We start from the raw sequence: 72,089 nt of genomic DNA, 5'->3' as shown, positions 1-72,089 counted from the left end.
TTTCGTACTTCTACTTTTCCAAACAAATTGCTGTTTTAGTGAAGTTCTATAATGCTTTGACAAAACAAATGTAATTTTGTCATGTCATAAAACCTTATCTTGAAATTGAGGAGAGAGAGAGACAGAGAGACAGAGAGAGAGAGAGAGAGAGAGAGACAGAGACAGAGAGAGACAGAGAGAGACACACAGAGGGACACACAGAGGGACACACAGAGGGACACACAGAGGGACACACAGAGGGACACACAGAGGGACACACAGAGGGACACACAGAGAGAGACACAGAGAGAGACACAGAGAGAGACACAGAGAGAGACACACAGAGAGACACACAGAGAGACACACAGAGAGACACACAGAGAGACACACAGAGAGACACACAGAGAGACAGAGAGAGAGCGAGAGCGCAAGAGACAGAGAGACAGAGATAGAGAGAGACAGAGACAGAGCGAGAGCGCAAGAGACAGAGAGAGAGCCAGAGAGAGAGAGCACAAGAGAGAGAGACAGACAGAGAGAGAGACACACACATAGAGAGAGACAGACAGAGAGCAAATGAGAGAACAAGACAAAGAAAACAAAACACCATAAAAGAAAGTGAAACAATCAAAGGAATAAATTAATTGCAATATTAGGACACAAAACAAAGCATCATTCAGCATTCTTTCCAAACACTGGATTCAAAGGAATTTGTGAGCTGTCAGTGCATGGCCACATTGTTGTTGCAGTCTACAATTGTCACAATTTCCTGTTGAAAAAGTTCTCACTGATGGTGCTTTGAGGTTACACTGCTGTCTCTACCACAACACCGTGTGTGTACTCACTCCGACTCTGGTACATCCGGTCCAAAACCAGCACGGCTACAGACCCAAAGAGCAGAGACCACTCACGTACAGAAGCACTACTGGTCAAATTAAAAGTCGAGCTGGTTTTCCAATTCAGAGCAAGTCCAATATTGGAAATCAACAAATGACAAACTCACCAGGAAGATGCTTACTATCTGACTACACTGCACATATTTTTAGCCTCTTTTTTCACACCCGCTGCATGCTTTAGGTGAGAGGGCTGGACAGTTAGACTCCAACTAACAATGTTGTTCATAGCAGTAGACTCAGCTGAGCTCAATTACACCATCTTCATTGCCCTAAAGTGGTGTGTGGGGCTGCATTTAAGTTATTAACATTAGAGGAAGGGATAGGTACCATGACAATTGCAATGCTGTCAGTGCAGTAGGTTGTAGCCTGAGATTGTAGGACATTGCATTGTGGGAAAATATACTAAATTAGTAAATACATATAAAACAAAGCCATTAAAACCCACAAGACATTTTAGGAACCCTTAAAAATATTAGAAATTGAGAACAATTATTTCTGATATAATTTACAGTAATAACAATATTCAGAGAAAAATTCATATATTTTTACAATAAAATTCATCAGTAGATATATGATCGTTTTTCATGTTATCCTAATATGAACGTCAAAATATTATACCTTTGGACTAGTAGAACACACACACACACACACACACAGACAGGGGTTTTCCAGTGATCTACACCTATCCTTCAAATGTAACTGCGATTTTCACCTTAGAAACCAGAGACACCATTAAGGTCTTTTTTCAGTTTCAGCTTTAGGTTGCATTTAGAATTTATTCCACCATTAAATAGTGTTACAACCCCCCCCACACACACACACTTTGAGCTCTGGAAAGTCCACTATATTTCCAACATTGTAGAAACCCCTTATAGACGATGATTTCAGTTATTTTCAAGTGTACTCACTAGACCAGAGCACTAAATTAAAACCCCAGCAGTGGTCTGTGGAGCAGCGGAACTGTTCTCTGAAGTGATACAGCTCCATCCAATAAACGTTGGATTGTGATTGATGAGTTTCTTCATCCAAGAAATACTGGGCGATTTGTAACACACACAAACACACCCGGCACGAGCTCTCACCAATGTACTGAGGAGTTCCACACAGGCTCCTGTACTCCTCTCCTGGAGTGAGGCGCTGGGCCAGACCGAAATCGATGATCTTAATCTCAGGGTGGTCTGCCGTTTTATCTGACAGCATGATGTTCTCTGGCTGTTAAATAAATAAAAAAACATGCATCATAATCCCATTTCCACATCATGAAAGCCAGATGTGCATGACTAACATCGCAGGAGAAAGGTCAGATTTTAATGCTGTCTTATTCTGATACTAAAAAAAAAAAAAGGATCAACTGAAATAATGGCGCTGTAACTTCTCATCTTTAAAGCATTTAATGTGATAAACCAGGGTCACGTTTTTACATTATCCAGTCGGTCAGCGCTGCTTTTATCCCACTGTAAATCAGGTTGTAAAAGGAATGGAATCTGAAGTCTGTTTGCAGCCCTTAAACTCACGACAACAGAAACAACAGGCACTGGATTTTCCTTTTCTCCTTTATCACAACTAAACCGTTTCAAGCAGAAAAACATTTTAACACGCAACAGAAAACCCCCAGCTATAGGATAAAGGCGGTGATTCAAGTGTCATAGACCATGTGCTCGTTTTTACGTGTTGCATCTCATGGAGCTGTCTTGTCACTCCACTCTCACTTCACACATACAAACACACACTCCACTCACACCCTCACTCGCATTTGACAAAGTGCTCCACCACCATTTATTGTTTGTATTACGTGACATAAACATTTTTGCTTTAAACTGCACTTTCCATAAGGACATTTGTATATAGAATGTCAGCTGCAGGGGTGCAAGGGTTAAGTCTAGAGGAGTGGGCGAGCTTATTTGAATGAGGGCGAGATGTTGGTTTGGTGGTTTGGTTACTGAGCAGTAAATCCCAACAGCATGTGAAGCAGATACAAAGGCATGTACTGGGTGAATCTGCAAGGAACGTTATATGGTTTACCATGTGTCTCTTAAATAAATCAAATCCTTTGTATGTTGTGCATTCTTTAAATTAGCTGCCCATTGGCTGGATGCAGATGAAGGTTTTCATTTTTAATATTTATATTATTCTGTATTTATATTCAATAACCTGTCCAAATATTTGACCACTGCAGTAAAGATATATTTCTTCACTTTCTTTAAAGTGTTAGAGCTGGTGTATTGTAGCTAGAAGTAGATTATTGGTCATTGGAGCCATCCCACTCACCTTCAGGTCAAAGTGGGCAATCTGTTTGCTGTGCATGAAGGCAACCCCCTTTAGAATCTGCTTCAGGAACTCAATCGCCTCGTTCTCCATCAGGTTCTCCTTCTCTGCGATGAAGTCGAAGAGCTCCCCACCACGGATCCTGAAAAAGAGAATGGAAACAGTACAGTACAAAAAGGTTAGAGACAGTTATGACCACACTATTCTACAATAAAAATCCAGTCATAGATGAATGATACAGTCTGTAAAATAAAACATTCATATTTTGCATTTAGGGCGGCAAGGTTGTGCAGCAGGTAGGTGTCGCAGTCACACAGCTCCAGGGGCCTGAAGGTTGTGGGTTCCATTCCATTGACTGTCTGTGAGGAGTGTGGTGTGTTCTCCCTGTGTCTGCGTGGGTTTCCTCCGGATGCTCCAGTTTCCTCCCACGGTTCAAAAAACACACGTGGGTAGGTGGATTGGCGACTCAAAAGTGTCCGTAGGTGTGAGTGTGTGAGTGAATGTGTGTGTGTGTGTGTGTGTGTTTGTGTTGCCCTGTGAAGGACTGGCGCCCCCTCCAGGGTGTATTCCCACCTTGCGCCCAATGATTCCAGGTAGGCTCTGGACCCACCATGACCCTGAATTGGATAAAGCGCTTACAGATAATGAATGAATGAATATTTTGCATTTAGCACAGTATAATATATAAATATCAAGACAAATTTAGAATCACTCTTCACTTTGGGCTGCAGAAAAATATATAAACATTGTGAAACCCGGTTCCCTTCACTACCACTGTAAAGAAATCTGAGTTCCCCTTAAAATGTTTTTCCCATATGGTCCACTATTAAGTGTAACTGTTAGAAACATTATCCAAAAATTTCCATGCGATGCTCCAGAGTCCCCTGACGTTTTGTCCTCAGTCTTTGATGCTGTTTTGAAGGGAATATCACACGCAGGCAATAAAGAAGAATCATAAGCTTTACTATCTCAAAACCACTGTCCCCACCCCAGGGATGCATTTAGAGCCAAGAAGTTAATAAATCTGCTGGGACATCATAGATGGTTTAGATTTAGATTGTCAGCAAAAGCTATAAACAGTCCTTCTTATAAATAAGGACATAGAAACATGTTACAAACAAAACCAAACAATCTCCAGGAGCACTTGGACATGGCAGGCCAGGATCTGCCTCAGGGTGCCTGCTATAAACCTCCCACATCAACAAACTGTGTCAAATGTTTTTCGGAAAGTGATACATAAAGAACACACACACACACACAAGTCACAGATAAATCCTTTCTCTTTAAATAGTCCGGCCCATCGGTCCCTTGATATCGACTCCATTGTGAGCTAAAGGTTCTCCAGTGGAAAATTCAAGCCTACATGCTTCCCATCATGTTCATTAGCAACACTCTCAGAGGCTACGAGTCCCATGTTGTTATCTGATCCTTCCTTTATCCAGTCCCGCCACTAATCTACTCTAATAGTCAGATTGAAAGAGAAGAGGTCTGTGATACCATGGACGCGCTATAAATATAAATGAATGTATGTAGCGTTTTTCAAATTGAAGCCATTTCATGAACACAGTTATAGCACCTGTGTGACCCTTCACGAGCAGCCATTTAATAGTTTGCCTTCACTGTTTTCAATATTACTTAGGGTTTGGAATTAGGTCAATATTAGCAGGTGCCTCTGGTTACTGCGGTGAAAACTATATCATATTTGTCCTGAAATCTGGCACCGTGTTTTTAGATTTTTATTACCTACTTAGTTTGAAGTGATCAAATTCAGTGACGAGTAATTGAAGCACATTTTAAAGCATAATAATATTTTAAGCTAAATATAAAATAATCTTAAAATGATATCTCGCTCATCAAACAAGTACAGGTGTGCCCTCTTTAATTTCCGTAATACCTTGTAAAACCTGATGGTAAGTTTCACAGCCCTGACAGAGATAAAAATGTAGAAATGTTAGTTTTAGGCACAGCAGGGAGTGTCGCAGTCACACAGGTTCAGGGACCTGGAGGTTGTGGGTTCGAGTCCCGCTCCGGGTGACTGTCTGTGAGGAGTGTGGTGTGTTCTCTCTGTGTCTGCGTGGGTTTCCTCCGGGTGACTGTCTGTGAGGAGTGTGGTGTGTTCTCCCTGTGTCTACGTGGGTTTCCTCCGGGTGACTGTCTGTGAGGAGTGTGGTGTGTTCCCTCTGTGTCTTCGTGGGTTTCCTCCGGGTGACTGTCTGTGAGGAGTGTGGTGTGTTCTCCCTGTGTCTGCGTGAGTTTCCTCCGGGTGACTGTCTGTGAGGAGTGTGGTGTGTTCTCTCTGTGTCTGCATGGGGTTTCCTCCAGGTGACTGTCTGTGAGGAGTGTGGTGTGTTCTCTCTGTGTCTGCATGGGGTTTCCTCCAGGTGACTGTCTGTGAGGAGTGTGGTGTGTTCTCTCGGTGTCTGCGTGGGTTTCCTCCAGGTGACTGTCTGTGAGGAGTGTGGTGTGTTCTCCCTGTGTCTACGTGGGTTTCCTCCGGGTGACTGTGAGGAGTGTGGTGTGTTCTCCCAGTGTCTGTGTGGGTTTCCTCCGGGTGCTCCGGTTTCCTCCCATGGTCCAAAAACACACGTTGGTAGGGGAATGGGCGACTCAAAAGTGTCCGTAGGTGTGAGTGAATGTTTGACTGAATGTGTCACCCTGTGATGGACTGGCACCCCCTCCAGGGTGTGTTCCTGCTTCGTGCCCAATAATTCCAGGTAGGCTCCGGATCCACCACGACCCTGAACTGTATAAGCGCTTACAGATAATGTATAAATACTCACAGCTCCACGACGAGGACGATCTCGGCTCTGCTCTCGAACACGTCTTTGAGGGCCATGATGTTGTTGTGCTGCAGCCCCTGCAAGATCTCCACCTCTCTCTCCACGCTCTTCCTCTCCAGCCCCAGCCTGCTGCTCACACTGCGCCGAAGCTTCACAAACTTCCCTGCCCAGGACACGCCACTGGATATTTCTCGTAGCTCCCGCACCTGCCCAAAGTGACCACTGAGCACAACATGGAGAGATTACACCACAAGCAAGAGACAACAAGTAAATAACCTTTTTTTAAAACAATATGTGAATACACTTGATTGAAAGAACAGTTTGTTTTTCCCAGTGCCATTTTTGCATTCTTTATATTATGATTACTGATTACTGATTATTATTGACCACAAATTTAGTTGTTCCCAGCAAACAACAGAAAACCTGCACAAAGCTCAGACTCATAAATCATTAGCCACTACCTGAATTCAAAACTAAAACCAGGAATCTCTTAGCACAGCCTTTCAAACACATATTTCAAAGTTTTTCAGGTGGAGCAATATCCACATACACCATTACCATGGTAACATACCCGCAAGAAATCAACCGTCTGGAAAACCAGACTCATAAAACATTTTTAAAACTACATTAATATTAACTACACTCACCTCCCCAGGATCTCACCGATTTCATAGAAATCCTGTACGTTTAGCAGCTTAAACTGAGCCATGACACGGCTAACCTTCTGTCCACTCTATGGTCCAAACAGTGCTACTCCTGCATCCTGTAAAGACAGAGAGAGACAGACAGTTGTGTTAAAGAAGTGGTAGGGAGTGAAAGAACAGCTTCAGAGTCTTCTGTGCCAGATTGTTGGAAGTACATTCAGATCCTGTTCTAATAATTGGGAACGGCTGACTTCAGCCCTGTAACTGGAAGCTAGATTTAGACATCTGGGCTTCGGTAAAGCTCTGTTTGGTTAGAGGTAATCAATTCTAGCAACGTGTTTGAATGTTCTAAGCATATGTGCCACTGAAGCTACACACAATATACATGATTAGCTTATTACCTAAGGGTTGCTAAATTAAAAAATTTGACATGGGTCATGTAAAAGTGTCTAAAAGTGAGGTTTGGTGCCCACCAAGAGCCTTCACAAAACCTAGAGGGATGGCACTGTCCCAGGGATCCTTTCTTTTAAGGGGTCCGGTGAATGTCTCTGTGTACTGAATCAACCATGACTGAATGCCTGTGTTCTGTTGATTCACCACTAAAAATGAGACGCTTAGCTAACAAACTAACTTATTTGGGCTAATGATAGTATGTGCTCTATAACATGGGAAAAAGGCGGAATAACGTGGTCTTCCCATGAAAACAACAGGAAAGAAACCATTTCCAAGATGAGTAATCTACTCTTTTGTGTTTTTGAAGCTCGGTAATGAACAATTAGCGTATGCTAGGAAAAAACAAAAGTGGGTACATTTCCTGGCACCGCTTTGACATTCCCAAATCTTGAACTCTTCTCTCGCCCGTGGATGGGTAAGTATGCCTCATCACTCTCTCTATTTAATCAGGGCACTTCTAGCATATGCAGCTAATAAAACAACAGCACAAGTGCTGCGTCATATTTTTTATGAATCTGCCAATCTGCTACACACACAAGGGCTATTGAAAAGTCAATGGAAAAACAGCAGCAGCTATGAGAACAAATGCTGAAGAACCACATTTACGCAATTAATTTTAGTTAAATTAGGATACTGTGTTTTGAGCAGTGAGGGGGTCTGGGCTGAAAAGGACGGCTGGAGCCAGGAGATTAACAAGGAAGATGAAAAACGCCTCCAAAACCATGCAGCCTATTTACTAATATTATTTATTTTTAATACACAAGCACACTTAATATGTTTATTGATTTTTATATTGAACACAGCCAACAAACACTTTCAGAGACTGTACAGCCAGATACAATGATGTTTTACATTTTAATTAATCGGTTGCCCTCAAAGTCCTCCATTTCACTGGACACCTTCTAACCCTCCTTATGTCCAGGCATACGTCCCTGAAAACATTCTACCTTAGACACTGTCTCAATGCTGTTATATCAAAGCTGATGTGCTACACACAGGAAATCCACAAAAACATTTGTATTTCTATGTTTTCACTCTCTTTTTTCTTTTATTCAAATAAAAATTTCTTTTATTCCTACGCTAAGATCTAATCGGACGGTCGGTGTTGTGATCGTAGGCTGTATTCTGCATGTTTCAGGCTTTGTTCATCGTCCATGTTCAGAAGGATCTAATGAAAAAGGTCAAGGCGATGCAAAACGGATGCCTGTGGAAAGCAAACATCCACACGAAGGCAAAGCCAAATCCGGGCCATCTCAGGCATTTGTTTTTTTTTAGGGTCCCAAAAAGGAGAACATGTCTAAGGAAAGGGGAAGAGAAAAAATAAATAAATAAATAAAGACATACGGCCACACTGTTTCATTTATGTTCATAATAAAGCCAACAGCAAATGTGAGCCTAAAAAGGCCACGCTCATCACCCTGTCCAATCCAAGCACAGCTTAAAAAGCCACAACCATTCAGTAATTAGTGTTATAAAGATAATACAAAAAGGTATTTTTGCTAAATTAAAAAACGAAAAAAAGGCAACCATTCTAACCTTTATGTAAAGAAACTTGAATCACATCAAAAACCATTAATAAAAAAACGATGTATATCAGAATTATTGGCATCTCTAAAAAAAACTTATGAAGAAAAGGTAACTAAAGCATGTTCCGTTTAATATTTTTCATAATTTTATGCAATTTACTGCTCAGTTTTGAGTTGAATTGGCTAACTCTTATTCTCTAGCTTTATTAATCAAACGTTACTGCGCCCATATCTTTCTGAATTGAAGGGTTTCTAATATTTTTAAGAAGTTGTACCATATTTACAAAGGCTTTCAATAATAATTTGGGAGCAACCAATGCATTTTATATTTATTCCATGTTCTTCCATTCAGTGGAAGAATTTAAGGCTGTATGAATGATAATAAATGGCCTCCTATCCTAGTGAGAGTCGTCGCTATAATCAACAGGAACAGGTGTGAGTGTGTGTGTGTGTGTGTGTGAGCGTGCAATGAATAGAACAACAAAAGGGACTATTAGCGCTGGGTTCACTTGCCCTCCCAGTTTTCCAGCCTGCCTGCCGAGATTGGGAGAGTAAAGGCCGGATCTTAAACAATAAATATTTACACAGGCTACAGGGAGAGCAGGAACAGACCCCCGTTTATCAGAGAACACCCCAAAAGCACTGCCACGGCAACACAAACTCAGACACACACTCACACTCTGGTCATGCTCAGAAGGAAGGTCTTCTGAGTGTTGAAAGCAGCGACATAAAGCAGGGAGGATGAACGATGAAGCTCGAGGCGTCCTTGCGTGTAACCACTAAAGTGTTTAAGCGATCTTCCTGTGTCAGAAATATCATGCTTCCAAAGCTTACATTAACTTTCAGTGTATGTTTGTTTCTATAAAAAAAGGTCATATAAAAGCAGACCAATGAGACATTGGTGGTGAATACAGAGTGTTTGATGGTCATCCAGTTGTGACTGTGGTCATGAACACAGCACAGTGTCCAGCTGCCAGTGATTGGTCACTGTTACAGAAACTCTTATATTGGGATTGATATACAGAACCATGTTGGATGTGGGTCTTTTAAAGTCTAAATGAAATCAGTTAAAAACGGTTACCAACTGTTAGACCGCTACATTGGACATCTGAGAGCGTTACTAAACTACAACAAAGGTTTGCATAGAGTATAAAGAGTGTATTAAATGGACTGAAAGGGGCTCATTGTATGTAAGGAAGGAGGAAGAGGATTAACTGACATCAGTGCATCAATCGACAGAATCACTGAGACCCCTGTAAAGCACAGGAGCCCAACTCACGTCGTAGGAAGTCGAGCCCAGTGTAATTTGCATCGATTTTCACCTGATCAACCATATTCAGCTCAACTCATAATGATCAGCAGGTGTTTAAAGGAGAGAAATAACCAATGTGCTGCACTCTGACTATCCAGTCCAGGCAGTTTAGTGCTGTAGTTTTGCTGGACATTGTACCAGGAAACATGCATACTTATTTTGTACTATATTTGACCAGAGTGCCTCAGCTTTGCATACGAATGTAGGTTTTGAATGGAAATGAATTTTCCAGGAATTTTCCACAGTTTCTGAATATATCCACGGCTGAGGTGTCAACATCATGTTGAGAGGTTTGATGTGAAATGGTTCAGCGTAAGGAAACACTGAGATTTTCTCACAGTGCCACAGTTACTAACAGTTTAAATCACTGTTTTTTTAAATAAAATGGTGGTATTCCCATTTTAATAAAGGCATTACACGGTATACATAAGAGACCACTGACGGGACTGTCACTGCAAAGTCCAGGGCCAAGTAGTCTGGGTGTGTTATGTATCAACTCCTAAGCTCCTCTCGCTAATAAAACACTGCAGCTTCTATGTAAGACATTAACCTCAGACCTACTGCAACCTCTATTCCCGATCCCGCAGAGGCTTCTAACATTACAGACACACCTCGACAAAATGTCCTATATACATACGTCCATTCAGCAACCCATGATCACTCACTTTAAAGGAACACTAGGTAATATTTTTACCTTAAAATTACAGCTACAAAATCACTGTGATGCTCCACTGACCTGTAATAGGGAGGTCAGGTACTTTGTCATTGCTATTCTGCACTCATCACTGCAGAAACGGCACTATGTAACTATGTAGGAGTGAAGTAGCCCTTTAAAGGAACACTAGGTAAGATTTTTACCTTAAAATTACAGCTACAAAATCATTGTGATGCCCCACTGACCTGTAATAGGGAGGACAGATAGTTTGTCATTGCTATTCTGCACTCATCACTGCAGAAACGGCACTATGTAACTATGTAGGAGTGTAGTAGCCCTTTAAAGGAACGCTAGGTAAGATTTTGGCAAGATTTTATTTGCTTCTGGAATTCCCCTACAGTGGCAGGGTGTAATTCAGTTTTAAAGTACAGTTCTGAAATCAAGAGGGAAGAGGAGGGCTGTGGTGTCCTACCCTCCTCCAAAAGTTACATAGTGCCATATCTGCAGTGCTGTAATGTAGCAATGACAGAGGCACTGTTGTCCCTATTACAGCTCAGTAGAACGTCAAAATGATTTTTGCGATCTGCAATTGTAAGGTAAATATACTACCTAATGTTCCTTTAATATTTAAGAACCTATGACATCTATAGTGCAGTGTAACGCTGCTCTGCTTCACACAGATGTTGTAGGAAACTTGGTCGAACACGTCCTTTAGAAACAAGAGCATCAAAAGTAGATTCAAATGTAAAAGCAAACAACAGACCTAAAAAAGAAGCAGCAGAACATGAAGAACATATGAAGGTCATCAGAGAAACGAGAGCAATGAGAAAACAAGTTAGCAGCAAACCCTGAGCTCCTGCATCTTCATGAATTTTAGACAGCAAGTAAACAAACAAATCTAATTTCACCGGTGTTTGTTTGTGTGGCTATGGATTACCAGACTGGGATGAAGTCAACAATCATCAAATCACTGCGTTTAAAGAGCCCACAGCATGGAGAACTCTGAATGTCCTCACTTTTCAGATTCAGGACAGAACTTTACTCTAGACCTCCGTTCCCTACACAGACTCCAAGGCTGTTTCTTCCATAACTTGTTTGACCAAAGAAGGGTGGGTCCACGTTGTGAGTCTTGGTTCCTTCCAGTGTTTCTTCCTCCAGCTTCAAGGGAGTTTTCCTTGCCACTGTCATATTTATCTGCTCACTTGGGATTATTAATTATAATTTTGATTTAATTCTCAATTACTGTAAAGGAGCTTTGTGACATCATCATGTCGTAAAGCACTATAAAAAATACATTTCACAGGAAATATGACCCAAACAATAACGATGAAGTTATAAAAATGGTTTCAGACATCACTGCTTTTTGAATGTGGCACAACATGGGGCAGCCTATCAAGACAGAGCTCATTTACATACAGTATATAAGGAATAGAGTGTGACAGAAACAGCGGGTTTGACTCTGAGAGGTGAGGTTAAGCTGTGAAACGCTAATATGAAAATGTATTGTGTTGAACCCACAACTGATGCAGGAGGAATTGAAACAGTGTTAATAAAACTGTACAATACGAACCCTCGTAATGTTCAGAAGGCGTAAGTCCCCTGAGAATGTCTCAGAGGTTCACTAGGCTCGAATGAACTTAAAAACAAGAGAAATGAAACCGCATAATCGAATATAATGAGACAGAGTGTACAACAGCAGGTCGTCAGAAACCGCATTTCACAACTTACCTCAAGTTTGAACGCAACGGTCTCCCCTCAACCGTCAAACGAACACCTCGCCTGTGTGTTGTCAGACCAAAATGTCAAGTTAGCATCCTTGTCCTAAAATATCGACTCACAGACAAACCACGGAGGACATAAACCAAGAGAAAACATCTTATTTTGCCAAAATAACCGTCTACTTCTCCGTTGGGTAACTTCCCCCGCTCCTCTGAGGCAGAGTTGTTGAACTAGTCTTGCCGCGCGTTACTGTGGACACCCGTTTTCAGACAGGTCCGCCCCCCTCAAGTCGCTATTGGCTCTCAGTTGAAATGGGCGGGGACAACTTGAGCTCAAGTTAAAGACCCAGTGTAACTCCAGTGTAACTCAAGTGGTTAGGCTTGTCAACATGTCCGTGTGGTGATATTGTTACGGAACAATTTGCATTTGAGAGAAATAAGCGGTCAGGCTCACAGCTGAGCATCTCCATTTTTGAACTTGCAAACAGACGGACGGAAGCAGCCAGCATCCTCTGTTTGCTTCTTTGTTATATTTACATACTAAAAAAATATATATATATATATTTATATATACATACATTTTCAACAAATATAAAAAAAGCTGCACAAAATATCTGAAACTTTGAAAGAGTTTTGCACTTAGTTTGAGTTGGAAAATCAACTAAAAAAACATTTTCTTTATAGACATCACAAAATGTCTGTCTTTCTGTAACTGCTTATCTACTTCAGGTTCGCCATAGGTCTGGAACCTTCCCAGAATCATTGGGTGCAAGGCGACACACATTCAAACATTCACATTTATGGACACTTTTAAGTAGCCAATCCACTTATCAACGTTTGTTAACGGAAACCCACACAGACACAGGGAGAACACACCACACTCCTTACAGACAGTCACCCGGAGGAAACCCACGCAGACACAGGGAGAACACACCACACTCCTCACCGACAGTCACCCAGAGGAAACCCACACAGACACAGGGAGAACACACCACACTCCTCACAGACAGTCACCCGGAGGAAACCCACGCAGACACAGGGAGAACACACCACACCCCTCACAGACAGTCACCCGGAGGAAACCCACGCAGACACAGGGAGAACACACCACACCGCTCACAGACAGTCACCCGGAGGAAACCCATGCAGACACAGGGAGAACACACCACACCCCTCACAGACAGTCACCCGGAGGAACCCTACACAGACACAGGGAGAACACACCACACTCCTCACAGACAGTCACCCGGAGGAAACCCACGCAGACACAGGGAGAACACACCACACCGCTCACAGACAGTCACCCGGAGGAAACCCACGCAGACACAGAGAGAACACACCACACTCCTCACAGACAGTCACCCGGAGGAACCCTACACAGACACAGGGAGAACACACCACACTCCTCACAGACAGTCACCCGGAGGAAACCCACACAGACACAGGGAGAACACACCACACTCCTCACAGACAGTCACCCGGAGGAAACCCATGCAGACACAGGGAGAACACACCACACCCCTCACAGACAGTCACCCGGAGGAAACCCACGCAGACACAGGGAGAACACACCACACCGCTCACAGACAGTCACCCGGAGGAAACCCACGCAGACACAGGGAGAACACACCACACTCCTCACAGACAGTCACCCGGAGGAAACCCACGCAGACACAGGGAGAACACACCACACCGCTCACAGACAGTCACCCGGAGGAAACCCACGCAGACACAGAGAGAACACACCACACTCCTCACAGACAGTCACCCGGAGGAACCCTACACAGACACAGGGAGAACACACCACACTCCTCACAGACAGTCACCCGGAGGAAACCCACACAGACACAGGGAGAACACACCACACTCCTCACAGACAGTCACCCGGAGGAAACCCATGCAGACACAGGGAGAACACACCACACCCCTCACAGACAGTCACCCGGAGGAAACCCACGCAGACACAGGGAGAACACACCACACCGCTCACAGACAGTCACCCGGAGGAAACCCACGCAGACACAGGGAGAACACACCACACTCCTCACAGACAGTCACCCGGAGGAACCCTACACAGACACAGGGAGAACACACTACACTCCTCACAGACAGTCACCCGGAGGAAACCCACGCAGACACAGGGAGAACACACCACACCCCTCACAGACAGTCACCCGGAGGAAACCCACGCAGACACAGGGAGAACACACCACACCGCTCACAGACAGTCACCCGGAGGAAACCCACGCAGACACAGGGAGAACACACCACACCCCTCACAGACAGTCACCCAGAGGAAACCCACGCAGACACAGGGAGAACACACCACACCCCTAACAGACAGTCACCTGGAGGAAACCCACGCAGACACAGGGAGAACACACTACACCCCTCACAGACAGTCACCCGGAGGAAACCCACGCAGACACAGGCAGAACACACTACACTCCTTACAGATATTCACCCGGAGCGGGAATTGAACCCACAACCACAGAACCCTGCAGCCGTGTGTCTGGTGCTCTGTCCAGGGTGTGTTCCTGCATTGTGCCCAGTGAATTCTGGGTAGGCAAGATGAATGAATGAAATCCTGGATTCCTGGTTGTTTAATGAGCTCGTATCTAATTTCTCAATGACGTCCATTCCCAGTGCAAATATGTGTATGGGTGGGGTTAGAAACTGACAACAGAGGCAATGGATTAAATTGAGCCCAAAGCAAACCAACCCCATCACTATTCACTGCTTGTGACTTTTATGGTCATTCTGGTTTTATGAGCTCTGTGATGCATCGGGAGTTCGTTGCAATGTTCTTAGCTCATGGTGACCCCCGCATAGTTCTGATTCCGCTGTATACAAACAAAGCAATCCAGGCCTGTTCTGTCAGTTTATCAACATCTGTTTTTGAAGGATGCCACTACACTGTTTGTTATGCATGCGGTAAATCACTGCCAGACCTTTCCTAGATCACAGTCTAAGACATTCCACATTAAGTGTGGCCTTTACTCTAATCAGGGACCCCCTGGGACCTCAGTAGTTTAAAGGGAACCAAAAAAGGGAACATGTGGCCAAGAACGCACTGACAACCGATTTGTCATTTAACAGCCAATCAGGAAGAGGAAAGGGAAACTACAGCAATTTTTGAACATTTATCCATCATCATATTCAGAGCATCAGATGTGTCTTCCGCTGTGTAGAACACTGTTAGGGAGGTTGTCTTCCTTTGCAGCAGAAACAGCTTCTATGCTTCGGGGCCTGCTTCACACTAGAGGATGGAAGGGGATCAAATGACTGATGTTGGATGACAAGTCCTGGATCAAAACTCATCCCAAAGGTAAAACATGGCGCTTCATCGCTCCAGAGAACACAGCTCCTCCACTTTACAACCCGCTGGGCTCTTCACACCGCCCTAGCCCATCGTGACCTTAGGCTCAGGTGTGGCTGTCTATGCCAATGTTTTTCTTTGAGCATATTCCGGGTGCACGTTAAAGTTGTATCCAAAGATTTTGGCCATATGTCAGAGAATGTGTAGAGCTGAGGGGTGTCTCTGGCTTTCAGAAGGCTCTGAAAAAATGGAGTACGTTGGGCCTGGCTTATATTTCTGGGCTTGAAAACGCAAGGGCAGGGATCCAGGAGCTGTCCGATCTTGCTACTCCAAGGAGCAGTGCTTTAAAAGCTTTAGGCAAGTCTTCTGAAGAATGCAGCTGTCTGCATAGTTTACAGATGTGCAGACATATGGGTTCATGTTGTGCTTTCAGTGTTTTAGAAAGAAATATAAACTATGTTATTTATTTATACATGTAACTGAATTAAATCCTTTGTATAGGACATCATTTATTAAAATAAAAAGTTATAGAGACATAGAGATGAGGATTTGATGGCATTCTGTCTTGAGAGAGTTACAGAAACCGTGTACTGGTTTTGTTTGATAAGTACTGGGTCACGAATCTGCTTCAAGGGATTGGCATAAGGACACATCCCAGCGCTGGGGCGTTTAATACACGTTTAGCCTGTGCTTGGTGTTGGGCATTGTGAGCTTAAGCTCATGTGCAGCTGCTCTGTTTGTATTTGCACAATGGCAAGGTAAGGGCAGCCATGGCCTAAAGGTTAAAGAAGAAGGCTTGGCTTTGGAAGGCTCTCAGTTCAATCACTCCAGTTAAAAAAAACAAAACAAAAAAAAACAGCACTTTCTGCTCCTTCAACATCCATCTCTGAATCCTCAATTGCTCATCAGGCACTGTGCCTTCCACTCCAGGTGTGCGTTTGTGGTTGTGGTTGTGTGTGTGCGTTTTGTAGTATAGATGGGTTAAAAGGAGTCTTGGTTTCATTCATTCATTCATTCATTATCTGTAACCACTTATCCAATTCAGGGTCGCGGTGGGTCCAGAGCCTGCCTGGAATCATTGGGCGCAAGGCGGAAATACACCCTTGAGGGGGCACCAGTCCTTCACAGGGCAACATACACTCACACATTCACTCACACGTTGGTCGCCAATCCACCTACCAACGTGTGTTTTTGGACTGTGGGAGGGAGCCGGAGCACCAGGAGAAAACCCATGCAGACACAGGGAGAACACACCACACTCCTCACAGAGAGTCACCCGGAGGAAACCCACGCAGACACAGGGAGAACACACCACACTCCTCACAGATAGTCACCCGGAGGAAACCCACGCAGACACAGAGAGAACACAACACACCACACTCCTCACAGACAGTCACCCAGAGGAAACCCACGCAGACACAGAGAGAACACACCACACTCCTCACAGACAGTCACCCAGAGGAAACCCACGCAGACACAGAGAGAACACACCACACTCCTCACAGGCAGTCACCCGGAGGAAACCCACGCCGTAACAGAGAGAACACACCACACTCCTCACAGATAGTCACCCGGAGGAAACCCACGCAGACACAGGGAGAACACACCACACTCCTCACAGATAGTCACTCGGAGGAAACCCACGCAGACACAGAGAGAACACACCACACTCCTCACAGACAGTCACCCAGAGGAAACCCACGCAGACACAGAGAGAACACACCACACTCCTCACAGGCAGTCACCCGGAGGAAACCCACGCAGACACAGAGAGAAAACACCACACTCCTCACAGACAGTCACCCGGAGGAAACCCACGCAGACACAGAGAGAACACACCACACTCCTCACAGACAGTCACCCGGAGCGGGAATCGAACCCACAACCTCCAGGTCCCTGGAGCCGTGTGACTGTGACACTACCTGCTGCGCCACCGTGCCGCAGTCTTGATTTCCCCAAGTGGTTGTATAAAAGATCACTTCTTCTTTTTCTGTGTCTTGTTGTTGTTGCTGCTGTTGTTGCCCTTGTTCTTACATTACATTACATTTATATAGTGCTTTTCACAAACCCAAGGTCACTTTACAATGTTTCGGGGGAAAAAAATGAAATCAGAATAGAGGGTGTGAAAGCATTCCGAAAATGTCCAGTTTTAAGGTGGTATGCTCCTTTAAATACGCAACAACATCTGACTGATATTGACGTGAATGGCATTGTTTGACATCAGACTTCATGCAAATGACTAACGCACGAATCACTGGCCTGAATCTCCTCCTGAAGTCAAGCGCAACCAAACATTACGGCCGTGGTTTAGAGGACTCTTCCAAAGCTTTATTATCTGCAGTTGTCTCTTGCCGTGTGTCACTGCGTCTTGCAACATGTGAGGAAGTGACTTCACTGCCTTTCCTTCTCATACATTTCCTTTTTGCACTAATCTGAGTCTTGTACCATTTCTTGTGACACAAGAAAGAAAAGAATGAAACGAATGACCATTAACAAAAGTAAACCTGGACTAAGGAGGCAGAACTAATCATCCAGCATCATATCTGACCTCACTCATTCTATTCTGTTGTCAGTACAATGGGGCGGTCAGTCTAAACTCATCATGACAGATATAAATACAGAATACTATAATGCTCTAGCACCTGAAGCATTCTACAGAGATGGAGCACCATCCATTCACATTTACAATAAGTTGGCTGAATACCACTGAATCCTCACTGCAATGTTTCATCATCCAGTCCAAAGCCTTCCGAGAAAGAGCACCCTATTTATCTCAGAAATAGAAATTGAACAAGCAAGTGTCCCCAAACTTTTGGACATTCAGCTCATCTGAAGTGAGCCACTTCTATTCCCCGATGACCTACATGTGGCCATTTATCTCCATGTCATTTTCTCGCACACTAATCAAACACAAAGAATTCATTGTTGGAAATAACGTGAATACAGCCTCTGGAGCCGGACCCTCACTGCTGTGTTTCCTGGGCAACAGCGCTGAACATATTCTACTCCAGTTCCTCCATATGTTGGAGCATAAACACATTAGTTATCTCTGCTGTTGTTTTTTCACAAAGCCACATCTGGACTTTCAAACCAGTTTTGGGGGAATCTGGTCTGGTGTTGTGGATGATGCCCTTAAAGGAACACTAGGTAACATTTGTGTGTTTTGGTTTCCACACCTCCTCCAAAAGATACACAGTGTAGTTTCTGTGGTGCTCAGAGTAGCAATAACAGAGATGCCGTTCTCCCTATTACAGCATCACAAATATTTTTTTAAGCTGTAATTTTAAACGTGTAAGTACGACGTATTGTTCCTTTAAGCATCCCATTTTGTAAGCAGTCCTTGTCTATGGAGGTTATACAAGCTGTGAATGCAGTATCCACAAAAGGAGCCCTAGGAACTAGCAACCGTTCGGTCCCAAGGGTGCTTCTCTATCCTTTAGGCTATGGCTGTCTCCTGTGTTGTGGGGGAGAGTGTGAACACAGTCCTCATCTACCAGAAATGATGCAATCTAGAGTCACACGTCTGGGGAATTCACAAGGGTCGGCAAAGGGTGCAAAGAGGGCTGCAACACATTCGTGATCGTGGTGTGAATCTCTCTGAGGAGCTCCACTTGAGGAACTGTGGGTTTGTCTGAAGAGCAAAGTATAAAAGCTGAATGCTGCCATCTAGTGATGAGTGGTCTTCTTCATCCCAGCTGCAAAAACCTGCACAGCCTTGTTAAAGAACTCAGCAGCATTTCTGTAAAGAGTTGATGAATGGCTTTCTCCTTGTGTAATAAAGATTCAAGGTCAAATAAGTGACAAAGGCTTTCCAAAGTACTCCCGCTGCAGTGTCATCTGAGGACTAGATGGTCCCACACAATGGTGGTATTTTATACTCAACTGATTACATTGGAATAGTTAAAAATGGTGGTGCCTGAATTCACTATTACTTTGTCCACCCATGTTTAGCCTGTGACATCTATAGTGCAGTCTAATGCTGCTCTGCTTGATGTAGATGTTGGTCCAACACGTCCTCTAGAAGCGAGAGGGTCAAAAGTAGATACAAATGTAATCAGAACATGAAGAACATATGAAGGTCATCAGAGAAACAAGAGAGCAATGAGAAAACGATTTAGGAGCAAACCCTGAGCTCCTGCATCTTCATGAATTTTAGACAGCAAGTAAACAAACAAATCTAATTTCACCGGTGTTTGTTTGTGTGGCTATGGATTACCAGACTGGGATGAAGTCAACAATCATCAAATCACTGCGTTTAAAGAGCCCACAGCATGGAGAACTCTGAATGTCCTCACTTTTCAGATTCAGGACAGAACTTTACTCTAGACCTCCGTTCCCTACACAGACTCCAAGGCTGTTTCTTCCATAACTTGTTTGACCAAAGAAGGGTGGGTCCACGTTGTGAGTCTTGGTTCCTTCCAGTGTTTCTTCCTCCAGCTTCAAGGGAGTTTTCCTTGCCACTGTCATATTTATCTGCTCACTTGGGATTATTAATTATAATTTTGTTTTAGTTCTTAATTACTGTAAAGGTGCTTTGTGACATCATCATGTCGTAAAAAGCACTATAAAAGTAAACTTGACTTGACATTACTTTTTATGCACGGAACGGTGGTGCAGCAGGTAGTGTCGCAGTCACACGGCTCCAGGGACCAGGAGGTTGTGGGTTCTAGTCTCGCTCCGGGTGACTGTCTGTGAGGAGTGTGGTGTGTTCTCTCTGTGTCTGCGTGGGTTTCCTCTGGGTGACTGTCTGTGAGGAGTGTGGTGTGTTCTCCCTGTGTCTGCGTGGGTTTCCTCCGGGTGACTGTCTGTGAGGAGTGTGGTGTGTTCTCTCTGTGTCTGTGTGGGTTTCCTCCGGGTGCTCCGGTTTCCTCCCACAGTCCAAAAACACACGTTGGTAGGTGGATTGGCGACTCAAAAGTGTCCGTAGGTGTGAGTGTGTGAGTGTAAGTGTGTTGCCCTGTGAAGGACTGGCGCCCCCTCCAGGGTGTATTTCCGCCTTGCACCCAATGATTCCAGATAGGCTCTGTACCCACCACGACCCTGAACTGGATAAGTAAAATTATTTCAAAAACCTTAAAATGTACAGATCACAGACCTAGCCAATAGCTTGTTATGAATTTACTGTTTGTGATGTAACAAAAACAAACAGATTTGCATAGAGTCACCCATATTTAGCCTCAGCATTTTTACAAACACAGTCAAGTGGGGATGTGACAACATTGGACATTATTTCTATGAATTTTGTCACTTACAGGTTCAAGTGAATGAACAAATCTCAGATAATACAGAAAAATGGCTTGTAGTTTTGAGACTCAAACCATGATGCCTTCCTAAAATACAATTTATTGTATCTACCAACAGGTGGCGATAGAGGCTTTTAATGAAGAAGAAAACGGCTTCGGTAACTGGTGGACCACAACGACCAAAACATTGGAAAACATATATGGTCTGTTTTTATCATTTTCAGAGGACGCCAATGTGGAATTTTTTCTATTATATTATTTTACTATTATAATTCTGTAATTATGAATTATTTTTAATGAGAGTCCATAAGCCAAGTGATAGATAAAATCAGAAACACCATAATAGTGAAGGCCATTGACGGTGCCCCAGTACTGAAACATGAACCAGATGGTGTGGTGTAGGATCAGAGGATGAGGAAGAGGTTCACAATGAGTAACTATTTTGTCCTGGTACATGTTTTAGCACAGGTTCACTGTTCGGGGCCATTATGGTAATGAGCAAGTTCATTATGTGATATTTAGCTTGGGCCTCTGCAAAATTTGCTTTTGGATTAAAGGATGAGAGAGAGAGAGAGAGAGAGAGAGAGAGAGAGAGAAAGAGAGAGCGAGAGAGACATATACACACACACAGAGAGAGAGAAAGCAAGAGAGAGAGAGAAAGCGTGAGAGAGACAGAGAGTGCGAGACATACACACACAGAAAGAGAGAGAGAAAGCAAGAGAGTAAGAGAGAGAGAAAGCAAGAGAGAGAAAGAGTGAGAGAGACAGAGAGAGTGCGAGAGAGACAGAGAATGCGGGAGAGAGAAAAAGAGAGAGACACAGAGAGAGAGAGTGTGAGAGAGAGAGAGAAAGAGAGCGTGTGAGAGAGAGACACAAGAAAAAGAATGAAAACATTTTTTTCCTCTCGTAGGTCAAACCTGCCACAACTAATCTCTCCAGAAACCCATGACTGTGTTTCGAAGCCTCCTACAGAAGCTGGGGTGTGTGGATCTCTGTCTGAGCTTCTGAAGGAACCTCCACAATAATAATCACTCTTTTTCCTACTTTTTTGTCCTAGGGTCTCATATTTGTCCACTGAGAATCTACAGACTGTACTCTGAGAGACAACATACTGAACTTGGGAATAGCTCCTGTCTCAAAATGTCCAGTTTAGTGGCTTCAATGGATGCTCCTTCTTTCACAAAACTATAAAATGTTCTTTAATAATTATACAACAGTCCATTTTTAATAAACATAGTATTTGCACTGTTTTTAAAAGACTTGGAAAAGATGAAGGATATTGTAATATATACACTTTGATTATGCAGGCAATCTGGCAATCGATTCTTCATTAGCCTTTTCATCTGGAGAGGTTGCCATAGCAATCTCCTACCAGTCCATGTCCTCCAGCAGATGCCGTGATGACATGTTTATAAACCACTTTTATAATTAGTGAACTATACACCCATAGTTAATACTTCCAATTAAATTGACTGTGGTATTAAGTGGTATTAAGCCCTGCCTTTGGGATGAGTTGGAGTGTTGTGTTTGATCCAGAACTAATCCTCCAACATCAGCACCTGACCCCACTAATGTTCTCACGGCTGAGCCACAGCGACCCTGAACTAGTCATGTGTTTAAAGACAGTGAATGAATGTACTTTCAAAGGTTTTCCAACATACTCCCCAGCCCTCGTGGCTATATTTATCACAGTCGTGTGGCTGTATCTCATGCAGTGTTGTCTGAGGGCTAGAAGGTCACAAGATTTCCTGAATCTTTCCCAGTTTTATGGATGGTAGACTGGAGTCGCCAATCCACCTACCAACGTATGTTTTTGGACTGTGGGAGGAAACCGGAGCACCCGGAGGAAACCCACGCAGACACAGGGAGAACACACCACACTCCTCACAGACAGTCACCCGGAGGAAACCTACACAGACACAGAGAAAACACACCACACTCCTCACAGACAGTCACCCGGAGGAAACCCACGCAGACACAGAGAGAACACACCACACTCCTCACAGACAGTCACCCGGAGGAAACCCACGCAGACACAGGGAGAACACACCACACTCCTCACAGACAGTCACCCGGAGGAAACCCACGCAGACACAGAGAGAACACACCAACTCCTCACAGTCACCCGGAGGAAACCCACGCAGACACAGAGAGAACACACCACACTCCTCACAGACAGTCACCCGGAGGAAACCCACGCAGACACAGAGAGAACACACCACACTCCTCACAGACAGTCACCCGGAGGAAACCCACGCAGACACAGAGAGAACACGCCACACTCCTCACAGACAGTCACCCGGAGGAAACCCACGCAGACACAGAGAGAACACGCCAACTCCTCACAGACAGTCACCCGGAGGAAACCCACGCAGACACAGAGAGAACACACCAACTCCTCACAGACAGTCACCCGGAGGAAACCCACGCAGACACAGAGAGAACACACCAACTCCTCACAGACAGTCACCCGGAGCGGGAATCGAACCCACAACCTCCAGGTCCCTGGAGCTGTGTGACCTGCTGCGCCACCGTGCTGCCCTCTTAGCAATCTTGTGTTTAGAAATGTTTGTTTTCATCTATTTGACAAGTCCCTCACCAAGTTTGTCGCATAAAAGTAGTGCGACATACCCCTTATTTTCTAAATCGCAGACACACACATTCAACAGTGGCCTTGTGAAACTTGGGAAACTGCATGTATTCAAACACTCTTCCCAGATGGGAGTCATTACTGTAGAATTATTGCAGCTTCTACATTCAATGCACTTTTGATGAGCTTCACTCCCACGAATCTGGCTTGTTCCTGAGGACCTCAGACCCACCTCACTGTGTCTACAAAGCTATGCACTTTCACGGCCTTCAGCGTTCACATATTCACACCGGGTGGGAGTGTGTACATAAAAGGCCTTGTTAGCGTCTGCGTTGTTGAGGAGTCATTAGTAATTCATCATGATCATGTTCTTCGTGTTCTCCTTCCCATACCTTCATTCCATCCTTGTTTCTCGCTCTCTGAGCCAAATCCTTCCTAGACACTTCCTTCAGGAAGACTTCAGTGAGTGTGAACTTTACCACCTTCTAAAATATGATCAAACCATTGGCAATTCTTTCTTTCTCCCTGATACCTTTTGTTCCTGATGTTTATAACCATTGTCCAGTATGGATCTACCCTTTCCAACCATGTCACCGTCCTTCTAATGAACCTTCACCAGAAGACCCTTCTCCAACAGTGTTTCCAAGCCTCTGAAGTGTTTTTTGTTGCATACTTTTTGCCAGTTTCATTCCTTTAACCTCCTCCACCACTTATGAGTTGTTGTCTTTATCTCTCTTTTTTAATCAGTTGCCCTTCTATCTCTCCTTTTTACCCTCTCCCATCCATGCCTCGGCTCTCCTCTCGCCTGAGCTGATGAAGTGCTGTAGCGAGGTATTTGGAGAATTCCTCTCTCTGACCAAAGCAAAAGTTCCTTGGCCAAAGCTCCCGTGTACTTCCCAAAGCCCTTCCCAAATAAGGCTTCCCTTTCTTCAACAGAGGAGGAGGAAAAAACACACAGAGGCAGGCAGACAGAGGGAGGGAGAGCGTGCAGAAGAGGAAGGGTTAGAGGAAAAAGGCCATGTCCTTTTAAGGCTAGAGTTTCCTCTCCCTCTCTCTGTCCATCCACAGCTCTGCTCTTGTCGCTAGTTCTCGAATGGTGAAGTCATTGCGGCTCTCCTACTTTTGAGCTCGTACTTCTCGGAGGGAGGACTCCGCGGCCGCATAAAACACTCCCGCCCAGAGTCGCACGCACATATACCCACACGCGCACACACACGCCTTCCTGAGCGGAGGACAGAGCCTTCATCCGTATACGTCTCCACAGTGAGTATGGCTTTCTTATCTTATAAAAGCCTGACAGATATGCTTTTCCAAATTTGTGGATCAAGGACCTATGGGTTTACAGTGTGTCCAGAAAGACGAGGGTTTTTTGTGAGTCTTTCACTACATGTCCAAGTATTTGTAGACAATTTGGACACTTTGTACAGTGTACTTCTGCGCACGAGGCAACCGTTGGATGGAGGGTTTCTTTTTCCCAGAGTGATGGAGCTCCATCCGATAATTCTGGGTTGAGCTGGAGTGACGTACGTGATCCAGAAGTCATCGTTTAACATCAACCCGACCTCCAGTGTCTACAAACCTTTGGCCATGTAGTTGTCCCTGGAAAATGACCCAACTTCCCATGTAGTGGGTTCCTTTTAAAACAGTGGTTCTCAGAAAGGTCCTAAGGGAACCGGGATGGTCCATGTTTTTGTTCTATCCCTATTCAAGCTCCTCTAGGGGTTCCCCGAGGAGCAGTTGGAGAACCACTGTGGAAAAGAACCCGAAACAGTGTACCATCAGCACCAACTTGTAATATTTATCGGGGGAAGTGTCTATATTTATACTCTTTAATATCATTCGTTCAATGGAAATGTTATATAAGATTTAAATTAGCAAAGGGATATATTCTTTAAGCAGTAGAACTGTAGATAAACTTGTTAATCTACTCAATAACAGCCTCTAGAAATGTGACCCCATGACTTTTTCCTACTTTTTGAATGTATTTAATGGAACTAACACTACACAGGCTACAATAGTTGGAACCCTGTCAGCTCTGCAATGTTAAATACACTCTGGCAGCTACTGGGATAAACATGCCTTGTGGCACGGATGCAAATGACTGCCATAAAAGGACCTCAGCCAGGAATTAATTTGCCACTGAAGACTGTTCCACTTTAGTGAGGAATTGTGTTGATGCTGAGACTTTCACACACACACACACACTCAATCATCAGCCGTCGACACACAGTGTACACAGCTGGCTGGCTAAAGTAAACCTTACAACACTTTACAAGCTTCGAAAAGCAGATCTCCAAGGGTCTACGCCTGTATATCTTTAACCGCAGCCATTTGGAAGAACAAAAGTAAGACATTTAAAACCATTTATAGCCATTTAAAAAGCCCATATTCCCATTTTTCTTATTATCTTTTCTTCCCCAATGTCCAATTACAGTATCTGTTGTCTTTTATGCACCCAAAAGGGTTACAATTCATTTTAAATTCTCGTTTTCCACCCTTCCATAATCCCTAAAGTACTAAACATTACATTTTCTGTACTGTACCTTTAAAACCTATATGCAAATGACCACTTTTCTGATTGGTTTACTAGTACCTACTTCATTTAAAAAGTCATAAATGCCCAGAACCTACCAAAATCGGACTTTTATCCCTCGGCATTAAATGTGTGGGGCGGAATGGGTGGTTGAATAGAACATGTTCATGTTTGTGACATCACAAATGTGCTTTTTCAGATTTGTTTTATTAAAGAATTAATAATATTTTCTAAAACTACATTGGATTGAACCCAAAAAGCCAGTGTGTGATTCTGTAAGATATGTGCCCTTTAAAATTTATAAACGACAAGAACAAGTAGAAGGGAGTGTCTCTAGTAACGGAGCTACTCTGGAGTCTTTAAGTCCATCTGAGGATCTACTCTGACTTCAAATTACTAGCTTAAACGCCAGCAGTGGATGTAGGAAAGCTTTTTAAAGCAAGCTGGCAGCACAGCATCAGCAGAAACCCTGTAGTTTTGGCTCTACGACTAAGAGGTTTACCTGGAGCGGGCCAGGAGCTGTGGGTTGTGGCAGTACAGTAGCACTGAACAGTAATATCGAATGCCTCTGAAGTAGGGGTGGTAGATAAGGCCATTGTGGGTTGGCTGCAGTTCCAATTACATCAGAGTTTCAGTCCTGGTTCTCAGATTTTTCCTCCCTCCTCTGGCATAGCTGGCAGCTGCCCAGTCTGCTGCCATGACAGTGGAGGCAAAAATACAAAGCAATAAAATCAGAAAAAGGGCTTGGACATTCATGCTTCCACTTCACTCACACATCACGATAGCTTCCAAACCCAACAGGACATGACAGATGTTTTTCTACCTGCGCTTGCCTATGGGAACATAAAATGGTGTTAATTATACAGCTCATGAGAAGTCACATCTGGAGAAATGATCACATCTAAGGGGAAAAAAGGATCTCGACTAGGGTTAGAAATTTGGGGCATATACTAAAAACTACTGGGAAGTATAGTGAGGGCCTTCTATCCTAGTGACCGTCATACATTTTACTCCACTCACTCCAATATAGACTTGGGAGATGAGTTTGAAAGTATCCACGAGAACTTGTAATGCTTAATCACAATTAAAAATAATTTATCTTCCAACACGAGCGTCCACGTGGGTCTCAAGAGTTCTGATAAAGTTGGGTGACCATAATACAACAAAGGCTTGACTGTCAATATTCTTGCACACCTCTAACTTCCAGGCCCAGAGAGTGGTGGTGTCCCGACATCGAGATGGCAGCACAGGTGACAGTGCTGCTCACCACAGAGTTGCTACAGTGTGTGCTTGGCTGGTTGTGGTGAATACTGAGAAGTGAAAGTGGGAAAGTGTGTTTGTGCAGCCTTTAAAAGAACTTTCCATTGTACAGCTCTTCAGAGTTGATTCCCTTGAAAAACTCAAGGATCCAGAAACACGTTAATTTGAAAACACATTTCAAAATGGGTTCTGTGCAAATGAAAGTTCTTCAATTTAATTGTATATATTTGTTTTGGCAAAATCACACGTTTCATGCATGCTTTTTTTGCAAAAAATAGATGTGCGAATGCTGTAAATGTGGGGAAAAACATGGCTTTTGTGCTGAATGTATTCCATGGCTTTGTATCATTATGTAGAAGCTTTGTGTCCTCTTTTTGGCCGTTTTCCACTGAGACTGGCTTGAGGCTTAAGGGTTATTGTGTTTCAGCAGAAGAAACAGGGATTAGGAGCCGCTCATGGCGCAACAGTTCCAAACACTGCTAACTGAACGCTTTCTTTCACAGCTGTTGATTTAAGCAAACCAAGATGCAAATATCCTATCATCATTTTTTTATTAGCACTGGGTAATAAACTTCTATTCGCACTGTTAATTGACTGTTTGCAAGATTTTGCATCATACATCGCTAAGTTATTTTTGCTATGGCTAGGCTAGCTGGAGTTAGTACACTTGTGCTCACAGGCTAAATGTTGTCTTTGTTTTTACTAAATAACAGCAGAGAAATCACATAACTATTCCACAATACAGCGTCATTAATGTCTCCGCTTTAAAGGTTCCTGCTAACTACGTAGGAAGCTGCCTTCAGATTAGCTATTGCTAAAGCTAGTTCAGGCCAGTCAGCCATTTTAGACACCGAGTAGGACTCCTTGTTAACAAAGAATGGTATGTTAACTACTTGGATTCTTAATGATAAAATGATTCATAATATGATTCTGTTAACTTCTACCTTTTCATAGTTTCATAGTCTGCCTAGTTTAATCTAAAATCTTTCAGAGCTTCAGGAATAAAATAACAGCTGAGCCTCTAGCTGAGGCTAGCATGTTACTTTCCACCATTTCCTATTTTAATACTTCTGACAAATTTCCAGCCACTGCCATTCTCACTGCAGGTGTGTTATGAGGAGTTCAGAGTTCTTTGATTCTGTCTGAGGAGTGTCAGTCACAATTTTGCAAACAGTCAGTTTAACAATAGAATGGAATTAGTTACTCTACTGTTGCTAAGGCTCTTTCTCTGTTGGAAGCAGCTGGTGTCAGGTTAAAAAAAATACACTTTACAGTGTAAACACATGAGCACTGTTAAGATTTTATTGCACTTACATGACCAGCTATTCCAAAATGGATGGTTTATGGCCTTCTTTTTTTAAATCTTATCTCCATTTGCTTCTCACCGTGTGGCGCAGGGAACTCCAGGCATGGCCAACAAAGGTCCATCCTATGGGCTGAGTCGCCAGGTCCAGGATAAGATTGATAAGAAGTACGACCCTGACTTGGAAGGGCGTCTTGTGGAGTGGATCATGGCCCAGTTAGGTTCTGGAGTGGGCAAACCTGCAGAGGGCAAGCAGGGCTTCCAGGATTGGCTGAAAGATGGATGTGTGAGTGTACCTGCTGTTAACCTTGTATTAACATTACCCAGAATCCTGTTACAGTGGTAGGTTAATGCATCATGTTCAATGACTCTTATTGCTATAGTGCGGTGTGCTTACCTGAGCTGAGAATAAAACCCAAGTCTTCCGTGTAGAGGGCAGCATTGTCACTAACTCTCCTAGACCAACCCCTGTATTTGAACATGTCACTGATGACAGTGATGAGTAACACTGACTGACAGCATTTGTAAGGCTGCATTATACCTACATACTGGCCTTACATACCAACCAACAAGTGTCAAAAGTGAAGTGACCAAAAAAGGATAAAACAGCTGCTAACAATGAAGAAAATCTGAAAAATTAAATATGTGAGAAAATACATTTAATGTTTCTTCTAGTAAAATGAATGCAGCACAAACATAAGAGGAATATGAGGGTTAATAACTGAGGGTTTTGTGACCTATTAAAAGCTGCCCTTTTATATTATTGGGAAAGCATTAGTTATTTAGATATTAATCCTTCTCTTGATGTCCCTCAGGTCTTAAGCGAGCTCATCAACAGTCTCCATGATGGGGAAAAGCCAATAAAGAAGATCCAAAGCTCAACTATGGCCTTTAAACAGATGGAGCAGATTTCTCAGTTCCTGAGAGCAGCAGAGACATACGGCGTGACCAAAACTGACATTTTTCAGACCGTCGATCTCTGGGAAGGTGAGGAAACCAGCATTGAGACCATCAAGTTTTAAAATTCACATGTGGTTGAAGAAAAAGGAAAAAAATAAGCCAGAAACTTGCCAGTTTTATGTATCTTCTATAGCTCAATCTTTAACTTCAAAAAACCCAGATCTATAATGTCCAGATTTCCAAACAGTGTAACTGGTTGATTCTCTTGTTGGATCATAGCGGAGTTGGGAGGTAAGCTGATGTTTAAGGCCTTCCGTTTAGCCCCTGAAGGGGAAAGTTAGCCCTAGCAAGATATCAATGGAGGAACATGCTAAATGGATAATATTCTGTTGGACGTTTCAAGATAAACCTGTTTGTTTCCAATCAAAACTGAGATACTATGAAAGTCAGTATTCCTTTTGCCTCTTTGATCAGCCTAGTTTTCACCTCAAACCAACTTTTCTGTGTCTAAAGGAAAAGACTTGGCTGCGGTGCAGAGAACACTGATGGCCCTTGGAAGCATTGCTGTCACGAAGGACGACGGAACTTTCCGTGGAAACCCCGACTGGTTCTTCAAGTGAGTGGTGGCTGAATTTGCAAGACAACTGTCATGGCCGCCCCAGACCTAGTCCTGGAGATCTCTTATTCTCTCAGTTTGGAGCTAAATCCTGCAGATCTCCAGGATCAGGGCTATGCCGTCAGTCTGTGCAACTTTGCCAATGACATGTCTAAAGTACCCAAGTGGTGAATACAATTCAGGTTGTGCTGTTCTGTTTCCACTGCAGGAAAGCTCAAGAGAACCCTCGGGATTTCTCCGACGACCAGATGAAGTCAGGAAAGCATGTTATCGGCCTGCAGATGGGCTCCAACAAAGGGGCATCCCAAGCTGGAATGACAGGCTATGGTAGACCCAGGCAGATCATAAACAACTGAACCCACCCGCCCCTCTATTCCCACTTACTCCCCACCACAAAAGTGCCACTGGTAAATTGGGAATGTCCCAGTCTTATGTGTATATCCCAGCCAGTGTAGACAAAAACAGAACCAGAATTCACACACACAACTACTCACATAAAAACAAAACAATAAAAACGACAACAACAAAAAACACCATACCCGTTTTCTTCATTCCAAATCAGAATCGGCATTTCACTCATTGGTCTGGGACAACAAACAAGTCTGTATGAACAATTGTGTTACTGCAAATGCTGAATGAATCCCGGCTTGGCAATACAGCACACGGTTATTGTAAACCTTGGTTATGGCTTATACATCCTGATCCTCTCAACGAGAAATGGTGACAGCAAAACTATAAGAACTCTGCGACGTCTGCAATAACACTGATAATTTAGGGGACGTTTATTTGGCAGTAAAAGCTAAATACAAATAAAGATTTGCAAAAATGAGTTACACCAAGTTGTTGTAAGATTGGAATTAGTAATTTCTAAAATGTGAGGCTGTTTCTCTGTCTGACGCATAGCACAAGTGCAGCCTTGTATTTTTGTATTTTGTCTTATTAAAGGATGAATCAAAAAGACGTTTACTGCTCTTTCTTAAAGGGAACACAGTCTGGGGGTCAAAATATCACAAGGATCAAACACCACAGCGAGGTCTATGATAAGCCGCACACATTTCACCCCGGAGCAAGCAGCAGAGCCAAGTGAGGCACAAGCAAGCTCTTGTTTGAGCTGTGTCTGCTTGGTTTGCTTCCTTCTCTGCTCTCGTATTTGTAGTTTTGGGCTATTAGAGATCTGTCTTGGTGCTCTCACATAAATGCAGGTCCAGCCCTGTGATTGGAGAGACTCGGATAAGGGGGCGGGGCAATTCTAAAGTCTCTTCGCTAGGGTTAGCCCATGTTTTTTGACTGGGCTAGGTGGTCTTGTTTCACAGTGTGTGGGTTGGTGGGCTCCAGACCCCCATGCACTGAACATTTTTCTTTTCCACCCCATATTATTCCTCCTTTAACAGGTAATGTTACAGATGGAAAACCAATATGCACTTATTACAGGCCAAATTTCTTTTCTTTTTAATTTTATTTCCCAAGATACAAAGACATTTGCCAATGAACTTGGCAACGACTAAAATAAACAAGTGTCAATAGATAAAATCCACTTGTAGTGAGATTCTTTGTTTAGCTGATTGAAACAGTTGGTGATTCAGAGGCTGATTTCTCAGTCACTTCCAAATTATTTTGGTTGTGAAACTAATGTCTTCAGTCTTTTGGGCAGCCCCTGAAAGCCTGAGAAAAGGGAGTACTCGCTCAGCTGTATCTACCGACACTCCATGTGAAAAACAAACCCAGCGAATATGCTGGGGACTCCAGTACAAACACAGATTTGGTGGCATTTGATTCCCTGCTGTATGCAGACTTTTATTATTATAGTTTAAGATACATTCCACCATGGCAGTACATGGCACCAGATGAGATGAACTAAAAGTGGATTATTCAGCGACACATTTTAATTTTCTTCATTCAGACCAGCTGTTTTCAATCTTTGGATTTCACACAAGAACACTTCAACTTTAAAAAGACTTCGGTCTCAAAATGCATCGGCTTTCATAGAAATCACGCCCTGTAAAATGGGTAGAAATTTTTAAAACGGTGTGCGTCCTTCTGAATTTTTTCGATGTACAATTTTGGGGCCAAAACTGCTGGGAAAAGAAGAACCTGAACAAAGTGCTGGATGCATTTTTAGAACAAACACAGATTGACCCAGCCAATGTATATATGTATACATATATAGATATATTTCAAAAAGAACAAACCCTGCAAATGTATATAATTTAATAAAAATATAGCACTCTTCTTTCTCTTACTCACGCATATCAGAAAGCACACATACACCTTTACCTCCTTCATCCTCGTGTTCACAAACCACACCACACCACACCCCCAGTGCCATTTGTCAACCTCAGAAACAGGCTTCTGATCCTGAACACAACAAATGGTCCTTTCGATTGTTTTCCTTGGTAAAACACTGTTTAGTCTAGATGTGCCCTATGGGACAGTGCGGTTTGCCAAGTTCCGCTGAAAGGTCCTTCAAACCCTTATAAAAACAGCTAAGAGAACCCACCTTTTTTAGTTCAAGAGCAAGCACTTTGAACACTGGCCAGCTTGTAAAGAAGTGCTAGCTCAGCCTGAGTAAGGTGCATGGGTTAGAGGTCCAGTTCCTGTTTAATAGATTTCCCCTGAGTGCTATGTATCCTCATCGTTTGTGATGAGGGGCATTTTGGCTTCAACGTCCGTCACAGGCTGCATCTCCAGCGTCTGACCGTCAGCTCTGGCCCGATGCCCACCAACGCTGGACCCGCGAAGTCCTCGCCAAAATCCTCTCAAGTTCACATGGGCCAGAGTCACCTCCATGGTGTAGTACAGGGACCAGAAGAGTGCAAAACAGCCCAGTAGCAGCAAAGACTGGAACATGATGCAGAGAACAGAGGTTTATATTTGTATTCACATTTAGAGAAGCTGGTAGATGCCCTTAGTTTTTTTTAGTTTCCTTGGAAAACGTATCCTTGTGCTTCTCCAAATAGGCCAGGGTCTAGATATTAAACAGGCCTAAACAATGAGAGTGCTTCCTTGGCTTTATCTACCTAGGTAGTCCATTTCTACTGGCTGTTATAACATTTAAAAACCATATATGCACGATTTTAGGTCACTTTCTGTTGAGCAAATGTTATGCCCTTCATTTGACCAACTTTTAAAGTAATCTGGCGTTGTAAACAACCAACAGTTTGATGTGTTCCAGATGTGTACCGTTTGCCTGCTTTTCTGCACCAAGAAACAAATTCCAAAAGCTAAAAAAGTAGGAAAATATCTCAAGGCAAAGACAAATAATCATAAAAAAAAGCAACAGCAGAAACTGACTAACAGAAACAGTTCATTAGCCTAGTTTTACACATGAAGTAAATCTAAACCCTGAAGACCACATTATAAAAAAGGCAATTTAAGCCTGCCTGAGGGAAAGGGCTATTTCCCCTGTCACCAGTTCCTATGGTACTTATTTCCAACTCAAATAAAATGTCTGGATGCACCAAACTCATGGAGTCAAACGGAAAAGAGAGAAAGAAAAAAACAAACAAAGTCCTGGTTAAACTCCAAGAAACACATAGAAAGTTACCTTGAGGCTATTGGAGGTAAATGGGCTCACAATCTCAGAAGGAATGTCTAAGCCAGGGGGGCAGGGCAGTGAGAAATTGCTATGAAGATACTGCCCATTCATCGCCTCCTCCACCAGCCTGTCAATCAAAATAAAGGCAAGCAGAGTTTAGTCAGTGAGCTAAAAATGCAGCTGAGGTCAAAGAAACTCCAAACACACATTCCTTCAATTAATGAGTCTCGGTGCAAAGAAAACAGATCTATTGGAGTGTTTCTTTCACTGCTGACTGGGGCAAGGCTGGGCTGCTTATGAAAAATAAATTACATATGAGAAAGTTACATATAGGCGGCACGGTGGCGCAGCAGGTTAGTGTCGCAGTCGCACTGCTCCAGGGGCCTGGAGGTTGTGGGTTCGATTCCTGCTCGGGGTGACTGTCTGTGAGGAGTTGGTGTGTTCTCCCTGTGTCTGCGTGGGTTTCCTCCGGGTGACTGTCTGTGAGGAGTGTGGTGTGTTCTCCCTGTGTCTGCGTGGGTTTCCTCCGGGTGACTGTCTGTGAGGAGTGTGGTGTGTTCTCCCTGTGTCCGCGTGGGTTTCCTCCGGGTGCTCCGGTTTCCTCCCACAGTCCAAAAACACACGTTGGTAGGTGGACTGGCGACTAAAAAGTGTCCGTAGGTGTGAGTGAATGTGTGTGTGTTGCCCTGTGAAGGACTGGCGCCCCCTCCAGGGTGTATTCCCGCCTTGCGCCCAATGATTCCAGGTAGGCTCTGGACCCACCGCGACCCTGAACTGGATAAGGGTTACAGATAATGAATGAAAAGTTACATATAGCAACTGTAATTTGCTAAAATTAATGGCGAAGCAGAGCCATATTACTGTTGCCCCACAGTGTACACGTCATGATCCATCCATTCATTCGTTGTCTCTCAGATACCCACAATGAGCCTTTATTTACCTGTTGCCTTTGTACATGTAGATTAGTTAGATTAGTGAAAATATGTGATTTAATTGTCAGTTTCATAAAAAACACTGGGGTTCTTGTGAATAAACAGAAATAAACAATGACAGGGAGGATTGGTAATAATGTGGTATCCAAAAAAAGCAGTGCTACGTGAAAGTACTGCACAGTATAATAATTAGGATGGTATTGTTCATTAATTTATTCATTCATCCACCCATGATAAACGCTTCATCCTTATCAGGGTCCTGGTATTTCCAAAGCCTAATCAAAGTCATTGTTCGCAAGGCAGAAACACACCCTGGACCCTGACAATTTGCATATCACCGACTAACAGCCAAGAATGTTGATCTTTCTTCCTATAAGAAGGACATAATATGATTAGAATTCATTAACAGTTGATGTATTGAACATGCCTAGTTCACTCTGCTTAGTGCTTCAAGACCCACCTCTGTCTGTTCAACACCTCCTGGAAAGATAAAGATGAACCGTACAGAGTGAGCTTCCAGTACTTCAGAGTTCCCTGAGCAAGGGGAACATCTCCTGGGACAGAAACCGAAAGCAATTCTCATAAAGTACAAGAAGAAATGTGATACTGTAAAACATTAGATGAAGAAGAAGAAAGAAAGAAAGAAAAAAAAGCTCACTGTGGTCAGTGATTTGAAGGATGTACTGGCCCTCGGCTCGCTCTCCCCAGCACCGCACAGTGGAGAAAGTCCAGTCGGTGAAGCCAGTGATATCGCTGTTCAAAACAATAGAAAACACCTTGTTTAGCGTTAAATGTGAACCCCCAAAAGCAAATGTAGAGAGAGAGAGAGAGAGAGAGAGAGAGAGAGGGAGAGAGACAGAGACAGAAAGAGGGAGAGAGACAGAGAGAGAGGGAGAGAGAGAGAGAGACAGAAAGAGGGAGAGAGACAGAGAGAGAGAGAGACAGAAAGAGGGAGAGAGACAGAGAGAGACAGAGAGAGAGAGAGACAGAAAGAGGGAGAGAGACAGAGAGAGAGAGAGAGGGAGAGAGAGAGAGAGAGAGAGAGAGAGAGAGAGAGAGAGGAGAGGGAGATGGAGAGAGACAGAAAGAGGGAGAGAGACAGAGAGAGAGAGAGAGAGAGAGAGAGAAAGAGGGAGAGAGACAGAGAGAGAGAGAGAGAGAGAGAGAGAGACAGAAAGAGAGGGAGAGAGAGAGAGAGAGAGACAGAAAGAGAGGGAGAGAGAGAGAGAGAGAGAGAGAGAGGGAGAGAGACAGAGAGACAGAAAGAGGGAAAGAGACAGAGAGAGAGAGAGAGAGAGAGAGAGAGAGATATCCTGCACTCACACGTCCAGGACCCTCCTGGCTCCGATAAGTGAGGTCATTCCACTCGGGCAGAGCAGCACGATCTCCACATTGCCACGTCGAGGGTGGGTTATTGTCACAGTAACAGATACATGTTCTAAGGTCTGCATACCTGACTGCTGAAGGTCTGCAGCAGTGACTGTGAGAGAGGGAGAGAGAAAAAAAGAGTTGCACTAGGTATTAGGTTTTGTCAGACATCTCCAGGACCAACAGAAAAAAAATGGGTGTGGGGGGAAAGTGAAGGAACAGAGCTTTCTCCTCCCTTCACATCAGCAGCTGCCCTTGAGCCAAGCAGCTAACACAGGACTGCTCCCAGGGCACTGAGTTGTCTGCCTGCTGCTGTATGTGTGTGTGTGTGTCTGTGTGTGCCACAGAATGTGATGACAACACATTAATTAATAGTCAAATGCAGACAGGAATTAACAGCATTCCATTAACATAATAATAATAAATCTATATTAAAGTTCTTTATTAAAGAAAGTGGTCCTATATAGGACCCCATATAGGAGCCTGCCCGGAATCACTGGGAACACACCCTGGAGGGGGCACCGGTCCTTCGCAAGCCGACACACACTCGCACGTTCACTCACACCTACGGACACTTGTGAGTAGCCAATTCACCTACGAATTCGAGTGTTTAGTCATGACAGAGTAAATCTGAAATACACAACTGAAAGTCTCTGCAACAATCAGGAGCTTCAGGAAACAGGCAGCAACCCACATACAAACCAGACTCAGATTTGCTACAGCTCTCTGTTTGTTTCTTTGGTTCACCAACTGGTTAATACCCTGTAACCTTTATTTTTGCACAACATCAGTCAAGTCCATTAACGTCAGAGCAGCACTTTCACCAAGAGTTAGACTCATTTTTCAATTCGTAGTTTTCTTTGTGGATGGCTTGGATGGCTGCTCCAACATAAACTTTGAAATAGCTTTGGGAAAGAAACGTTGCCAAGTTGATCTGGACAAAGCTGTTCCTGAAGCAGGAGAAGGGTTATGGGAAATGAAGAGCAGACAAGAGTTGTACAATATGGATGAAATTCCATTGTAGGATTGTGAAATGGATTGGGGTTCTGTATAAAGTCCTTCATTCATCGAATGCTCAGCCTTCCATGTTGTGTGCATTACACAGACCATTCATTCATTATCTGTAACCCTTATCCAGTTCAGGGTCGCGGTGGGTCCAGAGCCTACCTGGAATCATTGGGCACAAGGCGGGAATACACCCTGGAGGGGGCGCCAGTCCTTCACAGGGCAACACACACTCACACATTCACTCACACCTACGGTCACTTTTGAGTCACCAGTCCACCTACCAACATTTTTGGACTGTGGGAGGAAACCGGAGCACCCGGAGGAAACCCACACAGACACAGAGAGAACACGCTACACTCCTCACAGACAGTCACCCGGAGGAAACCCACGCAGACACAGAGAGAACACGCCACACTCCTCACAGACAGTCACCCGGAGGAAACCCACACAGACACAGGGAGAACACACCACACTCCTCACAGACAGTCACCCGGAGTGGGAATCAAACCCACAACCTCCAGGTCCCTGGAGCTGTGTGACTGCGACACTACATGCTGCGCCACCGTGCCGCCCTTATTACACAGACCAATCCCTCCATAACGATTTCAGGGGAAGCCAATGACCCTGTCTTTGATTCAAGATTTCAAATTTTGATGTACAATGCAGTGTTGTAAAATAATTTACTGATAAAATACTCTACAGTGATATTGATAAAATCCAGAGGTTCTATGTAATACAGAACCCCAAATATAGCCCATTTAATTGGGTTCTACATTGTCTAAAAACCACCAGCTTTGCATGCATTTTAAAATAGATTATACACCAAGGGCCAAGAGTTTGGAAAACTACCATAAAGTGTCTCAGGCATCAGACAAAAGCATTCGTACCATTTGTAGAATTCTGTGTTGGAGCTTTTTAGGCACAAACCCTTTAGACTTCCAACCTCTCAACACACCTCTCAACATAATGGACCCTTCGACGTCAATAAGTTTTTCTAGAACGGAGCAATTCACAGCAAACTCCCCAAACATACTCCTTTTCATTGTGAAACTGAAAGAATAAAGAACACACACTACATTGATTCCCTCCTGGTTAAAGGCTCTGATGACACATACCCATAGGCCGGTGTGGACACACACACACACACAGACACACACACACACACACAGGAGAGAGAGGGAGCGGGAGAGTGAAAGGCTACTGCAAGGGAAAACAAAGCCGCTTGCCTCTCATCTGCTTTCTGAATTCCTGTAGCGGTGTCCAGCTCACTGTAATTCCCTGGCATTTCCTCAAACACTGTTTGCTAATGTGCTCCCACACGCCATAACCATATAGGGGAATAGTCTTCCCTAAGGAGAGAGAACGACTAGGACATGCATATTGTCTTATATACTTCATCATAACTATTTCCTTGTTAAAAACTGAAGATTTTATGGTAACAGCCAGTACATAAAAAAATAAATAATAATAATAAATAAATAAATAAATAAATCAAAGAATAGTCTATAAACCTTTCATCAAATGGTATTCATAAGTTTAAAAAGTATATGTATCTCTACCTATTTATCTTCCCGGACATACATTTATGAAGTTTGTTTAGATTTATTCATCAAATACATAATTAATATTTTCTTGACTAATTTCATGAGGAACGAAACATACCGTATTTGTTAATGTTTGAGGAACATGAGGAAACCCACGCAGACACAGAGAGAACACACCACACTCCTCACAGACAGTCACCCGGAGGAAACCCACAGAGACAAAGGGAGAACACACCACACTCCTCACAGACAGTCACCCAGAGAAAACCCATGCAGACACAGAGAGAACACGCCACACACCTCACAGACAGTCACCCGGAGGAAACCCACGCAGACACAGAGAGAACACACCACACTCCTCACAGACAGTCACCCGGAGGAAACCCACGCAGACACAGGGAGAACACACCACACTCCTCACAGACAGTCACCTGGAGGAAACCCACACAGACACAGGGAGAACACACCACACTCTTCACAGACAGTCACCCGGATCGGGAAATGAACCCACAACCTCCAGCCCCCTGGAGCTGTGTGACTGCGCCACCTACCTGCTGCGCCACCGGGCCGCCCAATAATAATAATAATAATAATAATAATAATAAATGTTGAGGTTACATAATGATGGTAAATACTACATAGTTTCATATTAAATACTAATACACACCATACTATTCCCCTGAAGAAACTGAATAAACAAAGTGTTTGTTAATGACATGTCGTTTAACTCCTGCACCATTCTGCCAACCTAATAACCCAGTGTACCCTGTAGTCAGGCAAAACAAAAACTACAGAGCACATACCAAACTGAGCGTAAACAAGTGAAGAGTTTCTGATAAATTCAGAAATCCCTGAAGAGTATTATGTTGCAGTTAACTGCATACTGCAAATCCCCAGTGGCTGAGTTCAGTGTACCAAGCTCTCTAACACACACACACACACACACACACACACACACACGTAAACATGTCAGCTGCTGAGAGAAAGGGATGTTAAATGTCTTTGGCAGCATTTCAATTTTTATCTCCAAAATATTAACAGTCCTGACATTTCAGGCGTTTTGTTAATTTTACCCGCTGTTGTTTATCTTTTCTGCCTCATCTACAACAACATGACTCTCTGTAGGAAAACAGCCTCACCCTGGCATTCCTTCAGATGGAATTAACAACCTCCACCTTAAATATTATATAACCTGTCATACGTGGCCTAATGGAGCATGTAATATAGAATTTACAGCAGTGTGGAGAGTCCTGTAACAAACCCATCCTGGAATAGCACTCACTCCCACTGTATGATGTCATGTTTCTAGCTGTATTTCTTTCCCACTGGAAACTTGCAGAGTTCTGATTACAGCTCATTATAAAGCCTAGTTGATTTAAGAGAAATATTGAATTAGTGTTGAAACACAGTTTTAAATACTAGATAAGGCAAAGAAATAGTGTAATATCAATAAAATAATACTTCTAGTAGAAAAATAAGACATCTGATTGGACATTAACCAACAAAATCTATGGGTGCTTATCAAAAACTACAGTTCCTTAAGGCAACACCAGTCAACCCTAATATCCAGGTTATTACAGCTGAGCAATAGACATTCATTACATAGTGATCTGCCCTGTAACCGCTCCTTAAATTTAAAACTCAGACTTTTCAACATTGTTGTCCCTAGTAGGAAACGCACCCATGTTCATGACTGCAATCCTCTCAAATTCAATCACACAATCAAGGTTGTAGCATACCACAGCGCATACCGTCATTTTTCTGTCAGCATAAATTCCTGCCCTCCCACTTCCCTACTTCATCACTCCTTTCTACATCCCAGTCCCAATGGGCATTCATGTCCCTGAAATCTAGTTTTATTTTTTATTTTTTTGGAGGTAAGCTTACATTGCTAGTTGTGGTTCACAAAACAGGTCTCTGGTCCTCCAAAAAAATAAATAAATAAATAAATAATGTCTGACTATCCGACGATAAGCAGCACAGTGGTGCAGCAGGTAGGTGTCGCAGTCACACAGCTCCAGGGGCCTGGAGGTTGTGGGTTCGATTCCCGCTCCGGGACTGTCTGTGAGGAGTGTGGTGTGTTCTCCCTGTGTCTGCGTGGGTTTCCTCGGGGTGACTGTCTGTGAGGAGTGTGGTGTGTTCTCCCTGTGTCTGCGTGGGTTTCCTCCGGGTGACTGTCTGTGGGGAGTGTGGTGTGTTCTCTCTGTGTCTGCATGGGTTTCCTCCGGGTGCTCCGGTTTCCTCCCACAGTCCAAAAACACACGATGGTAGGTGGATTGGCGACTCAAAAGTGTCCGTAGGTGTGAGTGTGTGAGTGAATGTGTGTGTGTGTCTGTGTTGCCCTGTGAAGGACTGGCGACCCCTCCAGGGTGTAATCCCACCCTGTGCCCAATGATTCCAGGTAGGCTCTGGACCCAACGCGACCCTGAACTGGATAAGGGTTACAGATAATGAATGAATGAATGAATGAATATCCGACGATGCTATTTTCATCATGACTGTATGAACTAATGACGTACAATTATAAATACAAAAGAATGGTTTGTTTACTACAACCTATCCTGACTTCCTGACTTGCACCCTGATGATGTTTACGTCACATTAATCTTCCCAGACAGAGCGTAAAGCATCCACGGCTTCCCCAACCACTTTGCATCTGAATTCTTTTATCACAACGAATGACTGTAATGAAATAATTTGTCCCCAACCTCCTGATGTCTAAACATCTCTGACTCTCTAGCCCCTTATAACTAGCCAACAGGGGATGGGCTTTTCTCCCGAGCCCTTGCCTCTCCTGGTGTTTCCCCCTTGCCATTTCAGTTTGGTGCCCATCATTTAGGGCCTCTCATTTTCTCTCGTAGTGCCATATCACTCGATAACTGTTGTAATGATACTTGGAAATGCAGTTCCCTAAGGAAAGATACTTCCTTTTAGTACAGGGAGGCGCTTTTGATTGTGCTCTCCACACACACAGCACTGGCAGAACCCCAAGGAGAGGACAATTCACAGTCTCATTTAGAAGGGGGTCAGGAGGATGAAATGTGTGGAACAACAGAATGTAGACAGAGGGAGAACTAAGGAGAAGTATAAGTAGACTGTCAGTCCTCATTTGATTGTGGTGCCGTTTCGTGATAACCCCACTTTTCCGACAAGAAGGAAATGAACAAATGGAGAGTAAAAGATAGAGAGGAAAAGGGAGGGAAGACATGTCTTGGTTTCTCTGTGCATTTAGTGACACAGACATTGAAAAACATTGCCTAATATGGGCAGATTGCTGATCGCCAGTTGGCAATGTCCTACCAAACTGTCTCTCCTTTTCTCTCTCTCCCTCTCTCACTCTTTTAATCTCAAACAAACACTTGCACTGCAAACAACCTCGTCAGTAACAAGTAGCAAACTATGGCTGACAGCAACAAAATAAAATCTAACTTTTAGCTAAAGGTCACAATAGCCTATACTTGCCAAATATTAAAGGGCCCATATTAAAGGCCCCCCCAAAAAAAAAAACGCTGTATCAACATGTTATTTACACATTCTGTTCAGTGCTCAGTCCATTCATTCATTTATTCATTCATTATACAGTTCAGGGTCGCGGTGGGTCCAGAGCCTACCTGGAATCATTGGGCGCAAGGCAGGAATACACCCTGGAGGGGGCGCCAGTCCTTCACAGGGCAACACAGACTCACACATTCACTCACACACTCACACCTACGGACACTTTTGAGTCTCCAATCCACCTACCAACGTGTGTTTTTGGACTGTGGGAGGAAACCGGAGCACCTGGAGGAAACCCACGCAGACACAGAGAGAACACATCATACTCCTCACAGACAGTCACCCGGAGGAAACCCACGCAGACACAGAGAGAACACATCATACTCCTCACAGACAGTCACCCGGAGGAAACCCATGCAGACACAGGGAGAACACACCACACTCCTCACAGACAGTCACCCGGAGGAAACCCACGCAGACACAGAGAGAACACACCACACTCCTCACAGACAGTCACCCGGAGGAAACCCACGCAGACACAGAGAGAACACACCACACTCCTCACAGACAGTCACCCGGAGGAAACCCATACGAACACAGGGAGAACACACCAAACTCCTCACAGACAGTCACCCAGAGGAAACCCACACAGACACAGGGAGAACACACCACACTCCTCACAGACAGTCACCCAGAGGAAACCCACACAGACACAGGGAGAACACGCCACACACCTCACAGACAGTCACCCGGAGGAAACCCATACGAACACAGGGAGAACACACCAAACTCCTCACAGACAGTCACCCAGAGGAAACCCACACAGACACAGGGAGAGCACACCACACTCCTCACAGACAGTCACCCAGAGGAAACCCACACAGACACAGGGAGAACACACCACACTCCTCACAGACAGTCACCCAGAGGAAACCCACGCAGACACAGGGAGAACACGCCACACACCTCACAGACAGTCACCCGGAGGAAACCCACGCAGACACAGGGAGAACACGCCACACTCCTCACAGACAGTCACCCGGAGCGGGAATTGAACCCACAACCTCCAGGCCCCTGGAGCTGTGTGACTGCGACACCTACCTGCTGCGCCATCATTTTTAATTAATTATATTTATGTCACAAACGTATACACATCTGTGTGTCTTCCATTTCAGGCTATATCCTTTTAAAACTGCTCATTCACACTGAAGTTATAAAGGTGTGTTTTAGCCCAAAGAAGGCCGTCAATTAAAAAGGACCTCATTTATGTTCATCATTATAAAGACACAGTAACTAAAACAGCCTGTATCACTCAAGGAAAAAGAGGCTGTATAACAGTAATTTAAAAAACCAATTACAGCTGTTGTGGTGTAAATAAACCCACACAATTTTCATAAGAGAACCACAGGGCAAAAAAAAGGAAAACAACAAAAACATATGTTATGTTGTCATTTGAAAGAAATGGAGGTAGTAATGACCAAGTCCAAGCATTGTGGACGTTTAGCATCTACGCAGCGGTATGGCCTTGTGGGCAAAGCTGCTAAACTGACCCTAACAGAGCAATACAGACTTGGATGGTTACAAATCCATTTCTTTTGTCTACTTTTCAAATAAAGAATGTGGTTATGGACATATTTTGGTCATTATGACCATTCTGCTTCAACCCCAAACACGACCGTATGTTCCTGGCCAAAGACGGAGTGAACTTTCACAGTATTTTCTGCTTATGACTAAAGGCACAGACTGATAAATGGAGAGTAGGCGATAGAGAGATAGACAAGAAAGACACAGTGTTCCAGTTACTGAGGAGTAAAACATTTTGTTTTAGTCGTTTATGGTTTTATGGCTTTCATTTAGTGCTAAACGCTTGCGTGGCTGATGTCACCATATGTTAGACAGCTATGGTGAGCAGCTTGATGAAGAAAAGCAAGAAATATAGAAGGCTTTTGTCCAAATTAAAACAAAATTGTCCAAGAAAAGCATTAAAGGAGCAATCTTCTCCATTGATCAAAGCCTAAAAGCACTAAACCTATTTCAACATGGCAGTCCCCATGTGGGAGACCCACTCTAAGTAGCATAGGCTGTTGCATGCAGGGACCACAAAGCATGGGATTAGTTTATTTATGGCAGATTCGCACTGGAATCACCTGGAATTCTACTGGAGTTTTTAGACTGTCACTACTGTTCTGGGAACAGCCCACCAACCAAAAACACCCATCGTCTAGTCCTTTAAAACCGATAATGGATGAGATGTCTTCTGAAGACTTCCTTTATTATAATGGCTATTACAGACCATATAATGGCAGTACATTAATGAGTATGACACATGTTAATAGCACGTCTGTAGGCTGCTATTGTGCACAACACATTCCTATATCTGCCAGAAATTTCCCCTTCTCTGATCCTTTAGTTCATCTTGTTGAATTGAGTGTGGTGCATCGCTCAACGCCTGAGGTTCACCATGTACTGAATGACAATGATTTGTGCTGTTATGTTACATCACTAAACGTCCCCTCCTGCTTCTCGATTCTTCAGAAAAACACTCAAAACAGTAGCAGGAACTTCTGAAAATGGTCTAGACCCCATTATCTATAGACTAACATGGCCTATTCAGACAGGGCTAAAACCTTTGAGATTCTCCGGTAATAAATACATTACACCATTTCCATTGGCAAAACTAAAAGGGCTTAAAACTGGGGAAAACAAATTCCCTTTATATTGATTGATATTTTCAATGTACAGGGGTTGGACAATGAAAGTGAAACCCCTGTCATTGTAGTGTGGGAGGTTCCATGGCTAAATTGGAGCAGCCTGGTGGACAATCTTCATTAATTGCACATTGCACCAGTAAGACCATGTGCATCCAATGGTTCCATCACTGTGTCCTGAAGGCGGTGCCGTGTATCAGGACGACAATGCACCAATACACACAGCGAGACTGGTGAAAGACTGGTTTGATGAACATGAAAGTGAAGTTGAACATCTCCCATGGCCTGCACAGTCACCAGATCTAAATATTATTGAGCCACTTTGGGGTGTTTTGGAGGAGCGAGTCAGGAAACGTTTTCCTCCACCAGCATCACGTAGTGACCTGGCCACTATCCTGCAAGAAGAATGGCTTCGAATCCCTCTGACCACTGTGCAGGACTTGTGTATGTCATTCCCAAGACCAACTGACGCTGTATTGGCCGCAAAAGGAGGCCCTACACCGTACTAATAAATTACTGTGGTCTAAAACCAGGTGTTTCACTTTCATTGTCCAACCCCTGGATATTTTAATGTATTAATATCTTAAATATATGTTTCACAGACACACACAGCACTTACCATTCCAGGTGAGGGTGAGTTTATTAGGATATGCTGGGATTGTTTCCTCTTCTTTTAACTGCGGACTATGGTAGGACACCAGAAACGGCACAGACTCCCAAACCTGTCCCACGCAGAAAAAAACATTACTTCTACACAGGGCTGAATGGTTTGGAAACAGTCTCTAACTGTGATGATTCCAAAAAACACTGGATGTCATTATGTCTATAAACTAAGCTCCAAACATGTTCATTATTTCAGGCTTGAGACGCTACGTTGGGTCATGGTTCTGTGGCATGGTTCAGTTCCTGAACTTTGCGTTTGTAGGCAAACAATTCCTCACTTAAACCTTTGTGGAAGGTGATGACTTTAGCAGCTGGAGCGTTATGAACACTGCACTTGTTCTGGTCAAAACTTTGATATAAAAATGATCATATCCTATTGAATATATCTCCAAATGTGAGTGCGCAGGGGTGAGAACATGCTGTACCTTGGCAGCATTGACCAGTCTCCAGGCGTTAAGCAGGCCAAAGCCATGTTTGTGGCTGTGGTGGAATCCAGCTCCATTGATCCCCCAATCAGCATCTTGGTCATACTTAAAACACAGGTACAAACACACATTAATATAAAGTCAGACACGTGCAGTAAATATTTTATTTATGTGTCACGATGTAAGTTATGCTATTATATGTTTGTACGTGGCGGCACTGTGGCGCAGCAGGTTAGTTTCGCAGTCACACAGCTCCAGGGACCCGGAGGTTGTGGGTTCAATTCCCGCTCCGGGTGACTGTCTGTGAGGAGTGTGGTGTGTTCTCCCTGTGTCTGCGTGGGTTTCCTCCGGGTGATTGTCTGTGAGGAGTGTGGTGTGTTCTCTCTGTGTCTGCGTGGGTTTCCTCCAGGTGCTCCGGTTTCCTCCCACAGTCCAAAAACACACGTTGGTAGGTTGATTGGCGACTCAAGTGACCGTAGGTATGTGTGTGTGAGTGTGTGCATTGCCCTGTGAAGGACTGGCTGGTCTGGACCCACTGTGACCCTGAATTGGATAAGCGGTTACAGATAACGGATGGATGCTTATACGTGTCACAAATGCTTTTTTTGCTCAATTTCCAGCACAGAATCAGAATTCACACGTCAGTCTCCAGACATTTTTTTTGTTTTTATTCCTTTCCAACAAACACACTTTAATATTTTACATGTTTAAGTCTTTACGCGTGTGTGAGGCAAAGAGGAAGCCATACCCATGTAGCAGTGTAAGTGATGATGTGCTGAACGTCACGCCAGCTTAGACAGGGCCGGACCTGCAACATCAATGCTATCATACCCGCAGCCAACGGGGCTGCAGCTGATGTCCCTGTGTGTCCATCGGTACAACCGGTGCCCTGCTGCAGCGACCAGTCAGACGTCACCTACAAACCAGACACGCAAAATCAATAATGGTTTCTATACCACCCCACAAAAACAATCTTGTAAAGTCACCTACATTTTATTAGACCCTTTCTTACATTTTTTGTTCTTAAAGAAAAAGCCTAAGGGTATGTATTAATATATAAACAAAGCAGCAACAAATCAACCACCGAGGAAATAAAGCTATGATGAATTTAACACCACTCAGAGGTTCACAGTAGCATATACAGAGTGAAGCCACTCAGGGGGTTATGCTAACAAACAAAAGGAGCCTGGCACATAAAGTATGCCTAAACAACAGCCCAGAGGTAGAGGATCTGTGTTTGTAAGTGTGAGCCAAAATGTGGTGTGAGATCATCAAGAAGCTTGCAGATTTCTTTTAGCTGAACACACGCACAAACAGAGCACAGCAAGAGTGTGAGAGCATAACTTTAAAACTTCCAGCTATTTCTGCCTCAGCAGCTGCTAATGTGGCAGCTCCATGGGGCAGACTACACCTATGGACGCACAGAAACAAAACCTCTTGAACCTCCAGAGGCACTGAAACCTCTCGTATTGCCTGTGATGCTATTGACAAACCGTTGGTGGAAGCTCTGTCCAGTTATACGCATTGCTGCGGTGAAAGTGCATTACCTCAAACATTTACAGTGGTTATAAAGTGATGCTGGCACACGGTTACACTGCATTTCCGTTTGAGGTGCATATTTAGCTTTAAATTAGAGGACCTAACAGCTCATGAGGGATTTCAACAGTGGTATTATGAATTGTAGTCACGATTTGTGATTTACAAAACAAAATATGGGTCTAGGGCTGATTTAAAATAAATAAATAAATAAATAATTACGCTCAACTGTTCTGACCGACCATTACCTGCAGTTTAATGTCTTATCGGCTTGTGGGGTCCAAAAAGCTGACAGTTAACTGCACTGTGTGTAATTTGCTAGGTGCTTTAGATTGTTTGAAAGAACCGTCCAAATTAAAATAATAAATCCTATGTCTCCATTCTGGAAATGTAGCTTTAGTCTGGTTAATGATAACAATACTGTATAAGGTTTCCTTTGGTGTAACTTTATAAGAGGAAAACAAAAGCAGGCCAAAGCAGCTGCATTGCTTTAGTAAGACATTCTGCAGGTTTATGGAAGCGGCACTCTGAATCTATGGGATTATTTACTTTATTATAGCAAACTATCCTGAGATACTGTGATATATTGGAAGAGCACTGTGCTGATAAATCTTCAAACTTTGCAACGCTCCAGTTTCTGAATGCTGCGTTCCAGTCTCATCCCTTGGATCACAAAAGAAGTGGGAACTCTCTCAAATCAGGAATTAAACTCGGATCTAAATCTACCAACTGTCCAGAGTATTTTATGTTCGTTTCTCCCTCGCTGTGGGTCTTCCACTGACTGCCAATTCTCTGGCAGATACATCAGGATTTAATCAGCCACCCAGCAGCATGTTGACATATCGCCCAGATCCAAAGGTTTTGTGTCTGCTGTTCATCAGATATTTAAAAAAGAACAAATGCTCATTCTCATGTCGCACTCAATGCCTTACCGGAAAACTCCATCCTAATCTCTATTTGTGACATCTGTAGCAAATGGTGAATGCTATGGACAACTATTTCGATGTGTTTCTCTGTATTAAGTAAAAGAACAGATGAGCCGATAACTCCAAACACAACCAGGACAGAAAAACAATGGGCAAATATTTACACATACTTCCACTGGTTTTAATTAAAAAAATATCAAGCAAATATTTCTAGGGTGGCACGGTGGAGCAGCAGGTTAGTGTCGCAGTCACACAGCTCCAGGGGCCTGGAGGTTGTGGGTATGATTCCCGCTCCGGGTGACTGTCTGTGAGGAGTGTCTCCCTGTGTCTGCGTGGGTTTCCTCCGGGTGCTCCGGTTTCCTCCCACAGTCCAAAAACACATGTTGGTAGGTGGTATGGAGACTCAAAAGGTGTCCGTAGGTGTGAGTGAATGTGTGTGTGTGTTGCACTGTGAAGGACTGGTGCCCCCTCCAGGGTGTATTCCTGCCTTGCGCCCAATGATTCCAGGTAGGCTGTGGACCACCTGCGTCCGTGAACTGGATAAGCGCTTACAGATAATGAATGAAAAAATATTTCTCATTAAATGCTTATGTGGTACAAACTTTTTGATTGTGAAGTAAACCAACAACAGGTAGTATTTTTACCTTAAAATCACAGCTTACAGCTTAGAAATCACTTCTGTTATTGCTACTCTGGGCCCCTTCCCCCTCCCTCTTCATTTCAGGACAGTAATGTAACTGCAGGGGGAGGCCAGGAGCAAAAATACCAAAATCTTACCTATGCTCCTTTCCCAGATGCATGATAATTCAGAAACGTTCAGGAGTGTATGCGACCACCACATTCATCCCAGACCTTACCCACCAAAGTAAGAGACTCAGTGCCCATGTGTCATCTCTCACTGCGAGAGCGTGTCTGACACAGGAAATCTCCTGCTGTTCGCTGCATGTGTGAACGACGACTCCAGGACACCTCCGGACCTGACAGTCAGTAGTTTCTCTAGAAATTCTCAGGAGTTCATGTGTGAAAAAGGCCCTAGTGTTCTTTTGATTCTCATATTTTGTCTATTTCCATTTCTCTATAAGGTCTGAGGTGAGAGCGCTGCTTTAATTTTATTCTTTTATCCAAATACACAACCTTTAAGGATGGAAGGGGATGGTTTGGTGGTCTACCAGGTTTACAGTCCTGTTCTCTCACCATTTTTAAATGATTTCTTCATGCAAGTGCATTGTCTACGTTTTAATCTAATCTCTTCAAGGATATACGTTTTGGACATAACGGCAGCTTTGGCTGGAAACGAAGTAAATGAAGTGTCAACAGTACGATAAACAGACAAACCTGCAAGAAGTGCTAAGAGGCAAAGTCCTGAAGGACTGAGTGTGCTTTCTGAAAGAGAGACAAATGCAGGCAAGCAGCCTAATATAAATCTCATTATTGAAGATTAGTAGAAGGCAGAAACTATCCCTTGAAGGCCATTTTTTAGTCTGGCTGAGGTTTTGGACAGTTGCAGTGGCTCGAACACATTTGAGGTTGCCGTATTGGAGCTGCCAAACCATGTCACCAAGGACACGAGCACAAACAATGCCAAACAGAGCCTTACATTACAAGCAGGCTTTTTTTCTAATGTTCTGCCCGCAGCTATTTGCCTGGCCGTGTGTGTGTGGCAATAATGATCTAAACGACCTCTCTTGAAACATATACACTTTTCCAGACTAGCAGAAACACATGATCTATCAGTACTATCGTAAGCCACACTATACAGTCTACAGCATGAGCGCTCATGGACCCCGTGTGTAAATATTGGCCCTGTCATACAAACTCATACCACGTGTCAGAACTCTAATGGTGTATGTAAGACATGTCCCTGCTCGGATAACATCAGGGGAGGCCCAGTACAGTACTTTTCACTGCCACTGTGTTGCTGGTACGGATGAAAAGAAATGCTCTAGAGACCACGCTGATTTCCTGTCTGCCTTCCAGCAGAACCGCACACATTCCCAGGCAAAGATTTACAAAACCTTGCCCATGGATTTAATTATGGTTAAAGCCTGTTGCAATGATGATATAATCGACTGGTCGCAATTTTTTTGAGTTAATCGCAATTATTAAAGATGACCGGCATTATTTTCCACAATTATTAGCTTCCACGGTGGCGTGTTTACATCACAACAAACAGAACTGGAATTTAGGATTAAGCAGATCTGTGTGAATCTACATCTACATGGGTTTACCAGAACATTTACTGTACGTTAAAATGGGAAACATTCCTAGAGCTATCACAGCTTTAGAGGGCAGTAGTCAGTGCTACCGGTAATTTTTCAATGACACTGACAGTGATGACATTTTAAACAAGTTGTAATTACTCACAATACTGCGTAATTGTCTTCCTCCGCTGCTGAAAGTGACAGCCAGCATAGAAGCACACTCTTCTGCATAGAATGGTTTCCTCCCGTTCTCATCAACCGCTCCTAAAACACAGGTAACACTTACGCTACTGTACCGGTATCTCCACTAATGGTGAATGCTTCCTAGTCCAGCCGAATGAAGGGTATGAAGTGAGGAGGGATGAGTTTATCATACCGATAGTGACGGTGTAGATGGAGTTGGCGTAGCCATCGTAGTTACAGTTGTCTTTATTCTGTCCTCCATTGCCGCTAGCAACCACAAAAATGCTCCCAAAGCCTTTCCTGCCTGCGATAACTCCATGCTGTAGAGCTGCCTGTGAAAAGAAAGTAGAAATATAATCATTAAAACGAGAGAGAGACTTCTGGAAATAGCCAAGCAGACAGAGAAGGCCAGAGTTGAACAAATTACACAGTCAGGTCTGCTTCTAATTAGAGCAAAAAATGTGGATTAAGGGTTGTTTTAAAACCAATAAACATTTTAATTCTTTGAACTTCAGCTTAATTTCTTCAAACACACAAAACAGAGCAGTGCAAAACATAGTAGAGTGTATTAGAGTTATTCAAGGTTGTCAAAAACGTATCAAATATCAATGGATACGTTTCTTTCACCATGATATTTAAGAGGCGTCCTTTTAACAGTTTCCTGATCCATAGAATGTTCTAAGGTAAAGATTAAGAAGTGGAGGGGGCACTGGTGGCCCCAAAGAGTCCTGGCAGCGATTTCCCTTTTCTTTGGCTGAAGAATAGGTTTTGTTTTAATACAAATAACTTTTGATTAAAACTCAATTCTTAACACTAGCATGAAACGGATCTAACATTTATAGTGAATATAGTTCACTGTTGGCTAATAAATACAATCCAGCCAGCTAACTTTCCTACGTTGTTGAGCAAAATTGTAATTAAAACATTGTTCCCAAGGTGGGAATACACCCTGGAGGGGGCGCCAGTCCCTCACAGGGCAACACACACACACACACACACACACACACACACACACACACACACACACACACACGTTAACTCACACGTACGGACAATTTTGAGCCGCCAAACCACCTACCAACGTGTGTTTTTGGACTGTGGGAGGAAACCGGAGCACCTGGAGGAAACCCACGCAGACACAGGGAGAACACACCACACTCCTCACAGACAGTCACCCGGAGGAAACCCACGCAGACACAGGGAGAACACACCACACTCCTCACAGACAGTCTCCCGGAGGAAACCCTCGCAGACACAGGGAGAACACACGACACTCCTTACAGACAGTCACCCAGAGGAAACCCACACAGACACAGGGAGAACACACCAAACTCCTCACAGACAGTCACTCGGAGGAAACCCACGCAGACACAGGGAGAACACACCACACTCCTCACAGACAGTCACCCGGAGGACACCCTCGCAGACACAGGGAGAACACACCACACTCCTCACAGACAGTCACCCGGAGGACACCCTCGCAGACACAGGGAGAACACACCACACTCCTCACAGACAGTCACCCAGAGGAAACCCACGCAGACACAGGGAGAACACACGACACTCCTCACAGACAGTCACCCGGAAGAAACCCACGCAGACACAGAGAGAATACACCACACTCCTCAGAGACAGTCACCCGGAGGAAACCCTCGCAGACACAGGGAGAACACACCACACTCCTCACAGACAGTCACCTGGAGGACACCCTCGCAGACACAGGGAGAACACACCACACTCCTCACAGACAGTCACCCGGAGGAAACCCACACAGACACAGGGAGAACACAACACACTCCTCACAGACAGTCACCCGGAGGAAACCCTCGCAGACACAGGGAGAACACACCACACTCCTCACAGACAGTCACCCGGAGGACACCCTCGCAGACACAGGGAGAACACACCACACTCCTCACAGACAGTCACCCGGAGGACACCCTCGCAGACACAGGGAGAACACACCACACTCCTCACAGACAGTCACCCAGAGGAAACCCACGCAGACACAGGGAGAACACACGACACTCCTCACAGACAGTCACCCGGAAGAAACCCACGCAGACACAGAGAGAATACACCACACTCCTCAGAGACAGTCACCCGGAGGAAACCCACGCAGACACAGGGAGAACACACCACACTCCTCACAGACAGTCACCCGGAGGACACCCTCGCAGACACAGGGAGAACACACCACACTCCTCACAGACAGTCACCCGGAGGACACCCTCGCAGACACAGGGAGAACACACCACACTCCTCACAGACAGTCACCCGGAAGAAACCCACGCAGACACAGAGAGAATACACCACACTCCTCAGAGACAGTCACCCGGAGGAAACCCTCGCAGACACAGGGAGAACACACCACACTCCTCACAGACAGTCACCTGGAGGACACCCTCGCAGACACAGGGAGAACACACCACACTCCTCACAGACAGTCACCCGGAGGAAACCCACACAGACACAGGGAGAACACAACACACTCCTCACAGACAGTCACCCGGAGGAAACCCTCGCAGACACAGGGAGAACACACCACACTCCTCACAGACAGTCACCCGGAGGAAACCCTCGCAGACACAGGGAGAACACACCACACTCCTCACATCTGGAGCGGGAATTGAACCCACAACCTCCAGGTCCATGGAGCTGTGTGACTGCGACACTAACCTGCTGCACCACCGTGCCGCCCTACAGCAAAGACAAGTAACTCTTAATCTTCAAAGTGCAAAATCTCTCTCTAAAAACTACTGCATGACTTCTGCAGGCATGTTTACAACAGATGTGTAGTAGTGGTGGATATTTTCTTTTCATTTTGACTCTAGCTTCCCTTTAAAGTGTGAAAAAGTCCAGCTTCATAAAACTCTTCTGGCAAGTGGCTACCAAGTCCAAGCTAAAAGTTAATCAAAGATTCACAACCTTACAATTAATTCCCAAACATCCAGCACTTTACAAATCATCCTATGAATAAACCTAAATGCTTTTAGCTCTGGATTATTTATATATGTGTAAACACGCAACACCTATTGGGATTCAGTTTATTGGGCCACTGAGAGAGACTGAAATAACTGCTACTGAACTTTCCAAAGTGCATGCCAGGCCTATGAAGCTACGGAGGGACGCAAGAGGACAATACAAGCAGAGCTGAGTACTATCAAATGGAAACGCTAATGTACAAACCTTTAACATCGGTACAAACTTAAACACTGACGATTTCAACATCCTAATCTTTTATTAGGGGGGTGGATGTCTTATGGAGCGAGTTATGCTCCAATCAAACGGTCCTGGAAGATTCCTTTCAAGTGTAGAGATATTTTAGTGTTTAGTGATCACATGGTTTCATGTTTATTCTGGTGGAAAACGGATGTGGCGAATCAGAACCGAAACAATGTGTTTAAACAAAGAGGTGAAAATATGGGTGAAATCAGATTTGGCTTCACTCCTCATCTCCTCATCTCTTATTAACTCTCTGATTAACCCTCAATATTCCAGTCACACCGATGTGCCAGTGGACTCCACGTTAACGTGTGATATAACATCAAAACACTGTTTGCAAACATTGTTTCCCCAAAACTTATCCAGGCACATTGAATCACACAGTGCCCAGACACTGTTTAAAAGACATCTGCTACTTTTTCACTGAGTAAATGAGTGGATAGCAATCTGAGTGCTTCTCACCAGCATGAGATTCCTGAGTGACAGAAATAAAAAAAAATTCTCAGACATTAAGCTAAGCCAATATCAACAAAACAGAAGAAGAAGAAAAAAATATCTGACTTCAGTGGCATGCTCGCTTGGAAACCATGTTTATTTGACGCTTAGCAAAATATTGATGACCTAACCTATCAACACAGACCATAGTGTGTACGGTTTGTGATGAATTACTATTACAACATTTAATATACCACACCATACTGTATAAAATTAGACAAAATGATCTGACCTAGTGAGACGTTCAGGTTTAAGCAAAGCACCTAAAAACATCTTATTAAAAATACTCTACGTTATTTGGTAATCAACGGATACAGCTCTATGTCTTTGTATGTAGCTGTCATTTGAATATATTATGATAACAGAGAGAGGGAAGGGAGAGGGAATGGGGAAAAAAAAAAATACAGACCACATCAAACAGAATCCACAACTATTTTGAAATTAAACGACCCTCAAATAAAGAAATAAACCATATCATATTTTGATTTTGGTTAATGACATTTTTTCACTCCCCGTACAGAGTTTGAGACAGAGCAGAAGAGTTATTTGAAGCTCACTAAGGCTAAAAGTTGACGTAAGAGTACACAAACACGTAAATCTTTACACCACTGCCCTCTGCAGGAGGAAAATACAAGTCAAACCTGTTACGACTTCCGACGTATACTCAAAGAACTTTTCACGTATTATATTGCTGCCTACACAAAGAAAGTAAAATGTCAGACGCTTTATCACTGACCTTGCCCAGGGGGTGTGGTCCATCAACAGTCCGTCCATCATCATCTGGACCCCAACTACAACAGATATCCAGCTTTAATGTACTCAAACTCATACTTTGTGTTACCATGGCACAATGAGCCTATACACTGTCCTTGTGGTTGTACCACTGTGGTGGTCCCCTTATGGAAACATATTTTGTGCCTTTAATTAGGGAACATTCATTCATTCATTCATTCATTCATTATTTGTAACCCTTATCCAGTTCAGGGTCGCGGTGGGTCCAGAGTCTACCTGGAATCATTGGGCGCAAGGCGGGAATACACCCTGAAGGGGGCGCGAGTCCTTCACAGACACACATACATTCACTCACACACTCACACCTACGGACACTTTTGAGTCGCCAATCCACCTACCAACGTGTGTTTTTGGACTGTGGGAGGAAACCGGAGCACCCCGAGGAAACCCACTTAATTTGTTATTGCTACAGTGGAACACGCTGCCCTATAATATGGTTTCATTAGAAAACCTTGGAGGCCTAACTAATCTGTAATCTGAGAATGAATGATAAACACCAAAAATGTGAACACATTATCACTAGTTAAGAATAGTGAAGAGTCAGTAACTGCTGTATTGAGAAAACACCCAAAGGTTACCTGCAGCTGTAAACATCATTGACCTGGTAATGTTTATTAAAAGCCACTGCCTCCATGCTGTCAGTGAGGGGCCCATCCAGAACTCTGATACCTGAAGAGAAATACAATGAGCCTTGCCTTATGTTTACTTTAATACAGGCTTTACCACTACGTACTTTATTGTTATTTGCATATTGTCTTTATACAATAATGAGTAATGTGCCTCTCCTGTGTAAACTGAGAAACACCTTGAGAAAGTCTAACTGAGGCTGCACAAGCTAACACTCTCAATCCTTTAGGTTCACACACCTGCCACTCTGCTACCGTATGCTACTCCCACGGCACAGAAGCTGTTGTTGGACACGGCGGCGATTTCTCCCGCACAGCGGGTTCCATGGTGATTATCACTGCGGGCATCTGGGTGGGGCATGGGGTCTGGATCATTTGAGTTCAAGTCGTAACTGCCCTCGGGACACTGGGACAGGAGTTTGACAAGCAAAGATCTTGTTATTTTGCATGCAATGAGGGGACAATATATGCTGCTAATGTGATACTGGTCCTTGGAGATATGACGACCAATCCCATTTCTTTATGTACTATGTGTTAGCATCTTGACCACTGACAGGTTAATTATAACAGTTAAAAAATAAGACAGTTTAGTCTTTGACCATGAATGTGATTTTAAATCTTATCACAATACTAGCAGTTTGTCCTTATTTTTTAACCTTTAGCCAAATAGGAAACCTGAGAAATTTCTTGATACACTCACATAGTTGGGCTGAATATCTGCCAGTGTGTGCTGCACTCCATCATCCACTACAACCACAGTGACGCCCACTCCTGTGATGTTCCTCTCCCACACCCCTGTGACGTTGATGTCCATTCCACGTTTCACATCATTGTGCTGTGAAGAATTAGCAGGTAAAAAGGGGACGAAACAGGTATTAACATGTCATTAAGCTAAAAATAATGTAACTGAGATCAATAACAAATGAGCTGACTCTTTTGTACTTATTGTGAGACTAGAAGACAGAACGTCTCTTACTGACTCACCAAATGCCACTGGCTTGGGTATTTTGGATCATTGAAAGTCATGCTTCTTTTGGACCTGCTGAGAATGTTCTCCTGTGAGAACCAGAGCACCCGAGGGTGAGCGGCCAAAGCCCTGTCTGCTGCCCAGCGGTTCTGCTCCTCTTTCCCCTCCTGGCAGAGCAGGTAATGTCCCTCCAGCTGGCCGATCTGCCCGTGGTTCTTGAGCCCCGCTTCCAAGGCCACACTCTTGGCGACAGAGTCCAGAGAGTCTCCCTGCGGGTCAGCGTCTCGGCTCAGCTGCACTGCCCAGGACCGGCCTGGCTCGCAGGCCGGCGAGGAAGGGATAGAGCCGTGGGAAAAGGGAGAGTGCAGTGAGGGCAAGGTCAGGAAAAACAGGACAACGAAGGGAGGGAAGGGGGGTGATGCCATAGCAACCGGGTGGGACCCTCAACACAGATGCACCACATTAGACCTACGGCCTGAAAAAAGATAAAAATAAAAAAAGACAAAGGAGCAGAGATTTTTAATTTCAATTCAATACATAGCAACTTGCAGGTAAATTCGAACACACCTACTCGAGTGAAACAATGTTTGTAGATAAATGTGGTAACTGGTTGTTTCCTGTACTCTGGATGAGTCCACTGAAAGATACAACTTGTTTTAGGGCATGTTAATATTACTTCAAGTGTGAACCCACATACGGATCCTTGGGGATTTAATCAGACGTGTTAAAATAAAAGCTAGTAGACTACAAACCGGGCAGTGCTGTAGACCTATGGCATTGCAGTCTTACAACTAGAGTTTAGGCCATTTAGTCAATTTAAGAGAAAGAAACAAGGACAATTGGACGCTGGTCTACAAAATATATGAGGGGCAGAAGTGTAAGGGAGAGAGAGGGAATTTAAACTACATTTTCAGACTACCTTTTTTTGAAATTTAATAAGACATCCACAAATACCTCAATGTTTACAACTTCTTGTAAAACCTGTTAGACACATTTTTTGCATTCTCTCAGAGTAAACAATAGGCCTAATATGCAGTCAGCAGACTCTTTACCTGTTCAGCATTGTGAATTGTATCTAATACTTGTTTCTTTTTGTTAAATAACGTGACACAAAACAAGACAAAATGGTGTCATTCTGTGCGGAATAAAAATAATATTTTTCCTATTTTTTCTTTGAAAACTGAGGTTAAGCTCACACTGTTTAGTTGCTTTTACAAAAGGAATGATTCTTGTCGTATAAGGGGTCTAAATCCTTTTGCTGTATATAAATATAGCATAAAATGTAGTGTAAAAACTGAAAATCAACATCATGATGTAGCTATCAGTGTGTTTTTAGACCTTTGAACTTACCATTACCAAGCATCTTAAACCATGGTGTAACGTCAATGATTTCACCTTTTTGGACGTCTATATAATAAAGACTTAAATAATACAAATGTCTGTCTGACTTACGTGGTAGTAAAAAAAAAACACGTAAACATCCAGCACTCAGAAACACTACAGGAAATGGGAGCAGTATTTACATTTAAACATTATAGATACAACACTCACCTAAGGCAACTTTACGTTAACTGTAAATTTATTACATAATTTCACCGAAAATATAAAGCTGGGCAATATTGTTATTTATGGAATACAGCATAAATCTAGCTAAATCTATATCGCTAACGTTAGCTTCCTATTCGCCTGCCTTATATTCGAATTATCCATTCCACCTTAAATAGTGCAGTAGTTAACTTCAGAATGCCTCAAGTGCTAGACTGCAACTACTGCACCATTTAAGGTGGAACGGATAATTAGAAAAACAACAAATTGAGGATTGCTCATTGTATATACATAGATTTCTAACACAAACTTAAACATGTTAGACTTCAGTATCGTTTATAAGAACATTTCAATTTTAAATATATGTTACCTTAGCGTAAACTTTACGTATAGTAGCATTAATCGGGGCATTTTCTCTGCACTCGACCACGGAGTCTCGACATGATACTACCTTGTTTTTACTGTAACATCCGGAGTAAAGATCCCTTAAAGGGCCATTATCACAAAAAACCCAAGGGGTTAATGGAATTAAAGAGTTGTATGAAGTATACACACTAACACCACAGTCCTTAAAGTTAATTATAGTCATATATATGTAGTTATATGTAATGATTTATGTGAACTAAGCTGCGAAACAAACCATTTTAACCGTCTTGTGTTTGTGACGTTACAAAACCCCACATAATTACACGTACCTCTCCTATAGCATTTTAGCACAGCCCACTTACCTATAAGTTATAAGGATTATACAAATGTCTACATTTTATGAACATAAATAACTATAAACCCTTAAATGTATTTAATTTAAAAAGCCATTTTGAACTGGTTATTCAATAATTAATAACTGTCTGCAGAATTTCATTGGAAATGGTTAGATATTCTGAAATATAGGTTATTCAATTTTATTCATTTAAAGTACTGGAATAAAAGGTAAATCTCGCCTCACTACATTTTGAATAAAACATAAATGTAACAGTTGGGGGGGGGGGGGAATGTAATAAATGTAATAATTCCAGGACGGCAGTTTGGTGAATTCTTTAATGACTTTAAGGTACACAGCATCATTTTTTAGTGCTCAGAGGTTTATACCAAAAGACGCTATACTTCACACCTTGACCACAAGGGGGCGCAATGAAACTAAAAATATATTCCCGTTACTATTTGAATGACGCTTGGCATGCCTAGGGCTGCCATGTTCTAGGTTTTACCCTCAAATAAGTTTAGTTGGACGTGGCAACGTGACCTGTTAACACCAAATAAAGCTCAGTGAGAGGGAAGTGCTACATGTCCCAAAGTACCCAAACACTTAAAGGTTCACTTGTTGAAAGGTATAAAAGCACTAGCAATGGAATTAAATGCTCTGGACCAGCTGCACTGTGCAGTATTCTCGATATCAAGTGTCAAAAGCCCTCCAACCATAGTCTTGAGCAGCAGTTGGACTCACTTTTGTGGCTGAACACAATCAAATCCTCACAACAATGTTTCAACATTTAGCGTAAAGCCTTTGCAGACGTGTCAAAACTTTTACTACAGCAAAACGAATAAAACCCTTATTTATAATCTTGATTTACATATGTTGACATTGAGGTTTCAGACAGTAATACTTTTAACTTGCTTTCTTAATAGTTGCAGCTAGGTTTGCGCAGTGGTGCTAAAGGACGTGAAAGGGGGCACTGCGGAAGAGATGGATGTGGCCCACAGTTTTGAGCCGAAGGATGGATTGAGTGAGTAAGTTGGTTGCTCCAGGCCCAGCAAAGTTTTATCCATAAAGACTTGAGTCATGCCGATCTTTTGGCTCCACAGCTATCAGCCCTCGAGCTACAGAGAGATTTGATCACCACTTTTGTGGAGGATTGGATCTCAGAGGCTGAATGATATGCCCTGAAACTCTCAGATATGTTTGAAGTGCTTTGTTTCTGACTCTTGACTGTGCATAAAAAAAGGAGTTTGAGGACATATACCTGGGAACTGGAAATGTTGCTTTCTCAGTTACATGTCACAAAAAAATGAATATCATTTTTAAAAATGACACTCTTTTTTTTGGTCTTTTCAGCGCATTCAGCATTGCCAATGGGGGAAACAACAGAAAAGCCATTCATCTTTGGCCAGGAGCTGCATGGGGCATCTGAGGGTGATAGAAAAAAAAATATATAAATAAATAATGGTGTTGCCAAAGACATAGAAACTGGAGGAGCAAGAGTTTTCATTTACTCCCCTGCCTTTTATGACCATATATCTCTAAAATCTCTTCGGCACTCAGAGGCATTTCAGAAAGTGGCTGAAAAATATTGAAGACTTTGGCTGCATTCACCATCCCCCTGCACCTCCACTACTCAACCCTGTGGTCAGAGGAACTAATTTAACTCTGTTGAACACTGGGGTTTTAACAAACTAATTATCTCTATTTATCTCTGTATAAATCAAATTACTGTGGACCAGCGTTTGGTCAGGGACACACTTGTCTTCATAAAACTGCTCTTGAAAATTAATTCCATGGCTCTATATCCTAGTACTTAGGGATACATACTTACATTTGGCATGGGGCGTGCTGACCTTTGGCTCATGAGCTGCAGTTCCAGAGCATCCCATTCTCTCAGGAGATTAGCATTTCTATGGAGATTATACAAGCTGTGTATATGCAACTACATGCCTGTGTCTTACCTCAAAGTAGATTAATACACTAATGACAAAGGCTGCCCAAATATTTTGGACAGATTCAGCCACTGGGAGGGGTCTTTTTTCACTGTACTGTGCATGGTGGACGTATAGCCTAAGTAGCAACAATCCAATCCCAGTCTAATCTAATATTTTGATTCCCACAGTATAAAGAAATCACACAGCTTATCAAACAGCTGTACTCTGTGATGAATGAGTGTATCTCTCCAGATGGTTTATTGATTTCTAATTCATCTACAGCCCACACGGCCAAAATTTAAAACCTTAATCTTCCTGAGACCCAGCTGTTAAGGGAAAATGCTCTCGATTAGTGTGAAATCAGTCTACAAACTTAAGTCTTAGTCATAATTTTTTTTGGCGCCACAATTTCTGCAGCTGCTGAAGTGGTTTTGTAGTGTTCTGTATTCTTGTTTGTAGAAGGGAGTTCCGCTACTGGTAAAATCTCTATTCGAATAAATAAATAATTCACTTTTAAACATTAATGCTAATATGCTAAATGCTAAGTGTTGGCTAAAGAGGCTAAAAGCACCCAGCACTGGAGTGCAAAGTAGTCCATTCTTTAATGTAAATGTGAAATTTTAGGATCACTTCACTTGTTATCTTGTGGATGAATGCCATCAAAACTCAGCCTTTTCAGAAAAATAGAAACAAAGACTGCTTGGACAAAAAAAGTGTCCAAATAATTTTGGCCATGATGCAAATAGACATAAATTAATAAATTATGGAGTGCTTTTCTTGACTGTGTCCTCCTTCTGAAATCTCCTCCTGTCCATATGGTTGCCCTCCATTTTAATCCCTGTTAGATAGGCAGGAGCACTATGGAGACCATTAAAATGTTCCATAAAATTTCTGATTTCACAATAAAAGTCCTGCACATAGAAGAGACTCCATCAAACTAAGTGCGTGTAAATTAGACACCTCTGATGTGTGCATTCTTTGGCATTAGCATTTATCCCATAATGGGCCAAGCTGATATTAGCCTCTTCATGCAATACTGGATATTAGCGCCGACATTAATTCTTCTTAAAGTCTACATGAGCGATACATACCCTACATACGAAGCCAAGAAGCTAACTATAAATAACAGTGCTGTCCACTGTGCTGTGAGTCTTAGCCGACCACTTCCTCTGAGCTTGACCTCTGTATGGTTGGGTCTCTTAGTTGATAATTTGTAATAAGCAAAATATATTATGCTGAAAATTTTAAATGCATTTGCTCTATGTATAAATATATTCATTCATTCATTCATTATCTGTAACCGCTTATCCAGTTCAGGGTCACGGTGGGTCCAGAGCCTACCTCGAATCATTGGGAATCATTGGGCACAAGGCGGGAATACACCCTGGAGGGGGCGCCAGTCCTTCACAGAGCAACACACACTCACCGCCTTTGCGCCCAATGATTCCATGTAGTTTCTGGATCCACTGTGACCCTGAACTGGATAAATGGCTTTCTATGGAACGAGAAGTGTTTTTCTATGGCATTGCTCAACATTTTGTAGTAGCTTTATGTTTAAGAGTGTGATCTAATACCACTGAAAGAGTCATTACATTTTAAGTGTGGCCACAGCCAACTGGAAACAACTTCACATTACAGACCCACAATTTACATGTACAAACATGGTCACAAAATAAAATTAAATGGCCTACAGCCGTGGTGGTATTTATACTGATGAATAGGCCGAAATGGTCACTTAGTCCAGATCAGAGACACTGCATCTGTTGGAATAAGTCATAAATCCTTAGAATTATTAAAATAGCCTCTTTACCAAATGTGCATGCTAGTTTTGTAAGCGTCCCTGAAGTATAGATGACTAATGAAGAAAGAGGAGACAGTTTGTTTGCAAATCCACTTTTATTTAAGTTCATTTATATATTTTAATTAGATTTTTTTTTCATAACAGCAAGAATGAAATCAAGCATTAAAAGCCACTTCAAGGTCTTTGTAATGCAGCGTTGGGCCTCAGTAATGTCTTGCGTCGTCAGATTGTGAGATTGACCTATACGTTATCTGGATTGGCAGGAGGGATCTCTCCTTGTTTCGTTTTAATGGTGTGCCATCCATACCTTCCTATGTCAAGGTTAGATGCTTGTGAATCCATAAACTGTTTATGGCTTAAGACTGTGCTGTCAGTGGTTGGAACGCAGGCCATTAGTGGAGGCTGACGTTTGGCTAAATTACAAAAACCTTTCTTTTTTTTCAGAAAAAAAGCACTAAATAATAAAATTAGCAGAAAGAAAGCAGGACAGAATACATTAATTATCACTACAAGCAGAAACAAACCATAAGTCTGGAGATTACAATGTGTTATAAACTCAAATGTGCATTTGTAGCCGATGAAGGAGGACTCCCCACTGTTGCTGCCGGCGGCGGCCCCAGTTGAGTCGCGGTAAAACGAGCAGGAAATGCGTAAGCACAGTCAACTTTGGTAACACAGAATCCATTTGGCGACTCAGTGCAGATGCCAGACATTGCCTTAACTTTAAATACCACAGGTGTCCGCCGTTCTGAGTGCCAAAGAATTTGGTTGTTGATCCATCATCTACTTAAAAATACAACATATGAAAAGAAACAAACTTATTTATCTATGATGTACACTTGTAGATGTTGTTGGTTGCTGTCTTGTAAGCGCTCTGTAAGCGCTCCGACTTCGGCAAGCGTACTGGTTTACCAATTTTTTTTTTTGTCCTTTAATAAAACCACATTTTTATGCTTTTTTTAGTCCATTATATTAATATTATGATGTATACTGTAAATATGTTTTGCTGTATAACATGTTGTTCTGTTTATTCTGTATTACCTGGGTGAAAGTTTCTTGTGGTATATGTTATTTTCCTTTAACATGCAATCCTCAGCGGATGAAGGAAAGAAACAAGACTTTGTAGTATTGGTGTTGTTGGACCTATTGGAGTGGTGGGGTGGGGGGGGGGCGTGGCTTTCCCATAAGACCCACCTCTTCCTCCTCCTCCTCCTCCTCTGGGAAAGAGTTGCCTTGTCGCTAACAGATTTGCGCTGCTACCCGATTTGGAGTGCACATGCGCAGAACGTCATGCTTGTGTACATTTTGCTGATTAGCTCTGATACTTTATTGATTTCTTCTTTGAACATAAACAGAAGAATACCAATTGTCAGCTGTAAATAAACACATTTTTGTATGTACTTCAGTTGTTTAAAACTGTAAAGTACAGCAAGGAAATGCTAACTCATGTTTGTGTGTCTAAAGTTACTCAGTCTTCACGATAACGCTCCTAAAGGATATATATCTCTGTTAGCTATAAGCTACATGCGTGAAGGTCTGCGCTTGCACAGTCCAAATCAGGCAGGTCACGCAAATTGGGTAGCCACAGCCTCCACCCAGAGATTTCCTGGCAAGCTACAAGCCGCTGACAAAAAAAGCAAAGCGACGGTTTTCGCTCTTATATATTTTTTCCCAACATTTTTGTTTATTTTTTCCTCGAGAGAAATTCAGAATCCTGTCACTTGCAAGCAGTTTTGTTCAGCCTGACTTCTTTTATTTTTTTTTAAATCTTTAATATCGTTAACAAAATTCCTCATATTTATAGACATTTTTATTCAAAATAAGATCTCAATATTATACACGATTCTTTCTTTTTTGACTATGTACAGAAGTGCAAAAAAAGTTAACCTTCTTCCCCTTCGCCTTCCTTCACCGCGTGGCACAATACCTCCAAAGGGCTTTGAATATTTTTCATTAGTTTTTGACCCGTTTTGTGAGGTACTACCCACCCAACTGACCTTGACCTCCAGTCACACTGCCCCCTATTGAGTGATCATATATATGCAGCTCTTTTCTTTTTAGTTTATTTCCTTTAACAAGGCCTGACGTCCAGGGAGATTGGAAATATTCAAACAATAGTTACTATCTGAAATGAATACAGTAGAAAACAACTTTTCTTTTTAAACATCTAAGAACTATACTCTCAACTTTTTTCTGTTTTTTTTTTCTAATTCAAAGGACTAATTACAAACCAGAAGATCATTAAAATATTATTCCAATAATAGATGTCTCAAGTTTGTCTCTTGGCAACTATTTTCCTCATCGTAGTATAGATATATAATATAAAAGATGTTCTTTGAATGAGGAAAAAAAAATTATAATCATAAACAAAACTTACCTCTGGCTAAAAAATAAAAATTATCATCTTGTTTACAACTGAACTACTAATACTCAAATCAACACTACACAGATTTCAAAACTGAGTATGGGATGAACACAAAAGGGAAACAAACAAAAAAATTTCTAATAGTACACTACAAAAGTTATCGACGATTATATTACTCCACAAAAACTAAATGCTATAACAGTATCCAAGCGTAGTCATGTGACACATTCCTATGTTTGTTTCTTTGCTTTGTTCCGTTTTTTTTTTCTGGACAGATAAAGTGAAATTAAAGTCAAAATAATCAATAAACAACTAAGGGGAAAGTAAAGGAAAACTATGTAAAAAAAAAAAAAAAAAACAGGGAATATCTGAGAGCATTGTGATGTCATAATGGCGTCATGTGCTGGCGCTGAGCTGTGTGTGTGAGAGAGAGAGAGTTAGAGAGAAAGAGAGAGAGAGAGAGAGAGAGAGAGAGAGAGAGAGAGAGAGAGAGAGAGAGGAGACTAAGGCGTTTCACTGTTGAATAATACAATCATTAAATCATGCCCTCGTCGCATGTACTGTACTAGCGAGGGGGTGCTCATCAGCGGGCCCCCTGCGAAACACCCACATATCACCGGAGTGCAGTGTTTATCTGGATCTTTCTGCCAGGCTGCAGTGACCTCAGCCCTCATTGGCCACCCACGCGGGGCTGAGTGGAAAAAAAAATCACACACATACCCACAGCTCCGATCACAGAAAATAAAGAAATACAGAAAAAAACACCCCAAACAAAACAAACAAACAAACATTATTTTTTTTGGGTTAAACCCCATCCTCTAATTTTCATTTCTCAATTTATGGAATTTCACTCTAATCTTATTAGTAAAAACTATAAAAACAAACAATAAAAAAGAGTCTGAAATGGAGTTAAATTCACTAAAAGACCAACAAAATACAAACAATTTGCCCCATTTTTGATTTGGTACCTCAGTAGAATAGTTTTAGTCTCTGTTAGCCCTCCTCTGTCGTCCAGTCTTCGTCACTGTTTACCCTTTAGAGACGTGTGCAAAGGTTTTGGCGCCCCCTATGGAAATGACACTTTTTTGTTGATTTGTTTTTTTTTGGTACTAATTTGGTTAGTATTTTTTTTGGGATTTTTCAGACTGCTCATTTGCTGAGTTTAATGGATTGGATAAACACAAAATATAGTCTAGGAAAATAAGTAATGGCACGCTGAAATTTTGTGGTAAAAACAGGCCATATTTAAGTTTTCCAAAACAGCAGGTATCCACCAATTTTCTCTCTAAAAATCAAGCTAATGTGTCATTTGAAATAGCAGTGTATAAACCTGCACACAAAATGGAACCCCCTAACACTCCAGGGAGCGTCAACAAAACATCCAGCGTTGTAAGAATGGGTTTAAATTAGAAGAAATGCTGAACGAAGAAGCTGAGTGGTATTTTTGCCCTCCCCTTTTTAATGTTTTTTGTTTTTTTACGATTATTTGAATGGATCTCTAGGGGAAGAAGGGAGGGCCAGCTAGAAATATTGAGTACTCCTTAAAAAATAAAATACTGAACAACAACCAGAATATTAAACAAAAACCCCCGAATAAGACATCACTTTAGAGACTTAAAGGCATTAATAATACAAACAGGTAACCTATCGTAAGTCTAACGTATCTGTTGTTGTCGTCTGTTTTTTTTTCATTTTTTTTTTTTTTTTGAATGCAAGTACTGTCTATGGCACTTGATGTGGAGTCGGCAACATGAAGGTCAAAGCTTCAATGTGCTTAGGAAAAAGGAACACTGCTGTGTCTTGAACTAGAAACATTCATTGTTGTCTTTTTGCAAGTGTCCTCCATCCCTGCCCTATCCCTCCCCCAAATCCCCAGACACCCCCCCCCCCCACCCAATTCATTACAATCAAGTCCTAGAAAAGATCGGCTTCAACAAATGGAACAACTGCATGCATGACACCTAGTCTCAATAATGACATTCGTTATTTTTTTGTTTTTTTTTTTGTTGTTTTTTTTGGTTGTTGTTTGTTTCAAATTGTTCATTTTTTTTTTTTTTTTTTACATCGTCTCAATACAAGGTGCACCTTAGCTTGTAAACCATGAACAAAAAAAAAAGGAAGAACAACCATCATCATCCTCCAGCCTCTTCCCTGAAAAGAAAAACCCTCTCAAAAAAGAAAAAAATGAAAATAAAATAAAAAATTGATGAACAAATGAATGAAAAAGAAAAAAAAAAGAATCCCCAGAATATTTTCGTATCTCTTGAGTTGTTGTTGTACCCAGTTCCCCCAACCCCCCAAAAACCACCCCAAAAATACTGATGCCTCACATTGACCGTATCTTGAAATGGCTCCGACTCTCCAGGACCAATAAAAGGCAGACAAGGATGTTAATTCAGTCTCTCATTCAGATGTTGTCTCTTTCTCTGCGTCTCTTGTCTGGTTCACTCAACCCCAACCCTAGAAAGAGTTTTCTCGACCTTCAACTGAACTTAAAAATCTGTTAAAATTCTCCTTAGTGGTGTTAGCATGCGCGTTTTCCGTCATCCCAGGGAATGGGGGCATGACTCTTCATCCGGATCTTCTTTTGCTCTGGTTGCAGTGTAAAGGGTGGTTCCTAAATTTTGGACGGCACACAAGCACATTCCGACGTGATCTGAAAGAAAATGTTAATTGCCATATTGTTAATTTTAACTTAACTTTTTCAGCCAATAACCTATCATTTCCTTCACATTATTAATAAAGACATTACACTCACACCCAGGAGTCTGGATGTGTAATTTAGACTGTACTCAAGCTACTCAAAACCTGGCCGGTCCCTTCTAGGGGACCACACAATGGAGCAAAAAAAACTACAGAATACAGGAGGTCCTCGGGTTACGCCAGTCCTGAGTTACGATGTTTCATGGTTACGACACCTCTGTCACCTTTACTGTATAAAGCCTTGTTTCGACTTAAGTGGTTTTGCGTCGTAAACGTCGTAACGTGAACTTCGTGTTTGGTGTGCACGGAGCGGTGAAAGAATACGCGGTTACGCGGCTCGGGACCGAGGAGGATAGGTGTTAGGATAGGAAAAGGGCTTACAGTATGTTATTTACGTACAGTATGTACGTATGTTCCGACTTACACCGAAAATCGGTTTACGACGCGACGCAGGAACGGATCAATATCATAACTCGAGGACCCCCTGTAGTGTGTAGTTTTCTTCATCTCATGTGAACAAACATTACATTTCCTCCTTTAATGTAATTATCTAGGTGATAAAAATAACATAAACATGTATTTACTGTTAAAGTTGCAATGTTTTGTTTTGTGTTTTGTGATGTCACAAAACCTAATGAATTTACGTTTTCAGTCCAATTGCCTGAAGCTGATTAAGCCACTGAAACTGAAGTTATAAAGAGTGTTGCAGCCGAGACTGCTTTTTGAACAAGGCAAAGTACAAGTTAATTCTAAATCTACTTAATTCAAAGATGACAGAAATACCACAGTGTTTTGAACTGATTTTCATTGTGATGTCTCAATACTGTACAGCTGAGATCTAATGGGTAGAGAAAAGGTGAAAAAAAAACATTAAAGCCTTTTCTACTGATAAGTAAACCTACACAACTGTGGACGTCATGGTAAATAAATACACAGAAGAGAAAGATATGGGTCCTTGAAACGTTAGACTCCAACACTGTTGAGCATAATGTGCTGAGATATTTTAACCCCAGGTATCAGTGTAAAGAGCAACTTACTGTTTGAAATGCTCCTACATCTGAGTCACATACTTGTGACTAGTCAGATGATCTGCAGATATTATTGGAATCTGGAAGCGAGAATGAAGAGAACAAAAGCAACTTTAATTGAAAGCATCAAGCACCAAGAGCATTTAGCAGCACACTTCTATTTCTAATGCCACAGCAGCCTCAGAGCCAGCTGACTTGTCTCCTGCACTTTTGTAAACAGCTAATGGCCACCTGTTCTGCTGTCTATTTTGCCTACAGTGATTGATCATTTTCCTAATCCCTTACTGATGGATATAGTCACTGGCCACTTTATTAGAAACATCTGCTATAAAACTACACAGTTAGTGTCAGCCATCTTGTTTCTGACCACAAAGCTACTGTTGACTGGATGTTTTTTGGGCGATGGACCTGTGGTAACTGGAACTGACTGAAGTGAATTGCTTGAACCCACAACCTCAGGACCCTGGAGCTGTGTGATAGCAACACTACCTTCTGTGCTAACATGCTGCATTTACAATGTTTATAAATATATATATATATATAAACCCCAACAAAATCAAATATAGTGGACATTTAGATGTATCCAATAGTGGCTGGTGAGCGGAGTTATAAACGGGCTGTTTCTAATAAAGTGGAGAGTGAATGAAAGCAGAAAGTAGGTGTTTCTATTAAAATGGCCAGTAAATATACAGTTTTATTGTGATCACAACAGGACGAACCAGCGTTCGCCTTCATTTGTTCACTAGGACATGCAGCTGGGCCTGTGTTTTATAAATAACCTTCATAAAAACGACGGCCCTCTTGGGTACACTGACATCACTCCAAATTAAAGGGGCACTCTGGCAAAAATGCAAAATGTCTCTACAGCTGTTGTAAACACTCCTGCTTGTATCCTCAGTGGTATCTAGAGTGAGAGTCTCATGTCTAAAGACCTGATGATGTATAATAATGGTGGGTGGAGCTAATATTAATGGATGAAATCATAAAAATGATAAAAAAATCATTTAAAAATTTAGTGACTCTAGTAAAGTAAGGCAAGGTTAGCGCTGAATATTATATATATATATATATATATGCTTATATATGCTAAGTCAGTGTGACATCATTTGTGGCCTATGCCACCTACTGTTTCTACCTATTACTGTAATGCAGTTGTCATGGAGGTGGTATGAATGGGTAATGCACATGTTGGACCTTGTGTTGCATTAAAGTATTGCCCTAAATTCTGCCATAGTTGTAGTTTGACACCCGAACCCTAACCCTAGCCCTAGCCCTAGCCCCTTTATTACACTGACCTTATCTGTTTAACTGGTTTCCATAACTGAAAGGTGTAATAGTGCCTGGTTAGGTTTTATTAAGGACAGATGAAGCAGGTGTGACTCTGGGAGGCTTCAGCAACAATCGAATGACTAACACAGCAATGAACTCAGGCCTAGCATGAAATATGGAATAGGTTCTTTTGAGTTGAATGGTTAATGATTGCACTCAGCATGCAGGTTAATGCAAATATTATAATACAGCCATACACCCGCGCGCGCACACACAATTGTGTGCACAGGTACACACACACACACACACACACACACACACATGAATATACATATTACCACAAACAAACACACAATGAAATACACACAAATGCGCCACCCCCCCCCCCCCACAAATGTGCAAACGTACACAAGCACACAGAAACACACATACACACACATGCACATACACAAAAACAAACATAAATAATCACACACATGCCCACACACGTACGCGCACACACACACTCACACACACACACACACACACATGAATATACATACAGTCACAGATGCACACACAAATACATACCCACACTTGAGCATGCACATACACACATACGCAGACACACAAACACGCACACACACATGCACATGCATACAAGCACATACTGGTACCTGCATACACACACACATACACACACACACACCCATTACCGAGTGAGATGCTACAGAACTAAATGAAGGCAGAGGGAAAAGCGGTAAAGGAGCAAACCTGATTGGCTGTGGCTGTTGCGAAGGGGACACTTGTGGCAGATGTGGTGGCTGCTGACACAGTGGCTGGCGAAGCACCGTGCATCATGGGAACTTTTTCAGAGGGAAAATAACCAAATAACCAAAATGAAACAGGGGGATAGTGCAGATGTGATATCAGTTTGATTACTGACAAGTGAAAGCAGATGAAGCATGGTTGAGATGGGGGCCGGGGCAGAGGGAGGGGAGGTAATAAGGGACGTTACACAGAGGACCAGCCATGCCAGAGGTCAATAGGTCAAGGGGCACAATATTAGAGATGGATCATGCAGCCATTGCAAAAGAAGCAACATTTCACTGGGGACATGGGACATCACAGGAAACATACTGTCGCTGTCCAGTTAAAAACATGTATCTCCATTTTGGTTGATTTGTTTTTATTATTATTACTACAGCAGCTGTTCTCCAGATCATGTGAAAATGTCTCGATGAATGGACTAATAAAAAAGTTCCAAATTTACTTGGAATAACATTTTACATTGACTTCTATTGAAAGTTAAGAAGATTTTTCTTTGTTTTTAATTGGACAGCGACAATATAGAATATTGTATGTGTGGCGTATTACTCAGAAATATTAAAGGAATATTTTGGTGAAAAATTAAATATACCTGAGCTTGATGTTCAACATATTTTTCTTTAATTTTGCACTGGAACTAATCATTAATGGAAGTCTATCCATTGTTAGAGTATTAACCCTCAGTTTGGGGCAATGGCTACACTTGTTTACAAAAATAGAAGCTAGAAAAAAATGCTAATGCTAATTTCTGATAGCACCCCTAAGGAAGTTACAATACTATGTTAGCTCTGCACTATTGTGAATATTGCTGTAACATATCACAGAACTCACCGTTCAGATCAGATCATGGTTTTTAGGTTATTTTATTATTTTTCTAATCACCAAAAATCAACAACCCACAACTGAGGAATGTTATTCCCCTCTGCACTCTCAGAAAAACTGTAACTGTGATGGTACAAGTTAATGTCAGTGTGGTGGGACTCTCAGTGTTTAGTATTCATACATTTAATTCAAGAATATAATTTTACCTGTTTTGAAAACATAAAAGTACTCAACTTTACTTATATATTACAGTTCAGTGAAGCATCACAATGATTTAAGACCTCAGCTGTACCTTGTGAAGAGAGATTTACACTCCCACTACCTCTACCTTCAGCCAAAACAGTACCTGTGTTGGGCATTAATTCATAGTGTGGCTGATATCTCACATGATGATTTTGGACTCGTGTGCAGTTGCTCTAGAGCATCTCCAGTGCATAAATAAAGAAGCAAACTTCAGACATCAGCTATTTGACTTAACAGACTACACAAATTGGCCAT

At 42.7% G+C, this 72,089-nt stretch overlaps 4 protein-coding genes across 9 annotated transcripts in view; 1 reads left to right on the top strand and 3 right to left on the bottom strand.

The window, feature by feature from the left end:
• The window catches only part of LOC136675973 (death-associated protein kinase 2-like), a 19,584-nt gene extending 7,124 nt beyond the window's left edge, over window positions 1–12,460 (bottom strand). Inside the window, exons 1-5 of the mRNA XM_066652805.1 lie at window positions 12,236–12,460; window positions 6,565–6,680; window positions 5,918–6,139; window positions 3,141–3,279; window positions 1,955–2,084 (exon numbers count right to left, since the gene is read on the bottom strand). Of these exons, the coding sequence (XP_066508902.1) occupies window positions 1,955–2,084; window positions 3,141–3,279; window positions 5,918–6,139; window positions 6,565–6,626 (553 nt within the window). The 5' untranslated portion in view covers window positions 6,627–6,680; window positions 12,236–12,460. The remainder of the gene's footprint in view (window positions 1–1,954; window positions 2,085–3,140; window positions 3,280–5,917; window positions 6,140–6,564; window positions 6,681–12,235) is intronic.
• A 12,003-nt stretch (window positions 12,461–24,463) lies between these two features.
• LOC136675862 (transgelin-like) lies at window positions 24,464–30,940 on the top strand. Of its 2 annotated transcripts, XM_066652645.1 has the most exons (6): window positions 24,464–24,639; window positions 27,117–27,159; window positions 28,567–28,758; window positions 29,288–29,459; window positions 29,886–29,988; window positions 30,197–30,940. In XM_066652645.1, the coding sequence occupies exons 2-6, from the start codon at window positions 27,148–27,150 to the stop codon at window positions 30,342–30,344; spliced, it is 627 nt and encodes a 208-aa protein (XP_066508742.1). In that variant the 5' UTR covers window positions 24,464–24,639; window positions 27,117–27,147; the 3' UTR covers window positions 30,345–30,940. The 2 variants fall into 2 exon arrangements, with proteins under 2 accessions (XP_066508742.1, XP_066508743.1); XM_066652646.1 differs by lacking the exon at window positions 27,117–27,159 and having other exon boundaries at window positions 24,476–24,639; window positions 30,197–30,938.
• Window positions 30,941–31,427: 487 nt separating this feature from the next.
• Window positions 31,428–58,659, bottom strand: LOC136675644 (proprotein convertase subtilisin/kexin type 7-like). Of its 2 annotated transcripts, none has more exons than XM_066652307.1 (16): window positions 58,533–58,659; window positions 56,635–57,092; window positions 56,351–56,485; window positions 55,891–56,056; window positions 55,603–55,693; window positions 54,969–55,023; window positions 50,706–50,844; window positions 50,493–50,593; window positions 46,415–46,582; window positions 45,667–45,771; window positions 45,198–45,300; window positions 35,779–35,935; window positions 35,114–35,208; window positions 34,916–35,015; window positions 33,533–33,650; window positions 31,428–32,826 (listed from the first exon to the last, which is right to left on the bottom strand). In XM_066652307.1, exons 2-16 carry the CDS (start codon window positions 57,040–57,042, stop codon window positions 32,608–32,610), a joined length of 2,160 nt encoding a protein of 719 aa, XP_066508404.1. In that variant the 5' UTR covers window positions 57,043–57,092; window positions 58,533–58,659; the 3' UTR covers window positions 31,428–32,607. The 2 variants fall into 2 exon arrangements, with proteins under 2 accessions (XP_066508404.1, XP_066508405.1); XM_066652308.1 differs by having other exon boundaries at window positions 31,430–32,826; window positions 34,916–35,009.
• Window positions 58,660–66,894: 8,235 nt separating this feature from the next.
• The window catches only part of LOC136675532 (muscleblind-like protein 1), a 111,873-nt gene continuing 106,678 nt past the window's right edge, over window positions 66,895–72,089 (bottom strand). For all 4 annotated transcript variants that reach the window (XM_066652107.1, XM_066652103.1, XM_066652106.1 and 1 more), the window contains 3 exons: window positions 70,716–70,807; window positions 68,703–68,773; window positions 66,895–67,618 (listed from right to left, as the gene is read on the bottom strand). In XM_066652107.1, coding sequence (XP_066508204.1) covers window positions 68,717–68,773; window positions 70,716–70,807 — 149 coding nt within the window. In that variant the 3' untranslated portion in view covers window positions 66,895–67,618; window positions 68,703–68,716. The remainder of the gene's footprint in view (window positions 67,619–68,702; window positions 68,774–70,715; window positions 70,808–72,089) is intronic.

The sequence above is a fragment of the Hoplias malabaricus genome, chromosome X1, assembly GCF_029633855.1.
Source record: "Hoplias malabaricus isolate fHopMal1 chromosome X1, fHopMal1.hap1, whole genome shotgun sequence".
In the NCBI taxonomy this organism is placed as follows: domain Eukaryota; kingdom Metazoa; phylum Chordata; class Actinopteri; order Characiformes; family Erythrinidae; genus Hoplias; species Hoplias malabaricus.
This window is presented reverse-complemented; position numbering and strand designations above follow the sequence as displayed.

What these genes read in the sequence shown, in the direction of transcription:
- LOC136675644 (XM_066652307.1), bottom strand. Translation starts at nt 57,042, where the DNA reads ATGGCATCACCCCCCTTCCCTCCCTTCGTTGTCCTGTTTTTCCTGACC. An exon ending in CAGATATTCAGCCCAACTAT is followed by an intron (nt 56,057 to 56,350) that starts GTGAGTGTATCA and finishes CTCCTGTCCCAG; the next exon opens with TGTCCCGAGGGCAGTTACGA. An exon ending in GACTGGTCAATGCTGCCAAG is followed by an intron (nt 45,301 to 45,666) that starts GTACAGCATGTT and finishes TGCGTGGGACAG; the next exon opens with GTTTGGGAGTCTGTGCCGTT.
- LOC136675862 (XM_066652645.1), top strand. An exon ending in ATTGGCTGAAAGATGGATGT is followed by an intron (nt 28,759 to 29,287) that starts GTGAGTGTACCT and finishes GATGTCCCTCAG; the next exon opens with GTCTTAAGCGAGCTCATCAA. An exon ending in AACCCCGACTGGTTCTTCAA is followed by an intron (nt 29,989 to 30,196) that starts GTGAGTGGTGGC and finishes TTTCCACTGCAG; the next exon opens with GAAAGCTCAAGAGAACCCTC.